The 71,716-nt window shown below is 42.1% G+C and overlaps 2 protein-coding genes and 1 long non-coding RNA gene across 7 annotated transcripts in view; 2 read left to right on the forward strand and 1 right to left on the reverse strand.

Moving 5' to 3' along the window:
- Nucleotides 1-1,079: 1,079 nt before the first annotated feature.
- Nucleotides 1,080-36,319, reverse strand: TESPA1 (thymocyte expressed, positive selection associated 1). 2 transcript variants are annotated; one of them, XM_010994079.3, is made up of 11 exons: nucleotides 36,158-36,319; nucleotides 27,042-27,248; nucleotides 26,089-26,131; nucleotides 19,008-19,057; nucleotides 18,082-18,135; nucleotides 17,303-17,339; nucleotides 16,928-17,026; nucleotides 15,059-15,267; nucleotides 12,502-13,325; nucleotides 11,293-11,386; nucleotides 1,080-1,874 (listed from the first exon to the last, which is right to left on the reverse strand). In XM_010994079.3, exons 2-11 carry the CDS (start codon nucleotides 27,202-27,204, stop codon nucleotides 1,666-1,668), a joined length of 1,782 nt encoding a protein of 593 aa, XP_010992381.1. In that variant the 5' UTR covers nucleotides 27,205-27,248; nucleotides 36,158-36,319; the 3' UTR covers nucleotides 1,080-1,665. The 2 variants fall into 2 exon arrangements, with proteins under 2 accessions (XP_010992381.1, XP_031318223.1); XM_031462363.2 differs by having other exon boundaries at nucleotides 1,674-1,874; nucleotides 11,293-11,454.
- A 4,080-nt stretch (nucleotides 36,320-40,399) lies between these two features.
- Nucleotides 40,400-50,210, forward strand: LOC135322397 (uncharacterized). Of its 4 annotated transcripts, none has more exons than XR_010382940.1 (5): nucleotides 40,400-41,062; nucleotides 44,251-44,519; nucleotides 45,194-46,394; nucleotides 49,119-49,615; nucleotides 49,772-50,210. It is a non-coding gene; the product is annotated as an uncharacterized LOC135322397 (long non-coding RNA). The 4 variants fall into 4 exon arrangements; XR_010382943.1 differs by having other exon boundaries at nucleotides 40,410-41,062; nucleotides 45,194-45,241; XR_010382942.1 differs by lacking the exon at nucleotides 45,194-46,394 and having other exon boundaries at nucleotides 40,414-41,062.
- Nucleotides 50,211-65,007: 14,797 nt separating this feature from the next.
- NEUROD4 (neuronal differentiation 4) overlaps nucleotides 65,008-71,716 on the forward strand; it is an 8,038-nt gene continuing 1,329 nt past the window's right edge. The window contains exons 1-2 of the mRNA XM_010994078.3: nucleotides 65,008-65,323; nucleotides 71,698-71,716. The exon at nucleotides 71,698-71,716 is cut by the window's right edge and continues 1,329 nt beyond it. Of these exons, the coding sequence (XP_010992380.1) occupies nucleotides 71,707-71,716 (10 nt within the window). The 5' untranslated portion in view covers nucleotides 65,008-65,323; nucleotides 71,698-71,706. The remainder of the gene's footprint in view (nucleotides 65,324-71,697) is intronic.

A 71,716-nucleotide genomic window follows, 5' to 3' on the forward strand; every position in this document is an offset into this window, starting at 1 on the left:
TCCCCATGTCCCTCCAGACGAGCTCTCTAGAAGTCTTCAATTATTCATTCCTGATCCTAATGGCAGCTTCTGGCAAAGATGAATGTGAACATTGCCTTCTTCTGCAGCACCCAAGCCATTTCTTCAAGGAGATGGGGTCAAATATGCTTAGTCTCCTAAGCTCTTTAAATGAAATAATCTCAGATCCTTCAGGTCTCTCTCATAATCAAGGGCCTTACTATTCCCCTCAGCTTGATTAAACTTTGGACAGGTGTCTTCCTTCCTTAGGACCTGACCTCTCTTCTTAGGGCATTTATTTTAGAAAGCTTGTTATTGTAAATCTTTCTCTGTCCCCTTTGGGGTGGAAATCTTCTCCCAGCTTCATTCCACTCTCACAACCACATTCTCTATGACCTAAGAACCATTTCTCTGAAATGTCAGTGTCAAGGAAATTAGCACCCACATCTCCCAGGTTCTGTGGGAGGTAGGAGACCAACTGAGGGGTGAGGAGGAGGAGGGCTGGCTCCAAGTCACAAAGCTACCTCATGTCAAGAAGATACCGGAAAAGTTTACTTTGCCATTGGGTAGGGCCAATTAGCAAATGTAGACGGCCTAAGATGGCTGCCACTCCAGCTCTTAAAAACTCTCTAGCCCTTTGTTTCCACTTGGCGAGGCAACCAGGCTGGCCTAGGCTCTAAGTGCTACTGCTGGCCACAGCAGCGAAATAAAACAGACCTCTGTTCACTCATCATGCCTGGTATGATGTTTTTCTTTAACACTCATGGCTATGCTTTCCCTCTAGTCCTTCTCTCCTGGTGTTGGCTGTTTTGCAATGTGTTAGGCAAGCAAGTTATACATTCCTGTAAATGTGTGTGTGTGTGCAATGTGTGTGTGTGTGAGAGACAGAGAGAGACTGAGAGACCGCTCCCCCTCTACTGACATTTTCTTGGGGGTGGCATGTGTATAAGATTCTCTACACCACGTACTGCCTGGTAGAGCACTGTAGAGGCTTAAGCCCCACTGGTTGATGGGGCTTAATATTTTAAAAAATATTTTCCATCTGACCCAAATCACAACTGTTCATTCTCTCTTAAAAATGCCAAGGTTTAAAAACATATTTTTATTTGTATTGTTTTCTGCCAGCAGAAAATACTGTGAACTTTTTGCAGTGTCCAAGAGGAGGGACTGAATCCCATGCATCTATTTCACTGTGAAGATACAACATTTGGGACTGAGGGAGAAGCTGGCTTTAATGGGGGGGGGGGGTACATGTGAATTTCCTTGGATGAGGCCTCAAGAAGAAAAACAGGACTCTGATGTGGTGGAAGACTTTCTGGAATTTAACGGGAATATGTAGGGATGAGCAGAGGCTCAGAGGGAGTCCCAGGGAGTCCCACTGAGGTTGCACCAAGGTTTCAGAGTCTGAAAGCGGGTTTTGTCCTTTTTCACTTAGCTTGAGCATTTTGAGAATATTCCAGTTCCAAACCTTGTTCCTCAAACTGGATCATCCTTAAATCTTCTAACTGCCCTAGGCAGTGTCAAAGCTGCGGAGAAAATTAAGTCTTTGTTCATTTTACACCGTCCACATCATGCAGAGCATGGAATCTAATACCCGCATAGTAGAAAAACCAAAGAAAGGAAGTGACTGTTTAAGGTCTGTCTCTGGGCCTGCCGTTCACGACAGCATCAGGACGCAGATTCCCAGTCTCCCACCCTGGTCTTCTGCCCAGTGCGCCACGCTGCTTTTCTCCTACTGAGATCGGGAGTCTGCAGGGCCAGGGAGCCGCAGCTGGATGTTGGAGGCTGTACAACCTCCTGCAAGAAGAGGTGGGAATTAGGCTCTTCTATGAAGCCACTGCTGTCAGAGCAGGTGCTGCTGTGGTGGTGGTGACAGCCTGCAATGGGAATTAGAAAGAACCACATCATGTTTTTTTTTTTTAATTATTGAAGCATAGTTGGTTTACAATGCTGTGTTAGTCTCTAGTGTACAGCATAGTGATTCAGTTATACATACATATATATTATTTTTCTTATTCTCTTTCATTATAGGTTATTATAAGACATTGAATACAGTGCTGTACAGTAGGACCTTGTTGTCTGTCTATTTTATACATAGTAGTTAGTATCTGCAAATCCCAAACTCCTAATTTATCCCTCCCTCCCCAGTTCCCCCCAGTAACCAAAAATTTGTTTTCTATGTCTGTGAGTCTGTTTTTGTTTTGTAAATAAGTTCATTTGTGTAATGTTTTTAAGATCCCACATGTAAGTGATATATGGTATTTGTCTTTCTCTTTCTGGCTTACTTCACTTAGTATGATAATCTCTAGGTCCATCCATGTTGCTGCAAATGGCATCATTTCATTTTTTATGGCTGAGTAGTATTCCACTGTATACATGTACCACTACTTCTTTACCCAGTCATCTGTTGATGGACATTTAGGTTGCTTCCATGTCTTGGCTATTGTAAATAGTGCTGCTATGAACACTGGGGCGCATGGATCTTTTCAAATTAGTGTTTCCTCCAGATATATGCCCAGGAATGGGATTGCTGGATTATATGGCAAGTCTATTTTTAGTTTTTTAAGGAATCTTCATACTATTTTCCGTAGTGGCTGTATCAAACTACTGTGGTAGACTCTTTAATGATTTTCCTTATTCCACTGGCTCCATATTTAGTCCATCTCCCATACTTCTGCTAAAATATTCTTTCTAAAAGATAAATCTAATCATGTCACTTCCTTATAAATTTTTAACTGGTTTCCTATCTTCCTAGACTAAATTAAAACACTTAAAATAACACAGAAGGCTTTGTTTCATATTCTGATTTCTATTTATCTTTCCTATTCTTAATTTTGATCTCCCTTAGATCCCCTTTCTCCCACTAGGCACAAGGTGTAGTTTCTGAGATACAATATTGTGATATTCTGTTCCTCTTTGCCTTTGAACATATTTTCTCTCTACCTGGGATAGCAATGCCCTGTTTCTTCTTCTAAATCCCTCCCACCAGTGCCTTTCCCCTGTTCAACCTTTACTCATCTGTCCAGACTCACCTGGACACATTCTCTGGGAAGTTCATTCTTCTGTCCCCAGGGCATTTAATGAGATTAAATCAAAGTAATTATTGATTTTCCTTTCATGTCTTTCACTAACCTAGGATCTCTAAGTATCCTGTGAGCATTCCTTCTTAACTGGCACAAAGCTCATCTTGCCAGTGAATTCATAAGAAGGCAAACAAAATTTAGTGGGACAAAGGTAGTGAGGTTATTGGTGCTTAGCTCAAAGGGTTAGGGCACACAGTTAATGACGGTCAGATCCAAGTGCAGGCAATGAGGCTTGCTCTGATCCACAGCTGCAGTCTGAACTTCCGCACACTCAGGGCAGTGTGCTCTGATGAAAAGAGCACTGGTTCAGGAGTCAGGAGACCTAGGCTTTCTTTCTGATTCTGATATTAACTAACTAGTTACATAATCTTGCTAAATAATTTTCCTTCTCTGAGTCTTAAGCATAAAATGGTTTCTGTTATCTGTATGGTTATAAGATGTATATGAGATAGTATCTCTGAAAATGCCATATAATCACTGGAGGTGATATCTACCTGAAGGGCTGGGTAAAATCGTGGGGATGGAGACAGGGACTCTGCTCTGCATATTTCTAGGAGCAATGCTTACCCTACAGTCTACGGGAATGTTGACACCTGAAGCTGTGTGGCTTGACACCCTTGGATATGGCCTTGGTAATCCACTGGAACATTTGAAATTTATAACTCAGAAAATGAACATTATGGGGTGCATATAGAAATTACTTTTCTACTTTCCACAGTGAGTGGAAATGGGCAGTACAGATAAAGGGAACGCAAAGGAAGAGAGACAAAGATACAAAAAAATATAATGGCAAGTACAAATTCAAAAGAAGAAGTTTAAATTTCCCTGTTGAGAAATAGGCTTCACCTCCACCCCCACACTTTCTAAAGCATGTTTGTGTGTGTGTGCATGTGTGTGTGTGTGTGTTTAGGGGAGGGTGACGAGAACTCTTAATATTTACTTTCTTAGCAACTTTCAAATTTGCAGTACAATATTATTAACTATAGTACCCATGCTGTACATTATACCCCAATAGCTTATTTATTTTATAAGTGAAGGTTTGTACCTCTTGATCCCCTTCACCCATTGCACTTACGCTCCAATCCCTCCCTACTCTGACCACCACCATCTGTTCTCTGTTTAATCAATTTTGCCTTGTTTTGTTTGCTTTGTTGTTTTGTTTTCAGATTCCACATATAAATGAAATCATATGGTATTTATCTTCTCTGTCAGACTCATTTCACTTAGCATAATAGTCTTGAGATCCATGCATGTTGTTGAAAATGGTAAGATTTCTTTTTTAATGGCTGAATAGTATTCCATTGATATACATATACCACATCTTCTTTATACATTTATTCACTGATGGACACTTACGTTGTTTCCATATCTTGGCTATTGAAAAAAATATTTTTATATATATAAATAATATATATATTTTTAAGTTGATAGTAAGTTAAGTTTGAATGCATTCTAAACCCTAAATTAACCCCCATCCACATATTGTGTATGTATGTATGTATGTATGTATGTATGTATGTATGTATGTATTTATTTATTTATTTATTTATTATTTTTAGTGGAGGTACTGGGGATTGAATTCAGGACCTTGTGCTTGCTAAGCTCGTACTCGCTAAGCTCATACTCTATAGCTCCACTGGGCTATACCTTCTTCTTCAATTTTGTTTCTGATGTCACATTTTACATCTTTTTATTCTGTGTATCTCTTAACTAATTATTTTGACTACTTTTGTCTTTTAAACTTCATACTACCTTTAATACATATTTACCTTTACCAGTGAGATTTTTACTTTCGTCTGTTTTCCTGTTAGTAATTGGTGCCCCTTTTTTCATCTTAAAGAAATTTCTGTAGCATTTATTGCATGGCCGGTTTAGTGGTGATGAACTCCTTTAGCTTTTGTTTGGCTGGAAAGCTCTTTATCTTTTTTTCAATTCTAAATGATTACCTTGCTGGGTAAAGTATTGCTTGGTTGGAAGTTGATTTCTTGGAGCACATGGACTATATCAAGCCTTCCAGCCTGCAAAGTTTTTGCTGAGAAATTGGCTGATAATCTTATGGGGCTTGCTTATGCCTAACAAGTTGTTTTTCTCTTGCTACTTTTACTCTCTTTATCTTTAACTTTTGACATTTTTATAATAATCTTGGTGTGTGTCTCTTTGGGTTTGTCTTGTTTGGAACACTCTGGGCTTCCTGGATATGGATGTCTGTTTCCTTCCCCAAGTTAGGGATAGTTTCAGCCATTATTTCTTCAAATTCTTCTGTATGTTGTCCCACAGATTCTTTAAGCTATCTTCACTTTTTAAAATTCTTTTTTCTTTTTGCTGCTCTGTTTGGGTGAGTTCCACTGTCATGTCTTCCAGCTCACCGATTCTTTCCTCTGCTTCATCTAGTCTGCTGTTGAGCATTGCCAGTGTACTTTTCAGTTCAGTTATTGTATTTATCATATCTGTGACTTCCTTTTTGTACTTTCTTTTTTTATTTATAACTTTGTTAAAGTTCTCATTGTGTTTATCCATTCTTCTCCTGTGTTTGGTGAACACTTAAAGGACCATTGCTTTGAACTCTTTATCAGGTAAATACCTTATCTCCATTTTATTGTTTTTTATCTCTGAGTCTTTATCTTATTCTTTCATTTGAAACATTCCTTTGTCTCCTCATTTTTGCTTGACCCTCTTTGTTTCTATGTATTAGGTGAAATAGCTGTATCTCCCAATCTTGAAGGAACAGCCTTGTGTAGGAGACGAACCTTATCATTTAACCTTGCCCTAGCTCTTGGTTGTGCCTCAAAACTTTGTGCTTGTCTGGATTTATTCTTGTTAGGTCCCAGTTGTTGAGGGTGTACCACAACCTGTGAGTATTCCAGAGGCAGGGATCTCAGTCAACACCTAATTTGGACTCACTGGAAGTTAGACCCTCAGGCCACAGCTTTTAAGATATGCAAATATATACAGTCCTAAAGGACTGCAATTATAGACACTGCTCGCTTCCAGACCAAGAACCTGGAGGTGTTCCCTTAGTGAATGTTGCAAAATTCTGGGCTCCAGATGATTGTGTAAGTACCTTTCTGGGAGGTATCGGTAGGCTGTAGCAAGGCCAAGTGAGAGTACAAAGACCAGTTAAAGTATGTTTCTATAGAAAACTTGTAAATTCTTTGTCTCTTTGAAATGTATGTAAATCTTTTTTAAAGGCCAAATAAAACTCTTATCATCTTTACAATTCAGAGATGTTTTTCTCAAGGATATGGAAGCCATTGCTTTGACATGTAATCATCAGGGATCACAGCATCCCTATCTCCCAGTCTCCATGGGAGGGTAGGGATCTAACTTAGGTGCCTGGCTCCAACTGCAAAACTACCATCTGACATAAAAATATGAGAGGTATTTATTATTTCTTTGATAAAGGCAATTAGCTAACACAGTTGGCCACCCCAGTTACCAGGTGAATCTAGGATGAACTTTGTGTGGAAAATGGTGCTGTCAAGTCCTCTTGCCTGAGGACTGGTTATTGTTTATTTTGACAACATGAATGTCAAGGGTTGTATCTCCTTGGCTATATGAGAGGGGATGATTTCTTCCTGCCTTTGCAGTCTCTTTAGTGAATTGCCTGTGACACACATCGTATTCTGTCTTGCTGCTTATTCAAAACCAAAACGGTTTTCTTTCTTATACCTTTCTGGAGAGGTTTTCTGGGGTGGCAGAAGATTTTGGTTTTAATTGTATTTCCCCAACAGACACAAACAACCTTGTTAAGAATTGTAAATGAGGCAGAAAAATAATCATCACATTTTCATCATGTCCTCTTTCCCTCTCCTCCCCCTCCATTTCCTGTCTCACTTCAGAATTTATTTGGTATAAAAATAGTTGTGCCCAGAGTCATCATCTAGAAAATAGGGAACAATAGAACAACTTACATCACAGGATTAAATGATTTAATTCCCATAAAGTGCTAAGGATAGTGTGGGACATGTAATTACCACTATATATAAGTATTTGTTATGGTTAATATTATCATATGGTAAAATCTTTCATTATAGAGCCAGTGTGTAGCTACCTGGCTCACAGAGGTTCCACTAAGTACAAACAGATAGTGTGTTGAGTTACCCACCATGTGGGATTATCTCAGACTAGTTTTCCTCTTTATCTCATGCTCTGCACCTTAGCCTCCCCACCTAATCTTTCCCATCTCTTCTCCCACTGCTGCCAATAGAGTTGCCCTCCCACTTCTAGATATGATCACTTCACAAATAGGCTACGTATAGGCCTGTGCCACCTCAGGTCTAGTAAAAGATACAACAGCAAAAAATAAAAGCTTTTTTCTTGGCCCTGCTTCTTATAAATGTGGTAAAGTTCAAATGATTTAAATTTCAGCAACAGGACCCCAATAAAAGGCCTGTGAATTTGAAAATCTTGAGCCTGGTGCACATTATGAGGAATGATGAGAGTCATTCTTTCCCAGGACCTTGGAGGAAGATTAAGACTTCTTCTCTGGCAGAGACTAAAATGATAGAGTGAGAGGGAAGAAAGCTCATAGCTGGGGACCAGATACTCTTCTAACAGAAAAGGAACTCTTGTGCTATTTACAGAAAGGCACTCACTTTTTGTAGATAAAATAGGAAAAAAAGAAAAAAAAAAAAAAAGAAACTCCCTTTCAGAAGCCAAAGACCCTTGAGATTTTCAAAGACTGGATTCCAACCTCTATTTTCCTCTTCAGGTGAGGAGTGACTTTGTACATATGAGGACCTTGCAACTAGACGCGGTGGCCGGCTGGGTGATGCGACCACTTTCTGTCTGTGCTTGCACCTCTCCTATACCTGATAACAAGTGATAGGTTAACACCTGGGACTAGACACAGAGACCCCAGGAGACAATGAATCTCTGGGAGATAATTATAGATTCTGGAAGGGGCAGTAGATCTGAAAGACTGTCCCATCTAGTTCTGCCTTTGATGGTGGTGAGTGAGTTTCCCCACCGATGTTTCTCATACAGTCTTTAATCCTGGCCGTACTGAGCTGTTTTCATAGCTATTCCCCACTCCTTGTGATCTCTTAAAGGATGATGGAGGAGTGGATTGAGAGAGGTAGGTAACAGATTTGTGAAAAGATTATTAAACAAACTCATAGAACATTGGAATGATTTGGGAACCACTGTGACCCCCTCTCCCTGCCTCAGCTGAAGGCTGTGCCAGCAAAGAGATCTCATATTTTTCTAAGGAATCAGAAAAGGAAAACCTACAGAATCGCTTCCTCATTTCCCTGAGAGGATAAATGCATCCAATTTCTAAATTATTGTGTTTCATGGAATCTGATAAGCCATTGATTTACAATTATTTTATATTCCACTAAGGAGGCAAATATAAATATATATGTTATGTATACATATACATATATATGCAATTATATTGGCTGACATTGCCAATTGTTATACTAATTCTATTTTACAAATATAAAAATGAACATCTTAGAGTAAGTGAAATATAGCATCTCTAACCACAGTAACTCCTGCTGTAATGAAATCCTGACACCCTGGGAGAAAATGGAATCTAGTTACTTATTTGAAATGTATGACTCCTGGAAACTTCCTCCCTGCAACTCAATTTCAGCCTTTCTGTATACTGACATTTAATCAAAGATGGGACAAATTTGTGAAAGGAAATGGTGTTCTGGGTATTACGTGGATTGTCCAGAAAGATATAATCATATGGATCCTGCACAACCTGCTTTGCTGGACATCCTGGCATTTTCTTGTGTGAGGCTGACATCTGCTGGACAAGTAACACTTGAGCAAAGCTTGGCATTTTAGAGTAAATTACATTTGGGGGGAGGAAAATCAGGCTGTGGAGTATATACTCCACATTTTCCATTTGAATTTGAAGTCTAACAGTTAATTTCCTTTCAAATTTTGTATGCTGTGGCTGAGTTTTAGTGAGCTTTAGGATGAGAGCTTACCCTCAAGGCATCTTTAATATGTGAGGATAAATCCCTTTAATTAAACTAGTCGTTCTTAACGCCATGGGGCACCAGAATCACTGTCTGTGATAGACTGTTTATAAAGATGGCCACAACAACCCTTCCTTTCCACATATCTTTTCACAGTGTGGCTTTGCCATTCCTATTAAAAAAGTAAAGTTTGTTTTCCTTCCTTTTGAATCTGGGTTGGCTTTGTGACTTGATTTGACCAATAACATGTGGTAGAGGAGACATGTGCAACTTGCAGCGCATCCTTAAACAGAAGCATTGTGACTTGAGTTTTTGCTGAACATCCATGTAAGAAAGCCAAGAATGACTTACCACATGGAGAGAGCGCCCAGCTGACAGTCAGCACCAGGGTCAGCACCCTTAGGGGGAGCCCATTTTTGACCTTCTAGTCCAGCCCAGTCAACTAGCCAAAAGCAGCTGCGTAAGTGAACCCACATGAGACAAGTAGAAGAATCTAAGCAAATCTACAAAATAGTGAGGAATAGTAAATAAATTTCCCTTTAAGCCACTACATTTTGGTTGGTTTACTATGCAGCAATAGGAAACTGATGACACTGGGAAAGCTTTTACAGAAGAATAGATGGTAATATCCAAGTCCAAACCCAAGAGAGTTGTATTTAATTCTATTGGGTGGAGTTCAGGAAGTAGCAATTAAAAAAAAAAAAAGCTTGCAAGATTGGGAATCACTGATCTAAATATTTTATGCCCATGAATATGCTTTCTAAAGGCAGCAGCAGCAGCATCACAACAGTTATCCCAGTACGTTACATTACCTTCACGTGCTCCCTGGGAGGTTTCACAGGGACAAACAAAAGTGAAGTGATTGCCACAGGATTACTGAGCTAGTATGGGTAGATCATTTGACTTCATATCCTAAACTTTTCAACTACAAATAGTGCTTTGCCGCCTTCTGCTATTTACCTCTTTGGTGAGTGACTGAGACATGCCATCTATGTACTTGAAGATGAGTAAGGTAAGATAGATAAGAGAGAAAGAAGAGTGGTGAGAGCCCTAAAACCACAGATAACTAGAATGAAAGGAGTTAGAATCATAAAGACCTTTGTGATTCTGGACCAGTAACAATGAAATTCTGGTGTTAACCCAAAAGCTGTCAGGCCAGGAAGTACAGTAAATAGTATTAAGACATTTAAAATGGAGGGAACTCCAAGCAAGATGATTTGTTTATTCAAGAGGGATTTCAGTTCTTACTATCTTGCAAAAATTATTGACCCTGACGTCTTCTTCTCTGAGGTCCTGGAGGACAGGTGGTTAAAACACCAGGAGACTAATTCCTGCTTAGTCTAAATAATAAATATTTAGCTAAAATGTTCAAAAAATAAAGGATACCTCTTAAAGAGTTAATACTCAAAATTCACATCTAGAAGAAAGACATTATAACTGCAGTAACTACCTATGTGAGATTCACTGTGCTTCTCTGAGGAGGGAAGGAGAGCCCTGTACATCAGACCACAGCTGCAGAAAGGAATTCAGAGCCTAAATGAGCATAGCCGGGAGAGACACTGAGATGTCTTCCCGAAGTCCCATGATGTAGGCTGATTAGAAAGTAGCTACAAGCAGGCGCAGGGGTATAAGCCTCCATGGTTGGTCCTCACTTGCTACAAAACTACGTTTCTCAAACTTCAGTGTGCAAGTGTGTCACTTAAGGATCTTAATAAAATTATGATTCATCAGGGCAGGGGTGGGGAGGGGCTGGGATTCTGCCTTTCTAACAAAATCCTAAGTGATTGCTAATGTTGCTGGTCTGTAGATTGCATTTTGGAAATTAAAGTTATAGAGAATTTCCCCCAGAACAACAGCTCTCAGACTGTGATCGCCAGACCAGGAGCATGAACATCACCTGGGAACTTTTCAGAAACGCAGACTCTCAGGCCCTGTCCAGACCTCTTCAGGCAGAAACTCTGGGAGTTGTGGCCCAGCCATTTGAAGTTTCATGAGCCCTCCAGGTGATTTTGATACTAAAGTCTGAGAACTACTGATCTAGAGAAGTATTTATCCAGCCATAATAGAATCACCTTAGGAACTTAAAAACAAAATATCAGTCCCTGGTCTCCATGCCATACCAGTTAAAAGGGGGCAAGATGTGGGACTCTTTATTGTGAGTATTTTAAAAAATCTTTCCAGATGCTTATAATGTGCAGCCAGGTTTGAGGAGAGGGAGAGGGAGAGAGACAGAGAGAGAGAGAGAGAGAGAGAGAGAGAGAGAGAGATGCACTTACTTCTTGAGTCTTTGCCAGCAAAAGTCTGGTAGAGGTGGGGGGACCGGCATCTGCTGGGCCAGTGATTCTCTTCCTCCTCACAGTTGCTGTGCACCTGTAACCAAGACGCCGGCAGAACTCAGTCAGCACCAGTGGTGGGGGAAGGTGCAGGATGGCAGGGAGCTGTAGGAGAAAGAGGCTGAGTGTACTTGAGCGACTTGGCCTCTTCTCTTTGTGGTAGGAACCTGCTAGTGAAAAAGGCAGGAGCAGCTCGACATTCAGTGATGGGTGACACACATGCAAATCATATTGCAAATCATCATGCCTGTCTTTGTGGCAAGGATTTGAGAGCTCTTCCTCGAGACACCAGCACTTGGTGGCAGTACTGTCTACAGACCCAGGCAAGAGGACTCCTGAGCTTTAGAGAGTCTGTGAGATAAAGAATTGGTGATGCTAGGGGATGTGTCCTCTTTGATCTTGTACCACCCCTCTAGACCATACCCAGAATCCCCCAAAATGCTATTCAAATGGCCCCAAGACTGCTTCGGGGAGATGTGCTGGCTTTGCCTGGTGTCTGTTCTCTTAAGGGCAGACCTTTCTCCTAGTGTATGCACTCTGAGGCCTGCATGATGACCAACAGATGGTTATTTGTGTGGGTAAGGTGTTACTGGCATTTGGATACACAGGCTGGGGTGTTCACACATGTTTGTGCAAAATCCCTCGTGGTGCAGGACAGATCTGGGCATGGGAAGAGAAGGGGACAGGCCAGGGGCTGGGGAGTGGCTCTGCCCACACTGCCACGTTCTAGCACTGAAGTCCTCTAAGAGTGAGAATTCTAGACCTGAATCTGCACTTCCAAGTCTCTCTGGTTACACACTTGTCAAGGTGGAAAAGATATTTTATTTAATAGTGGTTCACTTCGTGTATAACTGACCTCTATCTGTACTCATGTGGATCGCAAAAATGACAGCGTGCTTGATGAGAAACTTCAGTGAAGATCAAGTTGGATGAGGAGTTAAAAAATAATGCTGGAAACCTGGACCTTCTTAAGAAAATGGGCCCATTTCTCTTTCTCTTTCCTTCTATATTAGCCCAGGCCCAAAGTTTTCTGAATGCAGTTAAAAGAGTTGGTATATCTGGAAGGGAAAGGGAGCCTGGATTTCCTTTACGCAAGGGCAAGAGCCCAGAGCCTTTCTCTGCCAGCCTCTCCCTCACCTCCAACCCACTCACCTCCTCCGAGTCAAGTGCGTCCTGAAGCTGCTGGGTGTAAGATCGGTGCAGTTCTGCTCTCCCTTGGCTCTGTTTCCATTTCTGTTGAATGGTGGACAGATCCAATGACTTAACCTTCCTGCCCAGGGGATTCTTCTGAAAGAGACTCTTTCTTGCTTTGCTCTTTCTTTTCCAGAAGATCTCATCCTTGGCTGAATGGGCTTCCTTGTTGGTGGCCTGGAGACCCCACAGCTCTCTCTTTACCTGTGCAGAGTCTGTGCTCCACTGCCGATCTGCTCTGGGCAGAGGATGTGTGCAACAGGGTATCTTGAGGTTAGAATCCGGAGTTTCCAGAGTTTCCAGACTTTGTGATGGTGCCCAGGTAGCCAGCCCCTGCTGTGTTTCTTCTTCAGGGCAGAGGACACATGGACAGGAAGAAGTGGGCAGTTTTGTACCCCTGAGAGGGGGCACAGGATATCCGTGTGGGCCTGGCCCAAACCCAGGGTCTTGCTGGAGGACCATCTTCTCTCCTCTCACTCTGTCCATCACTTCCCACACCACTTGGTCTAGACTGTTCCTTTTGGGGGTATCGTTGGGTGGTGACAGCCGATCTCGGGGGCATGTGTACAGGCACATTTTGGAGATGGCTTTCCGGAGGCGCTCTCTGGGTGAATGAGGGTCAGGTTCAGGGGCCAGAATCTTGATGGATGGCACATCAGATGGGTTGCAATTCCAGAACATGTGGGATGGTGTGAACTTCTGGACAGGTGTCTTGGACACATAGGAGTAGAGACAGAAGAAAGCATCTGCAGTGACGGCCAGTGTTTGCACCTGCTTAAACCTGCCTGTGTACAAGGGTTGAAGATGGTGAGTCTAGGGGTCATCAGCAAATTATTTCTTGAATCTTTCCCTTCAGTAGCCTCCCTGAAGCTCAACATTCAGAAAGAAGCTGCAGTGTCTCCACAAGTATTTCTCCCATTTAGATTTCTCCCACCCAGGATTCCCTTCCTTGACTTTTTGACTCCCGATCTCAAGTAGTTCAAACATTAATTCTATACAAGATGAGAAACTTTCCTCTATCTTGGTTTAGCATATCCTTTCTGCTTCCAGTATACAACAGCCTCTCTCATTGTGTTTGCTTTGGGTGACAAACATGCCAAAAAGGGCAAAACTAGCATTATTTTCTTAGAAAGTAAGAGAAGTTTAAGGTTACAGGAGCTTCTCATAGCAGCAAATTTGAGGGATGACAATTACTAGGCAATGGACAGGGGTAGAGAAATTTACACGGACTATATCATTTCTACTAGACTTTGCTTCTCAATGTGTGGTCGGTAGTCCAGTAGCATCGGCACCACTTGGGAACTTGCTATAAATGCAGAATCTCAGATTGTGTCCCAAGCATTTTAACGATACCCTTTGGTAATTCTTATGCACATCCATGTTTGAAAAGCACTGTGATAAACCACATGCCCATTAAACTGTAAGCGTCTTAAGGGCAAAAATCATGTTCCTGTTGTTTAGCTGCTGTTTTTTCAGAATGTAACATCTAATCATGTACCTGGCCCATAAAATAAATTCAATAAATCATCCTCAAGCTTTAGTGTGCATAAGATTCATCTAAAGTGCTTGTCAAAATACTCCAACTCAAAATCCTTGTTTCAGCAGGTGAAGCTCAGGAGGGTAGTGTTAACAAACTTTTAAGTTGAACTGATACAAAGAATCTGAAACAACACTGTCAAAAACACCATCATGTTAGGGGGCTGTAAAAGAATATAATTTGAAATATATTCTAACATATAGAATCAAAGAGTCTTTTACCCCTGATCCAGGTAGAGAAGCCTTCCCGTAGCTTTCCTTAGTGTATGGTCTAAGGATGTGGTCTAAGGATTACACATCAGAATCGTGGGTGTGCTTGTTTAAAATAAGTATTCCTGAGCCCCACCTTCTCTGGAAGAAAAGCCTATGAATATGAATGTTTCATAAACTCCTGCACAATTTAACAAACATATTTTTTAATTTTTGAACATTTAACTTATTTTTATTTATTTATTTTTTAAATTTAATTTAATTAAAACAATTTTGTTTGGGGGGAGGTAGTTGGGTTTACTAATTTATTTTAGTGGAGGGACTGGGGATTGAACCCAGGACCTCATGTGTGCTAGGTATGCACTCTACCACTGAGCTATACCCTCCCCAACAACTTAACATGTTTAACTAAAAACCACTGCCCTAAATGGAAATGATTTTAATGTAGTGGCTGTAAGTGGGGGACATTCAGTAATTCCAACTGAGAAACAGCAAATGGGGATAAGATTTAAGGACACTGTTACGATGTGATTCAGCTAAAGGAAAGAAGGCCTAAAAAAAGGTAACAGTGGTATGAGAGAGAGTCTTCAAGAGAGATAAGCAGAAATCAAAGTTCTCGGTCTTTACTGAAGACAACATAGGAAGAAATAGACCCGAGAGAAAGGATCGAGTGAAGCTGACCAAGAGGAGGTACGATTTAGAGCCAATGATCCCTCCCGTGAATGACTGGAGGCTGGGAGAGAGGCAGAGTATGCATCGTGGTAACACTCACTGGCCAGCATGAGGCATGGGTCCTCCATCTCAATCCTCCGCACCTGAGCCTTCAAGAAGAGCTGGAAATCAATGCCTTTGGCCTGAGAAGGGGTGGTGAAAAATCGGGCAGGAATCCGAGAAGTGTCTTTGTGGTCCTCGTGGCCAAAGCCCAGACTGAAGAGGACATCTTCTGCATCTTCTTGCACCTTGTCCAGAATCTCTGAGATGCTGAAAAGAGGGAGTTTGAGTAAACAGGGGCAACTTTGACGCACAGGGTAATCCAGAGTATCTAATCAAAGCGTCAGGAGACTGAGATACCTTTCTGGCCATTTCTCTCCCTTCCACTGTGACAGAGAAAAGCTTTTATTTCTCTGAACCTAAACTCTCTGTCTGAAACATAAGAATTACAATCTAGCCCTGGTTTAAAAATTGAATGAGAGTCTATCATAGTATTTTGAAAACTGATCACAGCGATTCCAGATGAATGAAAATTTGCTATGAGAGGGATCTGAAAAATCAAAAGCAGTATGAGTGCAAATAAATCTTGTGGTTGTATTATTAACCAGACAGTTCCCATTGGCACATACTATGACATGGCTGGCTTTTGCCAAGTGCTTTTGTAACTTGCTACCTAACTTGCACCAGCAGTTGTGTGGAACAATGAGGCCATGAGTGTGTAAGGGACATAAGCCATATGAAGATTAAAAGACAAAAAAATTGTAAAATCAACTATAACTAAAGTAAACAGTTAATGGGCACATATGAAGATGTAAAACATGACATCAAAAACACAGAATGCAGGGGAGGTAAAAAAATACAGATTTTTCGAATGTGTTTGAACTTCAATGACTACCAGTTTAAAACAAGGAAATATAGTTATAGGTCAACATATATGAAGCCATGGTAACCACAAACCAAAAAACCTGTAATAGAGACACAGAAACTAGAGAGAAAGGAACACAAGTATACCACTAAAAAAACAAAAACCAAAAAAAACAAAAAACCATCAAACCAAAAGGGAAGAAACTAAAAGAAGAAGAGAAGTACAGATAAGAACTACAAAAACCACCAGAAAGCAAGCAGCAAAATGGCAACAAGCACATATTTATCGATAATCACTTTAAATGTCAATGGACTAAATTCTCCAATGAAAAGACGTAGGGTGTCTTTTGAATCACCTTGGGGGAGCATTAAAAAAATGCAGATATTTGAGTCTCATCTCCATAGGTTCTGTGTTAACTGAACTGAGGTGTGACCAAGGCTAAGGCTCTGTGAGGACAAACCACTTGAGATAGTTAATAAGCTAATAAGCCTGAGAACAGGTCTCAAATTCAAACTTCGACTCCAAATTCCAAACGATTTTTCTTATATGACACTAGTTTTCATCACTTTCCATCTGGTTTAAAAGTTCTTTCTGTGTGTATTTTGTTCACTTAATAGGATTGTTGAGCTCCCAAGGGCAAGCTCTTTGCTTCATCTTTTCAAATTCCACGTAGTCATTGCCTGGTCTGCATTAGGGGATATAAAATTGATTGCATAAATCAATATTGTATTGTTTCAATCAATCAGTCAATCAATTAATCAATATACTTATTTATTGTTTACTGTGCACTTATTGTAAGTCCAGGAACTGTGATGGTACCAACCAACACTACACTTCCTTGGGTACAAGACTCAGCAGAGGGGACCACCTGTACTTTACATGTGGTATCCAGCTCTGAGCAGTAGATTCCTCTGCATCCCCTACTCTTCTTGAAGCAAATATGGCCATACTTGTCAAATATGTGACTGCATAAAAGCTCTAGTAAGATATCCCAGAAAAAAACCGGCAATGGTCAGTTCCATTCTCTCCTGCCTCTCATCTTCCCCACAATTACTCGATACCTACCTTGAACTAGTTTTGTTGGTCCCACCAGTCATGCTGCTGGAAGCCAAACTGCAGCCAAGATTGAATCGCTGGCCTGGCCGGGCTGTCTCCAGGAAACTCCTGCAGGGATCAGAGGTAAGTCATACTAACCTTGTAAGCAGTGTGCACCCTGGCTCCAAGACATGCCCTGCTGGGCATACGTACTCCCAGCCCGGTACCCTTGAACCATTTACTGTTAAAAACTCAATCTATGGTCTCATTCATGGTTGGAAAATTTCATTCTCTATTGTGACTCTTCAGTTCTCCATTTTTAATCTCTTTGACCCTGACACCTACCCCAGTTCAGCAGCTCCTGAAGGAGTTATCATTCAGCATGGCTGAACCTACAACACTTACCTGGAGAAGAGTTTGCTGTTGGTGGCCAACAGTGTGGCTGGATAGGGAACAGAAAAGCAAAGGGAACGTTAGAAGGGGAAATGAAAATCATCTCTTTCAAACTTAAAACTCAGCCCCTTCAGTTCCCCCCTGCCAGGTTCCTGAACCCCATGAACTCTGTCCTTTATGGATGTAACTAAAGATGATTAAACACAGACCTGGAAGGGGGACAGATATGGCAGAAAAAAACTGGCCCCGAGCCTCTGAACTTCTGAACCATGCCTGGTGTCTTGGTAAGAGTTTCTCTGTCCTGAGGAAGACAGTCGTTCAGCCCTCCAGGCTAGTGTTCCTGCCTCTCCCACCACACAAGTCTGTACAGGTCCCAGGGACACTGGTAGGTTGGGGCACCTCCATTCTTTATTCCAGCCATGATCTTCCTTCAATGCAGTCTCTCTCTTACACCCCGTACTCAGGCTGCTTTGCGCTTCCTCTTCAGAAAACCATTTCAAGGCTCTCTGGGCAGCCAGTGTTGTGGGGATTTTGTATGATATCTTCCTAGGGGCCAAAGGAAAGCTCCAGTGATGGACCCACAGATACTTTGATAGGCTAGTGAGGAAGTATTCCTAGGTAAGTGATGCTTTCTGAGTTTTACATGAGATCATGTGAGATTGCTCTTTCCCTACAGATAAGACGCTGGGGATAGACTGCCTTTCTGCAGTTCTCCCCTTCCAGTCCATCCTTAATTCATCCAATAGATGGCCTCTTCCTTGATCCTCACCTCACAGAGCTGTGCCACTTACCCTCTGCTCCAAGGGTCAAGTCATCTTCAAAGCTGGTTCCGTGGCTGGGGCACCCTGTCCAATAATAAGGCAAAGATCACAGAAAATCAGGCTTGGACACACACACACACACACACACCCATATGCACATCTACAATTGCACAGTCACATCATACATCCACATGTTTGCAAAACTACCCCCAGCTACACCTATACTACCTCAGAAATCACATTCATATTTTGATTCAGAAATAGTCACATAAACACTCATCTATAATTAGCCCGTCCCCTATATCACACAGTCATGGACACAATCCTCTGCCAAAGAATAAGCACAATGTAAATATGTAAACATACACATATAAACACACACTTTTTATTTATATATGTATATATTTTTTTCTTCCTAGCTAGATTGAGATATAATAGACATATAACACTGTATAACTTTAAGATGCACCAGCATGATGATTTGCTACATGTATATAATGTGCAATGATGACCACAAAGTAAGGTGAGTTAAGACACCTCTGTCACCTCACGTAACTGTCATGTCTTTTGGCAATGGTAAGAACATTTCAGATCTACTCTCTTGGCAACTGCCAAGAATATAATACAGCGTTGCTAAGTATTGATAAACACACACATTTTATGAAGCCCTTTTGCCACAGCCGTGGTTGTCAGCTGAGCAGCCACTAACAGAAGATACTCTTTGAGGACTAGTCAGCCTGTAGCTCTGAGCCAACGCTTATTCTATCTTCTGGGCCTCCCGGACTGTCTCATGGCCACGAATAAGGTCTTTTGCAGGAAGTTACAAGACAGTCAGCATCCTTATGCATACATACGTGTGTGCACGTACACACACACACACACACACACACACACACGAGTCATATCGCGATCTGAGGTAGAAGAACAATGGAAGAAAGAACAGCGCCTCAACTTACCATTGCAGATCGACTGTCCTGCTTCCTCAAAAAACCCTTCTTCAGAATATCTAAAAACCAAAAATAATGTCATAGGCTTAAATCACTAAATTTCCCAAGGAGCTTTTCTTCAAGTATCTCCCACAAATTCTCATAATTTTTCAGTGAGAGTTGGTAGTCTTTCAATTGCTTTTATGTAGAAGAAAACTAAGTGATGATTTCGACTGACAAGTTCTCAGGTAGTCGGGGGCAGCTGGGACTGGAGTGCACAGTGCTGTAGACGGTGCTGCCTTTGTGCTGACCGCACGTCTAAAATCAGCCTAGCAATAAATCTTCAGGAGCTAGATGACAAAGGAAAGAAAAAATATCGAAACAAAATTGGAGAAATATATTTATAAAAGCAGGGGTCTGGGTGCCATAATTTTTACATCACAACTACAAAATATTGAAATTAAAAAAATAAACTTTCAGGAGGTCATCTTATCTATCCACCCCTCCTTCCTTGTCTCTGAGCCACATTCTTGCTGAACATCGTGTCTTTCAGGAAGCAGCAGAAATTGCATCTTGGTTAGAGATTACACTTTTACATTTTGAGATAAGGGCTTATCAAACAGTTACTATATGCATCAGGAGATCAGGCGGAAATCAGCACAAGTGGTGGTGAGAAACAACTTATACAAGGAAGAAATTCGCTTTCTAAACAGATGAATGACACGGTCTGTGAAGAAGCTTTGAATTGGGGCCAGAGCGCCTGCCTCCCAGTCCTGGCCCCTTGATGCTGCTATGTTCTCAAGCATTAAGTAAGGGGATTTAGATGCCTAGGTATTAAATTGTTACCCAAGTTCACTTTAAGCACTGATGTGTTGTGAGTTTTTATACTTTGCTTTCCTGAAAGTTTCAAAAATGGAAGTGGCACTTGATGCTTTTGAGTGTAGTCTCAAATGGAGGTGGGAACAGAGAAGGGATGTTAAAGTGAGTTAACAGGGAGACTGACTAGAGTCCATCCATTGGAGCTGGTCTTAAACGACCCTTCTCCATCAGCCTCCAGCGATCCAGGCAACTCTCACGCTATTGGAGTAGCGCTTCGTGAAATGTTTACTAATGAAAATGGGCTCAATGACTCATCACCTTTAGATCAAGCTGTGTTTAAATTTTACAAAACAAATCACTGCATATATAGACATCTTTTGCTGGTACTTTCCTTTCAATAGTGAAAAAAATTGACCATATTTTCTAAAATCTGGATTTTTACATTTTCTCATGAAAGAAACTGTACATTAATGTATGTTATAAAATGTGAAATGATACTTAAGCTATTTAAGAGTGGGTAACTCTAATAACATGACTAGAACTACAAATATATACTTCTCTTCCTAATGTATAATTAAATAAAATATGTATTATAATACTATGAACATGTGTAAGTAAATATAACATTACAAATACTAGTATAAATCAATATTTCCTATTACTACTAAAAAACACTATGATAGCCGAGACAGTCAACTACTAGATTGCTGAGATCTACTATTGCATTTAATGCTTATGCTGCAGCTACAGTCATGCAACTCCTGAAGCCTACTTGTACTATAAGTACAATAAAACACACTCCTGTTGCACTTCTGGGAAAGCAATCAATGGAAGTGCCTCTATGTTCACCAAAACCAAATAATATTTATAATAACTCAGAATTGGGAGACCCCCCCCCAAAACCCTCGTTATTGTAAAATGGATAAATTACATGACCAATAGACGATGCTCCACAACAATGAAAAAGAATGACCTATTGCTGGGTGCAAACACATGGATGAATAAATAGCACAAACATAAGACTGAAAAGAAGAAACATACATAAAACAGTGCCTATTGTATGATTATATAAAGTTAAAAAAATACAAAATTTATCTATGATGCAGGTCAGGGTATTGGTTACCCTGGGAAGCAGGGTGGTGAACGGAAAGGGACAGAAGGGACTTCTGGAGAGCTGGCAGTGCTCCACTTCAGATTTCATCAGTATAGTCCCTTTGAGATAATTTATTGAGCCATATATTTAACACTCTTTCATTTTTCAGTAAATATTTTACACTTCAATACGATTTATAGTGCCATTATTTTAACAGCTTTATTGAAGTATAATTGACATACGAAGAACTGCACATATTTAATGTGTGCAACTTGAGTTTGGACTTATTTAAACACTTACGATACCATCACCAGTCAAGGTAACAGACACATCCAACAACCCCCAGGGTTTCCTTGTTTACCTGTGAGCACTTAACATGAGATTTATCCTCCTAACAGATTTTGGAATTCACGATACCAAATTGCTAACTACAGGCACTGTGCTGTACAGCAGACTGCTGGAACTTACTCATCGAGCATCACTGACACTTACATCCATTGAGTTGTACTACAATTTATATTAAAAAATGCTACTGACATGTATGTGATACTTCAAAACATTTACACTAAAAACTAGCACTGATAAAATTCCTCATTTGTCCGAAGCAGAATTTGGTGCCATTCGTTAGACCGAAGGTTTTGTCAGATGCGCACACTACATTTCTGTTTTCCAGGTGTGCCCCAGCGGGCGTTTCCATAGTCCCTGTATGAGGGAGGACCAGCTCAGGCTGACCCTGGGGACGGTGTGCTTTTCTATGTGTTTGTGGGACATACCACAGAAATGTGGACATAGGCCTGGACCTATTGGTGCCTTCACACTGAGTATGATGGTTTGAAACTTCACGGCCCTCACCCAAGCCCCAGGCCTTTCATGGGTTATTGCTTAGGACATAAAATCGATGCCTAGCGACTAGATCCGCAGCTGCTCCTCTCTCTCCACATCGGCACTGAGAGGTCCCTTAGCATCATTTCAAGTCTTACACAGAAGAGCCAAGCTACTGCTCTTCCTGTATACCCAGTTCATAAACCAGAGCAGGGGGGACGATGGGGCTGTGAGAAGCAGCATGTGGCTATTTTTAGCTTCTTCCAGTCCTCTCCATAGGTTCTGCCTGCAGACACTGATGAAATAAAAACTCATATTTTAAGTCAAGATAAACATTTAAACACAAAAATTTTCTCTGCCGTTTTGGCCTGCTCCTTCCCCTCTAGTGTGCATTGTGCATCTGCATTATGAGTTAGCCAGGCCTCCCCAGTGGCGGAAATACCCGCTCAACCATGAAGAACAACTTTTCTCTTCTGGCACCAGTCACGGAGCTCCTCAGAGGATGACATTCCTTTATCCATCCTGTAAGAGGTCACGGGGGACCTCCACTTGCCTTGTACGTGCAGACATCTCTGTGAACTTTTCGTACAGTGCCAGAATATCATTTCCCTTAAACACAGCAGTTGGTGCAGAACAGACCTAGGAGATGCTGGGCAGTGCCTAATAGAAGGTCTTAGCTTAAATACTTACTTACGATCTGTTAACGTTACTACCTGTATTCTGCTTCTTTTACAAGACTACTGTTTCTTGCGTCACCAAATGTACGTCTGAGCCTCAGATCAAGTTAATGATGACTAGAGGACTTGAACTGATTGACCTAATATAGAGTTTCTATAAGATCAATGATTGTGATAGTATAACTCTAGATATGGGGAGAAGCAACAAGAGGGAACCATTCCCTGGCCCATAACAGACTAGTAGGACAGGCATTCCAGGGCTTTGGGCTGCTGTTAACAGGGCCCAGGCCAGTAATCGCCCGTTGAGCGGCCTAGCAACAAAATCCTTGCCTGGCCTGGGAACTAGCTTTCCTAGTGCCAAGGGACAAATTGATCACGAAAGGCCTCCCAAACCTTGGCTGAAATTAAGACTGAAAGGGAAGGGATTGTAAAATAAAGAGTGTTGCCCACCTTCTAGTCCTACAAGAACCAAGTCATTAGCCAGTGTAGTCGCCGACCTGCCATATACCCTGAAAGGAACTCAGGGCGAAGATCAGCACGAGGCACTTCGTGCTCTGGGAAAACTGACAGAATTGGCCCTCAGATCGTTGGATATTTTTATGAGAAAATTTTATGAAACTGATTCTTGCATCTTCCCATATTTGCACTTAAAAAAAAAGGGGGGGGGGAAGAAGCGCTAAAGCCATTAACTAAGATGTCCGTTCCTCGTGACTGGCAGTAACTTCTATCACGTCTGCTCCATTCTTGTACCTTCTTCTCCAAAATCACACATCTACTGACTGACCTCCCCCTTTACCTGTTTGGAACAGTCCTCAGAGCTCCCTGAGAGACTGTCATGAGGGTTATAGTTCTCAGACTGGCATGAATTCAATTTTCTGTTTCTCCTTAGATTGACTCTTGATTAATTTTTCGTTGACAAGACTTAAGCTAATGTCCACACATGACTTTTGGGTTCCCAACCTTACTTCTGATGATTCACAAATAGCACATTCATGTTCCAGAAATCTTTTAGGAACCTAATAATTCCCTTCCCAGAGACAAATGTTCAAGAAGGCATGTCAACAGGCTTTCTTGTGGCTTTTTTGATATTTAAATACTGAAAAATTTTCAGGACACAGAAACATAAAGACAACATGACAAATAACCCTTGCACTGCCATTCTAGTTTTACACGTGTAAACATTTTGTCATGTTTGCTTCAGATGTCTGTTAATAAAAAAATATTATAAAATAAAATATTAAGGATATAACTAAAGCCTCATTTTGCTCCCATTCCTTCTAACTTCCTTCCTAGAGGTAGCTCTTAGAGTTGATATGTATCATGTCTGAACACACGTTCCTGATAAATAAAGAGATACAGATAGATAAAGCTAGATAAACAGAAATTTTGCGAGATTTTTAAAGTAGCATAAAGCCCATCCATTACAAACCTCACGTAGGGGGGCAAAATTTACCACCCCCAAATGTCTGTCTGGCATGCAGATTATTTCAAGCTGAAAAGCTGAAAAGACTCAAGGCTCAAAAGACTTAGGAAGAAATTTTGACCTCAACTGTCTAAAGATTTTGGGTAGAGGGCCTGTTATAGGAAGAGAGATACCACTGGAGAAGGTGTACTAGGTGTGGTGCGGGAAATTTAGAGAGCTGAGTCCACTCTGTGTCCCTTTGTCTTTACATGGCCCACCAAACATTTACTTACGAAACATTTGTTTTTCCATCTCCATGTGAATTGCCTTCCTCCCCTCTGAAGTCCCCCCCACCCCCGCCCAATATCCTCTTTGGTCATTAGCCGAGGATGATTTTTAAGGTGAGGATGGCATTTTTGTGAGTTACTTCTCCTGGGTCTCACCCATGGATACATGTTATTAAACTTTTGTTTGACTTCCTCCTGTTAAGGCATCTTGTCAATTTAATTCTTAGACCAGCCAGAAGAATCTAGAAGGGTACAGGAAAATTTCTTCCTCCCTGACACTCACTACTCACGTATTACTACAGAGCATAAAACATTTGTGCACATATCACCTCATTTAATCTCACAAAAAACTGTTGAAACTTTTCCCTACAGTTCTCCACTTTACAGATGAGGAGACTGAGAATTTCAATTGTTTGCTTACAGCTGGCTACACAGACAGCATAAGAATTAGGCTCAAATCTTGGAGACTTTTCACTCATCAGACTACTTTTGCATCATAAATTTTGGTTCAGGGTTTATCTTTGTAGAATATAGGTGGGGAAAGGTGATTTCTGGAATTTACAACCTTGGATTTCTGTGAATTTAATCTTTTCAACTAGAATGTGGTATATTTGAGGTCAGGGAGCATATTTGAAACTACCTGGCATTTAGCCAATCAGACAGTTAGCAAATGCACCGTCAATAATAATTGTTGACTTGAATTGATAAGACTCAAGAGTAGTTAATGGGATAAAGATGGTAACAGAGCCCACTGGTTCTCCTGTATGTATCTGGTGAAGCATTTTAAATCCTAGGACATTTCTCTCACACCCAAACCTGCAGACCTTCCCATTAGCACCATCCCTTTCCTTCCCGATGCTTTGATTACCCTTAATTGACTTTGAAGTCAATAAATTTCAGACCAGATTAGGACGATAATGACAATATGTTTTGTAAATAACAAAAACACAAAATAAATCCTTCCTGGCATTACGTTCCAGCGCAGAGTTAAAATGAACAACCTTGGATGCTATTTATTTCCTACCAAATAAGCCAGGATGGGTTTATTTATGTGTTAATAAATGAGTTTAGATTAAAAGCTATATAAAGCTAGACACACTTCTGCAGGAGAAGTAAAGAGCAGGCAGGAGTTATAAATTCTGGGAATTCATTATCACACAAATGATCACACTTAAATAGGTCACGGAAGCTTTCCCTCTGTGGCTGGGTGGCAAGAGCCTAAAATGGTGCAGGCTGATAGGGTCTCAAATTTTAAAGTGTTTCTCAGGAAAGAGATACTACATTTTGCCTTGAAGTGCCTGCTCCAATTTGAATGACTGAGGTAAACCCATAGCCCCTCTTCCTGTGCTCTGCAGTAAAAATAAACAACATGATGATTCATGGTGATGAATTACTCTGATCCGAAGAACAATTATGTTTCTAACTCCTCTTTGTTGCGAAGTGTAAGACTCCAGTCTGAGGGGAAAAGCAATGCAGAAGGCACCTGGAATTTAGCCCACTCATTCCTTCTAGCTACAGATTTCCCTCATTCTTGGTTATAGACCAGGTCCATTCTATGTTTCCAGACCTTCACCCTAAGGTTTTTTTTTTTGTTTTTTTGTTTTTTTTGTTTTGTTTTGTTTTGTTTTTAGCAAAGAAAGGCTTATTCCTGGGCAAAGCAAGGAGAACATGTGGCTCAAGCCCCCCAAACCCCAAACTCCCCAAAGGGTTTTAGGTGAGCCTTTTTAAAGGCCAGACGGGGAAGGGTGTCCCAGGGTATGTGATCAGCTGTGCACAATCCTCTGATTGGTTGATGGTGAGCAACCTTAGGCTCCAGAGGATGCATTTGGTTCACTGGCCCAACTCCCACACTCACCCCGAATCTTTATGGTTCCACTCTCTCTCAACCTCACTTCTAATCAGCAGACCCTATTCAAATTCATTTCCCTGTCTCTGAGTTCCCAAGAGTCGGTGCCTGTTGGCACATCCAACCATCAACCACGTTCTATCCCCTGGCCCGGCCAGCGCTTACCCACAATCCTGCAGCCAGTCTTCAATCTTGTTGATTGGATTCCCTGGAAAAGTCAGACATCAGATCACCGTGAGACCTGAAGGAGATCAGACTTCGTCCCTGAAACTCACCCCATCCCACAATTTTCTCCTTATAGAGGCCACGTCATGAATCCTTTTTTTTCCATCAAACTTTTCTTTAAAACATAAGAGGAATATATCCATGTTTACAAATAGTGGGTATTTCTTCTCTCTCTACCTCCCTGCCCCCCTTCTCCCAGGAACTTGGAAAATACCCCAAAGTTTGCGAACAGGGGTGGATCCTCATCTTAAAAAAAAAAAAAAGAAAAGAAAAAGTTAAAAAACAAAAAGCAAAAAAAAAGCAGTTTTACTTTTGTGCATTTTGTTTCCTACCAGATAAGCTAGGATAGGTTTATTTCTATAAGATTTATTTTTCAGTTTATCTTTTATATTTTCCTCTTACATCTGCAGTCTCACTTGAACCTAAAAGAAGCACTGAGAGGCCTGTAGAAAAGGTACTATTACTACTTCAGGTACTAGTAACTCCAACGAGGCAAGTATGTCCTAGAGAGGTGAGTGACTGGCCACAGGTCACGGCACACGGCTGAGTTACAGCCAATCCAGGCACTGAGACCGAACGTAACCTTGTCATACAGACAAAATAGAAATGTTCCAAACATTCGTAGAGAACCCTGACCTCGGATACTCGCAGGCAGCCGCTCAGGACGATGCAGAAGTGTGCCTCTTCCTTTTTCCTAATGCTGATGCTGTCTCTTTTTCACATAATTCGTATCTTACATTACTTTGCTTGTCTTCCCTTCAGTTCCTTTAAACCAGTCAAAATGAGCCTGGCTGAGGACCTCGCTGCCCGCACTGCAGACGGGTGCCTCTGCCGCATTTCCTACTGTGCATGGCACAATGTGCAAGTCTGTTTGACGTATAATTGCCTCTTACCTTCCTGGAAAACGTCATCCAGACCAGAAGGCTCAGGATCCGGGACGTCCTGCAGGGCAGCTGCAGCCTCCTCTTCCAGGACCTGGGTCTGCCAGTGCCGGCTCTGACGGAGCCAGGCCTGTCGTTTCTCCCAGGACGTGGGGCTCAGCACAGAGCCCTCCATGGCCCTGTTCAGACTTCAGGGCCTCCCGCCACAGCGATGCTGTCCTGAGAGGTGGAACACGGTGATACACCCTCATCCTCTGTTCGGAAACTGTCAACTCTCAGGGTTGCCCCTGGGTCTTCCCAGCTCTGCACAAAGGAGCATCACCCCTCTGCCGGTCAGGAAGAGGGAGGAGATATCTGGTTCTTCCTCCCTCCTCCAAAAATAGAAATGCTCTGAACAATCTAACCACCAGGGCAAGTCTTTCAAATCCGTAAACTTCAAGCATCATCTGACTGAAGGGACATTGAGAAAGCTCTTCTGACTTAAAGAATCATACTTCTCATGCTAAGTGAAATACTATCTTAGAAAACATTTTCCTTAATCTTTAAGAATGTTGTCTCCCAGAATCTTCCATTGAAATTGAAATATCTTTAAATTTTCAATGCCTACATTTCACTTTATTTGATCCTCATAAAGATATATTGAAGAAGTCTCAGATCTCAAAGGTTAAACGGATTTTCTAAGGTCCCACAACCAGGATGTCACTCTTAATGATCGTCACTCTGGACTTGTTTTGTTTTGTTTCCTGTTTAATACTTTAGGGCTCCACATAAGATCTCTCTCTGGCAGGGGGCATGGGGTAGGGGAAGAATCTCATGATGAAAACAACAAGGAGACTTTGCCTGAAGCAATTAGCCATCTCCACCTTCAGGATCATCACTTTCTTTTTGGTTTGCCTGCCTATCTATCTATCTATCTATCTATCTATCTATCTATCTATCTATGTATAGTCGATGTGTTTGAGGATCATCACTTCCTAATTTGTCAGCTTGGGTTTCTTTAGAGCTGTTATTTAATTCCCCAGTTCATTGCTGTGCTAGTATTTCATCCAACACTGCCTCATCAACACCTCTGGATTCTGCCAAAAGAGACATTCTGATGGCCTGAGCCACTTATTCAAAGAGGAAGACAGAGGGGGTGAATGATTGAATTGTCCAAATAGAGCTTATATTTAAAAATAGAGCTCACTGGCGTATACGCCATCTTCCCACCTGTTCCCCGCATCTGTGCTCACAACCCATCACAGCCGCCAGTGCGGGTGGAGGCGGGACTAGTGCTCCTCACTGTCTTAGCCCTTTGGTTCCCTGGAGCTGCAATAAATGCTTCAGCCTCACAGCTATACCATTAACTGCTGGAGTAAGAGAAAATAAAAGGGGGGGAGGGGAGAAAAGAAAAGAAGAGTGCCAGTTTCCAGAGACTTCTGTTTTTCAAACACTTAAACTCATCAGTGAAGCATTCAACAGTTTAGGCACTAAAATAGCTATTTTGGAAAAGAACATCCTGAACATAAAGCACATTCCTAGGGCAGTAAAATTGCTTTGGATGCCGCTGCCTGTTACAAACAAAACATATCCGGAGAGAAGTCATACGTAACTACTGCCGTCTGATCTAAATTCTTTTACTTCAGGTCCAGCCTAGGACATGTTTTTTTTTTTTTTTTTTCCCAAGGAGAGACAGCAGTTGGCATTATGAAACCTTATGAACCCTGGGCATCTGGCCCTTTGTCCACTGCCTGTGCCTTTTAGAGGGGAACTGAATGATTGAATTAATCCTGTGACACACAGTGAAGCCACAAAGAAGGGTGGCAGGGGTGATTTGCTGTCCTTTGGTCAGAGCTGTTGCAAGGTGATAAAACAAGGGTGAAACTGCCACTGTGAAGAATTTAGGAAGAGTCTAAAAAGCCTTGTTAGAGTGTACTTACCTCGTCCTGCACCTGCAGAATATTTAATACTGACCAGCCTGGGGAAGACAATGTCAAAGGCTGACTTGCCTATTGTCTTTAATTTCCAGGGCAAATGGGCCTCATCTAAATTACAAGAACTCTTTAGCTCACAGGAAGAATTTCTTTTAGTGATTAAGGGAATTCATGAAGAAGCCAGGAAGGTGGGGGTGGTGGCGGGGGAGGAAGGAAGAAAAGAGGGAAGGAACGAGAGGAGGAAGGAAGGAAGGAAAGAAGGATCTTCTGACTCCCACACTTTATTCTGCCGCTTGCTAAAAGTATAACCTCGGAAAATTCAATTTCTTTCTCTGGGCTCAGTTTCTTAATGAGGATGTCACAGCACAGTGCCAGAATCTCACTGAGATGAGTGATGGGGCCCCCTGCTCAGGTTTCAGCAATGAATCTACCCTATGTTCCTCCTACGTCTTTGAAAATACATCACACACACAGGGGCTAATTTCCCCCCTGGCTCCCTGAAAATGTGCGTGTCCCGGTGAACCCTAGGCTTCTCTCACGTTCTCCCCCCCACCTCCTCCTCTCCCGCAGCCTTTGGGTTTCTTAACCTGCAAAGCCCATCCCTTAACCAATTTCTCCCTGAAGTCAGGCCCAGTTCCCACAGCCTACAGACGATTTCCTTCCCTGCTTAATTCTCTTCTTCATTGTTCTTATCCCTACCTACTTTATATTTTATTTGTTAACCTCATTTATTGTTTACTCTTAAAATATAAGCTCCATGAGGACAGACCTTTTTGTCTGGGTCATTCACTGCTGTGTCCTTGCTGCCTAAAACAGGACCTAACTGATTTTTCCGTCTCTGCCACACAAGGGTTATAGAGTCTTGTTCGCGGGGCACTGCATGGGGACACTATAAGTCCGGCAATATTCTGAGGTGGGGAGATACAGACTTGTCCGGTTAGTGGTATAAGGATGCCGTGCTGCTGGGAGATAAGAAACTGGGTATTCTTTGTGGAAATCTGGAGGAAGTGGCAAATGATTGTTGGACAAGCTCATCAGCAGTGAGCGTGTTAGAAAGAATTGAAGGATGGGGGCACACAGCTGTCGAGATGGCACCTTTGAAGGCCTTGGGGGGCGCTTGTGATGGAGAGAAGGTCATGGAGATATTTCCTCCAAACAAGTCATACAAAGACACGCACCTCTGCACCACGGAGTCTGGCGCAGTGAGGACAGCACCGGCGGGGCGTCAGGAGCCTCGGGCCTTCTTCCGACCTTGTGGTCCAATTAACTGACTCCCGACCAGCCAGTTCGGTTTTCTGTTTGGGCACTGATTTCATCCTCTAGAAAATGAACTGGTGGGACTCAGTATTGTGGAAGTTTGTCTCTAACAGGACTGTTAATGAATTTATCCTAGTTGAGTTTCAAATATCTGCAGAAATAATATCTGTTAAAAAATGCACTTGTGTAATTATTCCCGGAAGAATTAGGAACCAGTCCAGTGGCCTCTGGAGTTCCTGCCCATGTAACAAACTCCCTTGCAAATTAACACTGACTTCCGGGGTTCCTGGGCCTCCAGCGTTCAGTGACCCAGGAGAGTGGGGAGCCTGAACGATGGAGACTGAGAAGGTGCCCGAAGGAGGGTGAGTCAATCAGAAGAGCTCACTGACTGACCCCCCAGCACATCTTGGACTTTTCTGCTTTTTTGCTTTAGCTTATACAGTTTCACTCACTGTCCTCTCTACTAAACAAATTCTACCTACCCTTTGAAGGTGTCCTCAAGTCATCTCCTTTCTCCTACCCACCTGGAGCACCCAGTACATGTACCTAGACCCCACTGGACAAGACACCAGTGGCCCCCTATCTTGCTGTGATCCACCATCACTTGGAACCTCTCCCGTAAATCCTGTCTCCGGGCAGAGCAGGGTACCTTGCACCAGAAGACGTTCTGTAAATACTGTATCTGCACAGGAGCAAGAATCACACTGATGCTGAAAAATTATCCTCTTCTAGGGGATGTCATGGGACAGGTGCTCTGACTTTCCACACGGTCTCAAAGCCTAATGTAAATATTTCGTATACCTTGTAGTGAAGAGGAAAAAGGCTTGGGGCATAGATATACCAATCCTTTATTGATGGAACATGGGACCACACAAGTCTGGCTGAATTTATGAGCCAAAACTATCAAATTCTCCTATCTTAAAAATATTTTCCATTGTAAATTTTTATTCCTTGGTCAAAAGTTCCTTCTGGAATTGGAATACCATCTTTCTTGATGCTAGTTTATAGTAAAATATAATATTTTACCTGTCTTCTGTGAGGACAGACGTCTGATGACTGCTGATATATCTTCCCTGACATTTCCACTAGTCACGACCCCCCCCCAAAAAAAAACCAACAAAAATGCCACACTGGCTCTATTGCTACTTGCCTGAATCACCCCAAAGCCTTCTTTCCCCCTCTGCTGTCATTTTCAGTCCTTTTCCCTTTCTTCTTTCTTGCATTTCCCTAGAGGCTTACTCCCCAAATATTTCTCCACAGTCTGCCAAGTGGTCTGGAATCTGCCTACAACCAAGTAGAGCAGGAGAAGATTCTTTTTGTTTTGAGGATGTTATCGTTAAAAGAAGAAAGTGCAGCAGACAGGATTGAAGTTAGACAAGAAATCACCCTTAATGGCTTCAGGCTAGGGAGTTGTTTAAGAGCTTTGACATAAATTTCTTCCAACAAAAGTCATTAGCCGAAGCAGTTACATTAGTAGCAGACACAACATTTAGGAGCATGTTATTACTACACTGAGAACATCACCTACTTTTAGTCTCCATTTTCTTGGAGACTCAGAAATTCATTTTATATTAACATAGGCAAGTCGAAGCAATGGGTACTTAAAATAATTGAGTTCCTTGTATTTATCCATAAAACCTTCCCATAAACCACTTCACTTAATCCTGACAATCTCCTTTGAGCTAATTATTGTTATCTGAAGCTCAGGGAGATGTGTGACTAGTCCAAGGTCATGTATTTAGGATCTCACGGTGCTGAGATTTAAACTTAGATTGGTCTGACTCTAGTTATATAATCTTTCCACTAGTAACAGAAGAACAAACTTATGGTTACAAGGGGGGGGAGGGGGGAGGGAGGGATAAATTGTGAGTTCAGGATTTGCAGATACTAACTACTGTCTATAAAACAGATAAACAACAAGGTCCTACTGTACAGCACAGGGAACTATATTCAATACCTTGTATTGGCCTATAATGAAAAACAATATGGAAAGGTATATATATAACAGAATCACTGTGCTATACACCAGAAATTAACACAACTTTGTAAATCGACTATACTTCAATTAAAAAAAAGAAACCCAACAACTTATTTTCAGACAAAAAAAAAAAAAAAAGAAAGAAAATAACCTAAGATGACCATCCAGGTGTCAGCAGCAAATGTAATTAGGATAAAATAGAAGGAGAAACTATTTTAGTAATTTAGTATTTCACCCACTACATAAACTCTCCATTTTATAGTCCAGTATAGAGGAGGCAGATAAATCAAAACTAATTCATACTTGACTCTGTGACAATCTTGGTGAAGGAGATGCTGCTTTGTTTGGTTATTAGCATCACTTTCCTTCTTGATTCCAACTGGATGATTATGAAGCAGTTTTGTTGCCCCGGGACTCACGGCGTGATTTAGCAGCAAGGAGCCAACTAGAGTCTGGTTCAGGGGAGAATGTCTGCCTGGAATTCCCCATTATTTTCTGATCATTGTGGCCTTCAGAACATCTGGCAATGGTTATGGCGCAGCACAGGCAAATCGGAGGGGACACCAGTCACAGTCCTGCAAGTACACGGCTAGCATGGCCCTGAGTTTTTGGTGCCAGTCTGGGGAGTCTCGTGAGAAGAGCTGGGATAGCTGGGTTAGTGATGGGCACTCAGAGGGCTTGGAGCAATGAATATTATTATAATCTGATATGGAAATTTTAATATTTTAACAACCACAATGGGCCTACTGATCTGTACCTGTCAAGTATCAGCTCTACTTACAGATATCTTACTATGGGGACATTTTTAAGGGACCTAGAAAGGATGGTCAACTTTTGAGAAGGGAAACTGTAGAAAGAGTGTGGGCGGTAGAATCAGAGTGAGCTTTGAAATCACCGTAGTGTCTCCTTACTGCACATGCGTCCTCGGTGAGCACATTTATCCCCTCTAAACCTAAGTTTCTTCATACGTAATATAGATAATATGCCAAACTTGTTGGGTTACTGGGGTTTAAAATCAGATAATGCATATTAAGTCCCCAATGTATAAAGGAAGTACTTAATAAATAAGTTGTTATTACTATTATTATGATTATTATTCATTTTCCCTCAGTCTAAACCATTCACTAAATCTGGAATATTTTCAGGAATAAGGAAGGAAGGAGGGGTGAGCAGCAAGGGACAGAAGGGTGTGTAAAATCCAGATGGTGAAAGAGGGATGTTGCTGTTCAGCAGAGATGAAAAACAGGCAATGAATCGGTCCTTCGTTCTTACCTAATACCCGAGGGGATCAGAGAGATCATCTAATCCTGGTCACTCGTTTTGCAGAGACAAGGAGAGGGAGAGGGAGAAAGACACAGGCGGAAAGAGAGAGAGAGAGAGAGGCATATCTGAAATTGCATAGAACATCAATGGTCATCAGCGAGATGCACACTCACAAGTTCTGAGTCCCACGTATGTGCTCTCTTCCTTCATCACACAGCCTTCCTCCTGCACTCTTGGTTTCTAAGACCCAGTCCTGGGTCTTTCTTTAGCACCCTGGGGCTCTTCCCAGGACATGTATCAGACAGACCTCTCTTCTCGTCTGTCTGTATTGTGCCTACACCCCCAAGTAGTGCCTGTGACTTGGGACTGAGAGTGAAAACCAGCGTGGGAGGAGAGAAAAAGGAAACAGAGTTTCCATGATGGGGCCTACAAGACCTTCCGCATCTTATGCATCTTATCCGCGTTCACAGCCAAGCCAGGCATCATCGCCATTGCAAAGGGTTGTGGGAAATTCCAAGACAGCCAGCAGTTGACTGCCCCCCATTCTACATACCCCCAACCTACAACAGGCTCTCACATTCCCTCAGATAGGGAATGTCTTCTTAATCTCTAACCCTCTCTCATATCACAGCTGTTTGGAAGATCATCAAAACAGAAATTACCCCGAGTACAGCGTTTTTGTGTTCCGAGGCTTCTCTGATCTAACAGATTTAATAGTTCAATCTATTCGGGGAGAAAAATTGGGGGGCAGATGATACTTGATAAATAACACCAAGAAAAATGCTAATTCGTTTTATAATTCTTTTTCCCTCTCTTATCATCCTCTCCCTTTCACAAATAAGTTTAGCCAAATAAATCCTGAGAGAAGGCCATCTACACTTTTTCTCTCCTTCTTTTTCTTCCTTCCGTCCATCTCTCTGATGTGGATGAGTTTTATGGAAAGCTTGTCAACTCCTACAGGAAATATTAAAGTTTTACATTCAGAAAAAAAGGAATCTTGTGCTCTCCGTGTTGGGAGACACTAAATGTTTTTGTCTGGTTGGGCTATAGCGGCAGCAAGAATGAGAGACATGAGTTAGTTCACTGGGCCTGGTTTACAGGCGGTTCCGTCTAGAAACGGGAGAGAGTGAGTAGGTTTCTCCATCACTGAGTTAGTTCTGTGAATGCTTGTCTTCACTTCTTCAGTCCTATTGCCTTGGTAATGAAGCTCTGTCCCTTATGTTTATTCTTCCCTGTTTTACTTTCACTATATCTACATCATCTCGTCCTTTAGGCAGAAAACAGAATAGTTGGCAGTTATCAAGCCTAGATAAATGTCTAATCTTCTTTGCTTACTGTGCGAATCATAATCTGGGCTGGGACCAAACCTCCTCTCCATTTTCTAATAGCTACGAATCATATACCTTGAACTAAAAATGACTGTATTGGGTCTCCACTACATCATGCCTAATCACAGGACTCTGTCTCACCTTCCGTGGGACCAAAGGAGTTATGAGAAAGTGTTATTAATAAAGTTGTTGTAAAGAGTGTCTAAACTCCTTGGGGCGTCTGTGCATAAGAAATCATTTGTGAGATCTCTTTCTATCCCTCTTGTCATGTCTTCAGCATGTTATCTCTGACAGCATCCTTGGCAGAGTGAGACAGTAAGCCTGGCTTACCCTCTTCCTAATGATGCTTTATGTTACAGGAGAATTACACCAGATCTTTAACTCGAATCACCTAAGCCTAATAATTGTTAAGTCTGAAGTTTGGACACACAAGTCGCAAGCCTGCAATCTCCAACCTCCCATCCTCGGCACTGCCATGGACTATCTAGAAAGTTCCCTTGCCTCTCTATTCAGGGCCATTGGTGGTAGACAGAGTCACTAGTACCTCTTCCAAACCCTCGTGGTCTTATCAAGCCACTTCTGTGCAGCAATTTTATCTTGTCCTTGTTCTGCACAGGGGACCAGCCTCATCTCCTCCACCCACTGGTGAGTTCAGTTGCAAGCAGGGATGGGAAAACCCCAGGGTAAAGCATCTTTCCACTCCTCTACCTTCCCCAAAACTCATGCAGGTGGTGACATGCTCAGCCTGGCTACCACCAAGACAAGGTGTCTTGGAGGACCAGAGCCCACTTCCCCTCAGTGATTACACAGGTTACTACATGGTCAATATATTCATCTATTCATCTCTGAGACTGGAAAATCCACCCTGATGCGTGGTTATTTATCTCGAGGCTGCTAGTTCATTTGACCTGGTGTCGTCCAATTGTGTAAATTCTCCCTCATCTCTAATCCAGTGTCTGTGGCTGTAGTTTATCTCCTCAACAATTTTCCTCTGCAGCTTTTGAAGAAAGAGGTCATGTCCACGAAAAGCAAAGTTGATTTAGGCTAGGTATTCCCAACAGCCAGAGTTATGGACACTAGCATGTGACCTGCATGAAGCTAAGAGACTTTTCTCCTTGAGAACTTTTCAAAGTTTGAGTCGGATTGAAATGACAGCAAAAGTGGGGACAGCTAGACACAGAGAGGAGTTTCTCTGGTGAGAAAGGTGAATTGTTCAAGGGACCTCCTTGTTCCAAGAGATACAGTGATGAACTTTTGAAGGTTAAAGTTAGAAATGTCTCCTGAATTTTTCCTTTTCCCACAGCCTTTTTCTCGGATTTGTCTCCTTCGGTCTCCCAGCACCATCCTAAGTCAGCACAGCCTTAAAATCGAGGTGGAAGTCGTACTCACCTGTCTGCTAGGAGAGAGCCGAGGTTGAAGCAAAGCTGCCGTCCAAGATGGACCACGCCCTTCCCGGGTATCGGGTTGGAGGGGAGGACAGTGAGAAAGTATCATATTGCATATTGTACCTTTCTCTCTGTCCTCATTTAACTGCTGTTGCCAGCTTGAAAGGGGAAGCGGAAATGAGAAAACACACACACAGATACACACATCTGTACAGTCCCCGCCTCCTTCCCCAGCCACATCCTCTACTCTGTAGCTCAGATCGGCTGAAGAACAAAATATCTGAAGTCCCTGGAGCTCACCACTAGGGAGCCCTTCCCGTCAGAGAGCTGCCTTGGTCTTTCCAAAACAACAGGAGATCTTTTCCTGTTAAGGGAAGGGTTCAGCTCATTTAAGGATGTGTGTATAGTGCAGTCTTCTAACCATGTAACAGCCTCAACTCATCTCAGTGCCTCAAATCAAGTGTCTGTCCCCAGGAGGAGAGGTGTCTAAAAATAGTAACACTCTCTCCTGAAAATTATCTCACATTTATCTCGGGGAAGATGCTTACAGCCCCATCACACACTTGAGAGTCTCTATTTTCATGACTCTTTCACACTCTGGTAAATTCCCCAGAGGCTTGTTTTCAAATACTGCACCATCGTAAGCCACTGTTTCTCCGGGTTGACTTCTTAATGTTTTAGTTTTTATGCTCAAACCAATTCAAAGTATTTCTCTTTTTAAATAAGTGATTGCTTTCCCAAAGATTTTCAAAAATATCTCACACCCTGATGATGTCTTCAACTTACTGACTTTTGTTCCAAGAAGACTTACCAGACTTTAGAGTTTTTTTTCCCATTTCTCTATCACTTTTGCCCTGACCAGCTTTCAGCATCCTCAACATCCCTCTCCCCACCTCCCCAATATCTCCTAATACTGTCTTCTTTGTTTGATGTTGTACCATTCAATTATCTCCTCTCTCTCTTTCCTGATGCTATTCTGGGTCCTCCCCAGTGTCATTTACTTATGAATATTTATCACAACACTTATCGTACAAGACACACCTCAAATGTGCTAACTGCGACTGACTTTCACATGTTCATTCTTTCCTTTTGAATTTTATGGCTGTGACTAGTTGGATCTCTTTCTACCGTGTTCTCAAATTCCATTTCTAATTGCCAATAGGATTTCATCGGATATTTACAGTACAGTTATAGCATCATGGAAAGAAGCCTAAATAAAATTTCTGCTCAGTAAATTAATTTCTCTAAATATTATTTTCCTTAAGGATAAATATGATTAAAATAATAATTCTCTCTGTCTGTCTTTCTCTAATACACACACATGATACATTCAGTTATATATAGGGATAAAAATGTCTAACATATTTTCCAGTACATAGTAGGTGCTAAATATAATACTGTTTTTTTGAGAATTAATTCAAAAATCAACAAGTGAAAAAACCAAACCTAGTGCTCCTTTGATCTCTTTAACACTGGTTTTTTTCCTGCCCCAATTAACTACAAAAACTAACTAATGGAACTCTTAAAATTATTTTTACCCTAAAGTTTCTGAGATTCACCATTTTTCTTAACAGTTACTTTCAACGAGTTGGGGACAGGGAAAGTAGCATCTCTATAGAGCATTTTAATTTTTTAGAGTGATAGGGAGCTGCTTCTGGTATTTAGCACCTGAGGACCAAAGATGGCGAAAGTCTTGGAAGGCGCAGGACCGTGCAGCATCAGGAATGGCTGCTCTGGCCAAAATGCCAAGACTTTGCTAACCATGGGTAGTTTCATGGTTAGACGAACAGGCTTTGGAGTCAGACCCTGATGCTAGGCAGCTCTGTAGTCCTGGACACATTAACCAACATCTCCAGAACTCGGCTTCCCATCTGCAAAATGAGGATAATCCTCCTAAAGGGGTGGTTGCAAAGCTATAGGAATAAAGGGATGCAAAGTATTTAGTCCTGGGCTTAACCTGTGGCAAATGCTCAACAAATTTGGCCATTTAAAAAAGGCTCTTTATTACAATGTTTTTTCAACTTGTCCAGCCTGCTATAGATCTGTCTTTATCAAAATGACTTTAGTCCTTAAAGAAGCCATTTCACAAGTAAATTTCCAGAGATTTTTTTTTTGTTAATTAAAAAAAGAAAATTTCTATTTGTGACTTTTTTTTTTTTTTTTTTTTAAAGAAATGTCTTCTTCTTTACAAGCAGTGGCTGAAGGATCAGGATGAAGGCTCCATGATTCCTAGGAGGACAAGGAAGCCCAGGGCAGTCTTCTATGTTTGTCTTCTTCCCCGACTGCAGAGCAGTTTTCTGTCTCTCTCTCACCTGCCTTCCTCTGTCCTTTGACGACTTGAAGAGCCTCTATGTCTTTGACATCGAGAAGTTCTCTAATCGTATATTCCATGGGCTTCCTGAAAACTTAACCAGTTGTCCTTTTTCTGCTAGATGAGTTCAGGATTTCAAGAGGTTGTTTCGTATGTTTGTTTTTTAATGAGGTTTTGTTCATTTTTTTCCTAGTTAAAAAGAAAACCCCTTAGACTACTGAGATGTTGAGTTAGTTCTCTACTGCCTACGCAATTTGGCGGTTCAACGCCTTATCACCTGGACAGCTTGCCATTCTAGTATGCTTCCCCCTGGCTTTATGAAATTTGTAAAAACACTGACCTAGGAGTAAAAAAAAGTCATCTGACTTTAACACTAGCTATATGACAATTACTTAATTTCCTTGGATATCAGTTTCATCGTCTGACAAGGAGAGAAGTATTTTCTAACATTGCTTGGCTCTAGGAATCCACGGTGTGTACACATACTCTTTTTCTCTTCTCTCGTGTAACTGTGTGTGGTTTATTATGGAAAACGAAAATATTACGTGACAGATCTTTGCTAAGAAATCATTAGCAAGGTATTATAGAACGCGTTTGGGGAAAAAAAAAACCAAACTGTTGTCCTTTGCAAAGACAAGTAAAAATTGCTTTTGAATGATATTATCCTCCAGACTCGTCACCTGACGACACAGAGAAGTAAGAACAGTTTCTGAGCACTGAGGTGTCCATCAAACAGATGAGCAGGAGTTGGGCACGGAATTGAGAGCCAGCTGGCAGGCTGCCCAGCCAGACCTGGGGCAGAGCCAGGACAGCCGCCCAGAGAGGCTGTCCCACGGCGGAGAAGCTGCTGTTCACGGCCCTGCTCTGGGCCGAGCAGCTGGGCCCCTCCGCCCAGGCCCAGATGCAGGCGATCTGTTTCCATTCCAATTCTCAGCTCTCTCCTCCTTCACATCCTGGCGTTTGCAAACAGCTGTTTTTCACTGAGTCTGTTTCTTCCAATTCCTAATGTGGGAATTTGAGTGAATGTGTCTCCTTCCTGTACCTCAAGGCTCAAAAGTGGGGAGAGGGCGTGGAAGGAGTCCTGGGGGAGGAGGTGGTAGTTCAATTAATCAAGGATTTTCTGAACTTTCTCCACACAGAAAGGGGTCCACCAAGGTGAGCACGCCCCTTTCTCTGCTTCTGTGTTCTGCAAGTACAGGATTCCAAGAAACGGGGTTTGCTGACTTTTCTAACAGACCCGTTCTCCTGAACCACTCAACCCAACTGCAAGAAAGGTTTTTGTTCTGTTTTGCTGTATCTTCCTACTGGAAGGTCTAGCAGAACTGAAGAGCGGTATGTCATGGGTCTGCAGAGAGTAGTCCTTTAGAGATCTGAAGTTAGAATTCTATGTAAATTGTACTCGCTTGGGTGCCTTCTAAGCTCCAGAGGTAAGCTAGATCCAGGGGAATATACAGAGAGACAGTATCAAATGCTACCCTTCAGAGGGCTTACTCTCTTGGGTGATCAAATAACTTGGGGAGCTACATGGTTAACACAAGCAAAACCTGATTCTTTAAGGCACAGCTCCCTGAAGCTTTGAATAAGCTGCTATGAATTGAAACTCTCTTGGAAGGAGTTCGGGTGAAAGAGTATTTAAGGTGGGTTGAACCTTAGAGAATCGATGGAGCAAGTCCAGCAGGAAGGTGACCTCATGGATTTAGGGAACATTTAAAGCTGAGGTCTTCAGGTTCAGGACTCTAAAATCTTAAAAAGGATAGGTATTAAAGGTCCCAACAGCACGTAGAATTTGGAGGCTGCTGTAGATTTGGTATAAGGGAAAAAAATGTAGGGTTTGAGTGTGGAATTAGGGTTTGGGGGCAGAACATGAGAACTGGGGTTCTCCATAAGCGAGGAGGAGGCAGAAGTAAGCGGATTGGAGGAAGTGGGGGGCAAGGGGCTCTTTTCTAAGCCTACATCCTTCTCTCATCTCTGCTAAAGGGAAGCCCTGAGGCCGTTGCACCAAAGTTAGACAGCTGTCCCCGGCTGCAGTGGACCATCCTGGTAGGCAGAGTGGACACAGGGTCAGGAGAGAGTGAAGCAGAAGACAGAACCCCGTGATGGACTGGGGAACGACTGACCAGGATTTCTGGAAAGATGTTAACATGTTACAGGGTTTCATCAGTGTTGTGTCAGTTAATCAGAGGAAGTGGGATAACCGTCACCTTCTGATCAGAGGGAGAGCTGCCCTGGGGGAGATGGCGTAGCATCGAGCCCAGCTCTCGGTCTGTGCTGGAGTCTTGGCTCGGAGGAGAGTTCTCTTGGTTAGGGTTAGAGACAAAGAAAGAGGAAGAAGTGGAGGAGAGGAAAGAAGAGAAACCGAACCAGAGAGAAGCCCAGAGAGAGACTGTGAAAGGAAGTGATTCACACGCAAGAGAAACTAAAACTGGAGGGTAACCACCCAAACTTCGAAAGGCTCTGGTCGACCTCACGGAGGAAACACTCATCTTTCAAAGGCACCTGCTCCTCCCCCTCCTTCCCTGAGGGCACATTTGCCTCTTCTGGAGCCCCTGCTGCCCTTACCTACTCGGAGCCAGCAGCCGGCCAGGCCTACCTTTGAAGGTAGGCATGAATGAGGGGGTGGGTGTGAATGAGATTTATCCCAAAGTGCTCTACAGTTACATACTGTAATTTTTGCTAAACTCACAATGAACTTGTCTCTTCTGACCTACGTTTGGCACAGGGCTGAGGAGCCAAAAAACCTGTCCTTGAGGCTTTGCTCCGTGTCTCTCCTGGATTTCAGGTTTCTTAACTATAAAATGATTAGATGAAAATAAATGGTCTTTAAGGTTCTTTCCAGTGTAATATTTGACGCTTCTAACAGTACTAGCTACCATTATTATTGAGTGAATGTCTTATCTCTAGTCTCCAAAGCAATCTACAGAGTGGATTTTGTAACTCGCAGATGAATTAAATGAGACATTACGCAGAATCTGCGTGTCCTGCTGCTTCCCATCCTGCAAAAACCCCTGTGCTCACAGATGAACTCTTCAAGCTGTTCTTTTCCTACAGACCACCAGGTGGCAGCCTATACCGGTTCTCTGAGTTCTGCTTGTGGTTCCTTATCTAGGTGGGCTCTGTGACTAGCCCACAGCTTAGAAGGCTGACCTAACCCAAACGAGACTGGATGGATATAGGGGTTAACTGGGTAAATGAGGGTTTCTTCCCCAGGTTAGGTAAAATTTTATTTGGGTCAAAGTTGAATGAGATCTCAAAACGGTAAGGAATAAAATGAAGGCTGTGCTGGCAGGGCTGAGTGAGCATAAATCTCAAGATGGGACATACCGGTTATGTTTGGGAAAACTCAAGTTGTGCAAAGTGAGTTGTATGGCAAAGAATGAGTGGACCACAAGATGGTGAAGACAGGTTGAGGCTAGATTAGAAATCCTTGGATGTCACAGTTCAGGGTTTGAACTTTGTTTTGGTTTGTAAATTTGTCTCTTGAAATAATTTCAAACTTATGGAAAGACTGTAAGAAGAGCAAAGAGAACTCCAGGACATCTGCCACTCTGATTTACGATGGTCAGTATTTTGCTTGACCACACCGTCTTTTTTCCTGAACCATTTGAGAATAGTTTGCGAATGTCATGCCCCTTTACCCTTCACCTAAAGATAACGATTTTCACAAGTCTAGTACAAAATCAGGAAATTTGACATTGATGTAATTTTATCGCCTAACCTAGACCTTATTCAAATTTCATGATTTTCCCCACAATGTGCAGAATCGCACACGGCACACAGATTTCATGTCCCTTTTGTCTGTTTTTATCTGGGACTGCTCCTCAGCTTCCCTTTCTCTTTCGTGACCTTGACACTTTGGGAGAGTACAGTCCTTCTGCTCTGAGGAGGGTCCCTCAGGGTGGTTTGTTTGCAGCTCATGTGATTAACTTTGGGTCAGAAACCCCGTGTGGATCAGGATGAGGCGTGTGATGTGGCATCCTTCTCTGTGCTCCACGTCGGGAAGCATGTGGCATCAATTTCCCCATTATTGGTAAAATAAGATGGCATTCTCTTTTTGTTTTGTTTTGTATTTTACTGTTAAATTTATAATTTTCCTATTTAACTAATAAGTCTGTTAAATATTTTGAACCTATATAAATACCCTATTTATATTCAAACTCTCAAATTTCACCTACTAGTTTTAGTATTATATTTTCTTAATGATGGAGAGTCAAAAATACATCAAAACTACACGGAGTAGGGTAGGGTATAATCAGAGACATGCTTAGAAATATTCTGGAAGTTGAGACTATGCGTGTGTGTGTGTGTGTGAGACTTTACTATCTCGAACTCCTATACCTTGCCTTCCTTCTGCCTAGAAGTCTGGTACTCAAGTCCTCACCTGCCTTAAGAAATCTTTTAACCTTGAGCTAGCACATGACAACCTTGGTAGGTTAGAGGGGAAAAGACACCCTTCTTCCAGGCCAGTGCTGCATGATGTCAGAGCACGCACCTCGGCTGTGTGTGTTCCCTCGGGCAGACACCCCCGTGCAAGGCACAGCCCGCGCAGAGATAAGCACAGGAGCCTGCAGCTCTGGCTTGGACGTGGGGAGCATTAGAATCTGGAAGAAGACAAACATTGTCAGGCTCTCACTCTCCACCTGCCTCTCCTCTAGATGATTCACTATACATCCCCTCGCTTCAATCTTGCAGTGACCCTTCAAGGCAGGCAGCATTATTTGCAAGGTGTAGATGAAGAAACTGAGTTCCAGCTGCCTCAAGGGAGGCCAGGATCTCACCCTTGATCTGGCTGATTATGGAACCTGACTCATTTCTGCTGCTTTGTAACTCCGCTCATCGCCATGGTGATACCAAGAGCAAACCCTTGTCATTGCCTCAGTAACTGATGGAACCAGCTTCCTAATACACATTGTCCTCCCAGCTTCGGGGGAAATAAAGGCCAGATGCCGTTTGACTCACTTTATAGGGGAAGATATTGCCCACACAGTTAGTGACAAAACGAACCTCTTTGTCAGGCAAAAGCTTTTTCTCGTTATAACATGAGCCTTCTGAGGAGGTGGGAGAGGATTTGGGGGAAGGAGCAAGAGGATGTGGGGAATGCAAGCTGCAGTAGGGGAGGACGTCAGGGGTGGGGAGACCTCTGAAGTCAAGTTGTCTCTTCTGGCTTCCTGGACGTGGGCTCTCGAGCTGCCCTGTGGTACCCGTAGGCTTTGGGATGCAGGACACATCTGCGCCCTCCTTGGCTCCTTTTGCCAGAGCCCAGGAGATTGGCAGGGACCCTAGAGAAGACCCACTCCTGGGTGCAGGGCAGATGCTGAGCAGCTGAGCAAGCAGGACTGGCCAGGCAGGCAGGGCCACCTCCTCCAGCTTAGCCTCCCTCCTTCCCTCCCTCGGGAGGCGAGAGCTGGCTTCTCTCCCCTCTTAATCCCAGTGGCTCTTAAGGCCCCAGTGGGAAGTCTTTGCTGGGAAAAATAGGGCTGAAGGAGTGATGGAACCTCGAAGCACAAAAGGAAAGGAAGAACCAGGCTTCTCCTCTGTTTTTCACTTAAAAGACAAGAGGCCCCAGGGATAGGACAGAGAACAAATTGGCGGTACTTTGCAGGGGAAGGGAAAGGTCAAAAGCCAATGGGAAAATTAACTCCAAGAGTGAAGAAAAAAAAAGATACCTGATAAATACCTGTATGTCTCCCCACTCCCCCAATAACAGGCTGAAACATTAAAGGGACGGGCTTAGGGTTGAAATAAAGGAAGATTTCTGTGGATCTTTGATGTTTTATGTCACTTTTTAGGGGTGGATAAACCTGGCTGGTCCACTGGGAACACGGAAGGACGGATGTGATGATGCCTGAAGGAGTGGAGGGATGGGGATTAAGAGCATGTGGGGCTGTTGGGAATAGAGTCCCCGCTCTGCCATTCCCCGGCTCCTTGAGTTTGGGCAAACCGCGCAGCCTCGAAGCCTTAGTCGTCTCACAGAGCACGGAACAACAATCACGCCCATCTCTAGTGCTGTGGAGCGAAATGAGAGGTGCATAGAGCTTAGAACACCGCCTAGCGCGTGGTAAGTGAGCAGGGAAGTCGGTTGTTTATTATCACACTTTTTACTTACAATGAAAGGAGTGTTGGGTTGAGGGTGAGGAAAACCATTCTTTTATTTCTGCATCTTTCAAGATACCCAGTTCTTTTCCTGGTAAATACATCTTCTTCTTTCCCCACGCGCCCTCTCTGCAAAAAGGCAACTTCGTGAGAGAGCCAAGTTCTGTTTCCGGTTGTGATTCTAACTCATGTTGCTACTGCAAATTACGTCACCACCCTGAGCCTCAGTTTCCCCAAATACAAATGGAGAGGATAACGCCTATCTTGGGTTGTTGGTTAATAGCATAGTGTTTAGTTAGTGGATTTAAATTATACCTTCAACACTTAACTGGCTGTGTGAATGTGTGCACTGTAATTCACATCTTAGCCTCGGTTTCCTCAGTTCTTAAGTGGGGATTATAATACCAAACACCTTGTTGAGCTTTCTAAGGACAACTTAAGACATTAAAGTACGAGCTGCCTGACCCAGAGCTCTGCACAAAGTAGGCACCCTGGAAGTAAAATTAGTAGCTGGTAGCTTTTTGGTCTCAATGAAATTGCCTAAGAAATGCTTTTTTCAATCACATCTCTTTTGCCTAAGACAAAAAGGAGATAATGAGTGTGCAAACTGAAAATCCTTACTCTGCTTTCCCCATTTAGACAGACTCACTGAAAAAGCATCTTCGAAGATTTGCCCTGAATTCAACGGTAACCTGCTCCTACACTCCCTTCCCCTCGCCCCTTCCCCTCCGGAGCAAGCAAGCGCAGTAACCAACAAGGCCCATCCATCAACTCTCAGTCTCACCTTTGTCATGCAGAGTGGACTCGCCGCTAGCTACAAGGACCCCGGCCCCCCCAAAACACACCAACACACGGGCGCACACACACATCCTGCGCACCACACACATAATTTCTCAAAAGCCAAATTAAAGTCACCGTCCATCCACTGACAGAAGCCTCATTCCTATTCCCTTCTCCCAGGGGAATCTGCACTTTCCGTTGACATCACCCTCCCACCCCCATCCTCTAACACAGGCACAAACCGGTCACCATCCCACTTCTCCTCCCCTACTCTATTGCTCAGTAATTATATTCTCCGCCTCCCAGTGTCATGCTAATACAGGCTCCTGGCACAGCTGCCCAGATTAAATTAGAGCCCCAACCAGCAGGCTGACTAATTATATTTTGGGCCAGGAATTCTCTTCCCCCACCTTTGGGGTCCTGGGCCAACGAGGAGTAAATGAGCACTGCCAATATTTGCTGAGGATATTTGACTCTTCTTGCCTGGGTGGTTTTGTCTTCCCCAACCAATCTGGGCCCCTTGAATTAGATTAGACCAGAATGAGAGAAGAGAGTTTTACTCAAAGGACCTTCCGCAATCCATCTATCCTCCTGCCGGCCAGCTCAGCTGTGCCTGGCCGCCCTCCGCAGGCCAAGGAAGAAAGAATGGCACGGAACTCTTTCCCAAGAAGGAGATGCTACGCCTACCGTTGGGAGTCCTTCCCCTTGTCCCCCCTCCAAAGTCTTTTCTCCAAATAGTCTTTGTCACCCGTCAGCAATGATCGCTGCTAAATCCTTTTCCTTCTGTCTCATGGAAAAGGATGCTACGTTCCTTACAGAATACTGATTTGCAGCTTATCCTTCTGATTTGTCTCTCCTCATTCATGGCTGGAGCATAACAAATATTTCAAATTGCCTGGAGACAAAGTCTGCCAGCCTTTCATTTCCTTATTCCATGAACACTTATGTGCACTCACCACACGCCCCATAGTGAGAGGGATGTTAAAGAGGGCAAGGTGTAGCTCCTGCTTTGAAGAAGACCAGGGCCTCATGATCGGTCTAACTGCACATAGATGTGCAGGTAAGTCCTTCAGGAAATCTGTGCCTGATGCAGCGCCGGTGCAGAGGCTGGGGGTAGGCGTCAGCAAAGGCATTACTGCAGGGGGGACCCTTGAGTGAAGTTTTGAAAAGTTGTTCAGAAAAATCATGAAAGTTATGACACTAATTCTGGGAAGAGAAGTCAGAGAATATAGAGGGAAGAAAGGCATTGACATTCGTGACCTGTAAGCATGAGGAATAAGGCCAAAAACATTGGCTGGAAGGATGAGTCTTGAGAAGTAGAAGAATGTTTTATTTCTGGATCTTTGGGGGCCCCCACTCCACGTCTTCCTAGCTCAGGGGGAACAACACTGCGTTTCATTGACCTGAGGTCCGCTCATTGGGGTCCTTTCCTTTGCCACCAACTTTCTTCCACAAGTTTGCTTGTAATAATTCTCCGTCCCCACCACAAAAAATGTCCTATTCTCGTATGACTATTTCCTTCAGAGATGCGTTTATAAAAAGGAAGCTAAGATTTCTAAAGAACTGCAGGCAAAAATTCTGGCAGGAGAATTGCTAAAAATAAAATAAAACAAGATGAAAACAAAGCAAAAACCTCTGACTGGATCACAGATGTTTTCCCACGTAGTCATCAATCTCTACTTCTCCGTTCATTCATTTGTTCATTTAGCACATACCTTCCCAGGCCCTTCCCTTTATCAAGCACTTTTCCAGAAATGATCCAGCATAGATGAGTAAGACAGTCCTTCCCCTTGAGGAATTCCGTCTAGAGGAAGATAGACTGAAACAGAGATAATTAAAAAGAGAGTGTGGTGAGGGTGCAGAGGGAAAGCGCTGTGCTTGATTCTGAGGGCAGTTGTAACCAAGCACTGAAACTGGGTGGCCTAACACAGCAGGAATGTATCGTCTCACAGTTCTGGAGGCTAGACGTCCAGAATCAAGGTGTCAGCTCAGCCGAGCTCCCCCGAAGCCAGCGGAGGGGTCCTTCTTTTCTGCCCCTACCTTCTGGTGCTTTGCTAGCAACCTCTGGCATTCCTTGGCTTGGATGCGCATCCCTCCCACCCTCCACGCTCACCCGGCATTCTCCCTGCGCATCTCTGTCTTCACGTGGCCGTCTTCTCATAAGGACACCAGGGGTTCCTTATAAGGGGTAAGGTCCCACCCCCTCCAGTATGACCTCGTTTGAACTTAACTAATTACATCTTCAATGATGCTGATTTCCTAATAAGGTCACATTCTAAGGCACTAAGGGGGTTAAGATATCAACACATTTTTTTCTCAATTATGCATGCTCTCTTTCATTTATATTTCCCTTCTTTTTTTTTTTTTTTTCACTCAACAGTGTTTGTGTGTGTGTGTGTGTTGAAGCTTTTTTTTTTCAACACATCTTTTTTGAAGGGAACACAATTCGACTTGCATCCAGTACCTAACTCTTCCCAGGGGCATCACGAGGTTTCCTAGAGGTGTGATTAAGCTGAATTTTGATTTAAGAAAACCAAGTAAGAGTTAGTCAAAAGGGATCTCTGAAGGAAGACGTTCTTATGGAAGAAATAACATTAAAAGGGGCACAAAGATATAGAAAGGGCATGAATGGACCAGGGGAGTGTGCAGAGTTTCCTGCAGCTATAGAATCGAATGTTCGTCAATAAAGCAGTGAATTACGGGCATGAAACGTGCTTGGATCAGGTAGTGACAGGTACTAAGATGTGCTGCTGTGCTTCACTTATGAGGGTTGCTCCTCTGACCACAGAAAAACGGTGGCCTGGGCTGTTAGTAAGTGTGATATGGGGAAAGGAAAGTGGTAAATGGCTATTTCTCTGTGGCCGATATGGCCTCCTACAGCTCTCCTGTGGTAGAGCTGGCATGGGCATCCTCTCTGGACTTTCCAGGGAAATATAATTCCCAAAGGAAAGAGACTCTGTCTTATGCATCTCCATATGCCCAGCTCTCTGCACGACAGCTGATACAGCAGTGTGCATGTGGAACCTGATGGGGTGAATGAATGGAGAGATGGGAAGGTAAGTTTAGTGCATGAAGACTCTGAGCAGGCTCTGTTGGCCAAGTCATGCACCTAGACTCATGCCATTTACTTGTCCCTGAGCCCTCTTCACTGCCCCCTGCTTAACTATCTTTACCATTGCTTCAGGGAGGGTGTTGCAGGTAATAAGGGAAAACTCACAGAAATCCCCCATGTAAGGATAAGATTGGATCTCTTCACCAACGTCTGACATGAAGCGTCCCACTGGGGTTCTGCCCCAGGCCCTTCAGAGGGGACTGACGTCCTTCACCCGTAACCGACACAAAGTCTGCCTCTGACCCTTGGTACAATCGGCTCCATTGCTGAGCTTCAATTTTCAGATGAAGCCTGAATTGTAACTTTAGGGAGAATGAGCCACTATTCTCAGAAAGGGACAGTGGGCCGAGCAGACGCTTAAATAAATGCAACGTACAGACTTTATTTAACAAAAGCAATAGGTAAATTTGAACAGGCTTGATATTAAGTCAAACTTACGTTAAGAGAACTGACTAGAAGAAAATTGATCTTAAACACCTTACGGTAACCTGCTTGCAGTTGCCTTTAGCTGAGTTCTGCTGCTGTGAGCGCAGCTCACACACAGGTGTGGATGCACTATTTGCACCTTTCAAGTGTTCTCTGAACACTATCTTCTGCACACGTGTACATTACATTTGAAAAAGATCTAACTGCCCCCACCCAGATGTACTTCTTTTGTTGTTGATCTTTTAGGTGTGGTCTAAAGAGAACACGTGGTTCTGGCTCATGAATCATGTGAGGACCCCAAACAGGATTGTCCAGACACCAAGTCTCCTCTGCTCTTCTTCAGACATCAGATGAGTTTGGGGTGCTTGTGTGGGAAGTGCGCTGGGTACCATCGTGACATGCTGGTACTCGTAGTGCTGGTCGAAGGACTTGTCCGAGTGGGGCAGGGAGCTGCAGGTCCGCGTGAGATCAAGGCTGCGACTGGACAGCCAGACCCTTGTTTGTAAGGCCCTCCTTCAGCATAAGTGATTGACTGTATCAGAACGAGATGCTGTGGGTCTGAAATTCCATAGCCCTTGAGGATGCTGCCACTTCCTCAGCATGTGTCTTATGTTATAGTCGCCTTTCATACTTCCACACACACACAGGCCTTATCTATCTTCTCACCCTCTCCAGGTGGTTAGAAGATTATGAACTTTGCAGTCAGGTCAGCGTGGGTTAGCGGTCCCCATGGTACTGAATAGGTACACGTGTCATTTGGTTATTTACTTTCTTCTTGACTGCTCCGTCCTTATCTACAAAAGATGAAATAATGCTTCTTCATAATTTTTTTTGAAATATTGTAGCAGTCAAGGTTCTCCAGAGAAACAAAACCAATTATATCTATGTATTGATTATAGGAATTGGCTCACGTGATTAGGAAGGTGGAGAAGTCCTACGATCTGCTGACTGCGAGCTGGAGTACCAGGAAAGCTGATGGTGTCATTCGGCCCAAGATGGAAGTCCTGAGAACCAGGGGAGCTGATGATTCAAAGTCCAAGTCCAGCTCCAAAGGCCCGGGAAAGGGGAGCGCCTGAGGGCAGGAGAAGATGGATGGCCCCGCTCAGGCTGAGAGAGAATCCGTCCTTCCTCCACCGCTCTGTTCTGTTCTGGTGCTCAGCACTGGGAGGATGTTCACCTGCATGGGGGAGGATGATCTTCTTCCTTCTTTATTCAAATACCAATCTCCTCCAGAAACGCCCTCACAGACATACCCAGAAATGTTTCACAGGTTGTCTGGGCATCTCTTAGCCCAGTCGAATTGACACATAAAATTAACTATCACAAATAAATATTAAAGTAGAAAATGGTGTGAAGTTGCCTAGGGATGTGCTAATTTCCTTTCCATTTCCTTAAGAGCATAGATGATACATGAGAATTCTTTGTAACCATGTCCCCAGGACCTGAGACAGAGCAGACACCCAACAGTTTGCTTGTAAATAGAGTAAATAAAGGCAGTTCAAATATGTTTCTGCAAGAAACTACCTTACAAAGGGCTGATGAATATTACAGCTACTTACAACAACACCGAGAAACTGCGAAACAATGTGAATGATTAAGTGCTCAGTTAACTGGCAAGGCCTTCAGAATATGACAGGAACATACAATTCATTTCTTCCTAACTCTGAAAATGCTGCAGACCTCTGCAGTTTACTAGACCTGCTGCTTTGTCTGGGCCCCTTTCATCCCTCCACTGCTCTTCTTGGCCACTTCCCCCAACACATATCCACCCGGCCAGAGCATGAGTTATCCAACAGCACAGTGTGCGGAGGAGTAGAGAGCCTAGGTTCATCTGGATCCTGGCTGTTAGCTCTGCTGCGTCACCTCTTCCAGGAGGCCAGTCTTCACAATTCAGCTCACATTTTTTAAATCTCTTTATTCAGTGTCCTCTCAATGTGATCTTAGCAAGTTAAATCAGAAATGGGAAGTTAGTGATCATACTGTTCATGGTCCTTAATTCACAGATGAGGCCCAGAGAGGTGCTGTGAGGTGTTAGAGGTCATGGGGCGAGTTACTGAAAGTTCAGAACTGAAACCCAAGGCCTTTCAACAAGAACTTCTCACTGGAAAGAAAAATAAGCTTTTTCTCAGAGCAGAAAAAATCTACAACAGGTTGAAACCACGGTAGAGCATCCTGCGTTTAAACATCAGGAGATTATTCCTTAGAACACTTGTAAAATTAAATTTACTAGCTTTTAAAAACGTTCTAGTTTTTATTTAAACAATAATATCATGTTAACTGGAAAGAAACTTGTTAATTCAGTTCTCCACTAGATCCCTAGGCTGGAACAGTGTCTGGCGATCATAGGTGCTTAGTCAAAGTTTATGTAACAATGTCAGGTGGTCCGGCCAATAATGCTGGATTCTTGAGATAAACTCTCATAGTTTCTGTTCAACAAGTGTAACAACTGTACTATGTTTTGTGCCACAGAGATGACACTGAAAAGTCAGACAACTTTTAAGCAGGAGAAGACCACACATTCTACAGGAGAAATGAACACACAGCACGACTTGTGATAATGCAGCAGATGACGATAGTGCTATGATGGAGATAAAAAGTGTTTCTTTTACCTACTGGAAGGACAGGCCGGTTCAGTCTCAGAAGGAACATCATTAAGGAGGTGGCATGCACTGGGAGAGTGAATGGGTTTTAACAGAGAGTGAGAATGATTTATTGGGAGGCAGAAAAATCTAATCTGAATATAATTCGGATATGAATAAGGGTTGGAGGAGCTGAAGGAGGGAGCATGGGAAGATCAGAGTATTTGAGGAACTGCAAAGAAGCCAGTCATCCTGCAGTAGAGATTGCAAGGCAAAGGGGAACCGAGACCAGGTCAGAGAGGTAACAGGACGGGAGGAGGGAAGGGGGGAGGATGTGTGAGACACTAGAAGGACTTCGTGAGTCAAGTGTGAAGCTGTTAGAGGTTTTTGAGCAAATAGTGGACTTGATTCACTTCATTCCTAGGCTGAGAACAGACTAGCAGACTATAACGATCAAGGATGTAAACAGGGCCACCACAGGGGAGACTATGGCAATGACCCAGATAAAGCTGATGATGACTCAGAGCTGGGTAGTAGCAGAACAGGAGGGATTCTGATTACACTTGGAAGATGGGACCAACAGAAATGTGTTGATTGATGAAAGTGTAAAAGAAAGAGAGGACACAGGAATGACCTTAAGCTCTTTGGCCAGAGCACCTGGAAAGAGGGCTTTTGCCAGTGGTAACTGAAATGTGGAAGCTTGGTGGAGGATGAGATTGAGGGAGAGATAAGGACTCAGCTTTGGACAAGCTAAGTTTGAGATGTCTCTGAGTCGTAACTTGGTGATATTGAGGTGGCAGTCGGATGTGTGGGTCTGGAGTCCAGAGGATGGTCTGGACTGAAGATACATACTTGGACATCACCATGGCAAAGATGGCTTTAGAGAATAATCATGGAGATTAAGACATAGATTAGTGTTAGTAGAGTTCATATAGAGTCAGAAAAGTAAATTATAAAAGGAAGCTAGAAAGTGTTGGGATTTCAAAGTCTGTATTTTGAACCACCATGTTGGATTCCTTTCAAAATAATCATATGTGCTCCGTGCCCTGATGGTGTGGAACATATCTCAAGAAAATTGGAGGGATGTTATAAGAAATATACATATGACTAATAACTTATTTTAAACTGGTAAACATAACATTTTTACTATAAAAAATAAAGGAAATAAAAATCAAACATAGCCTAAGGGATAACCAAGTTACCTGTTGCATTTCTTTCTTGCCTTTTTTCTTTGAATATTTGAAAATGCTAGATTCCTCTGTTTATAAGGCAAATCTTAACTTTTTTGCTCTCCATGGCAAGGAAGATTACTATCTTGTCAATCTTAAGAGGATTTTGTTTTGTTTTTAGAGGGACACAGGCGTCAGGATATTTATAATTTGGAGGTATAGTTTAAGAAGAGGGTTTCAACATGAGGTGCGAAGATGACCGGATAAAGATTATGGTACAATACTGCAGGACTGAGAAGGAAAGCAAGACAAGGATTATGAGGTGAGAAATTTGGTAAACAGTCACTATATACTATCATTCAATGTTCACTTAGGCATTTTTTTTTTCCCCAGCAAAATTTCTGAAATAAACAGTAAAGTTATTCAAAACAACTGCCCTCCTGGGCAAGAGCTTCCTGAATAGGGAAGTCAAGTCGAAAGGCTTCAGTTCTTAGCATGCCTTGCAGGGAACTGAGATCACATTGTGTACATTTTGTATCTTATGTTCTTTTTATTCACTTTCTGCCATTTTTCTATCTCTTCAAAACCTTGAAATACCAGGTAAAACTGCAGTTTTATCTCACAAACTTACCTAAATTGAATTCATTATTCCGCTGAGCCCAATTGAGTTATTTTCTGTTTTAACCTATATATATATATATATATATAAAACACAGGGAAGAATTTACTTATACACAAGGATATTTCTGATTTGAGATTTTTTTCCCTTAAACAGATGATGGGATCCGAGAATTGTAGTCAGATCTGAATGCTAACGTGGCTGCAAGTGGTTTTTGGTTTTGTTTTGGTTGTTTCCAGATAAGCTCCAGTCATCAGAGTCAAGCGATCTCAGTGGACAACCTCATTCAAGTTCACTCTCCCTACGGGTATTTTATCTTTTCTTTTTTTCCCCCCATGTACAAAATAATTTAGCCTTTCTACCCAAGGGAGGAAAAAATAAGGCAGATATTTAGAGCTCTCTGTAAATATGAGCTTGCTGTTTATTCTCTATGGCTCCAAACTGTCAGAATCTTAAAAGCTATGACAATCATGCAACCCATCTTCCAGGAAAAAGTTACTGAATTATTAACCCCAGTCAAAAATGATAGAATGAGTAAATCTGCTTATTTTCCTCAGCAATCACAAACAAAACAAGTAAAATATTTTAGAGTTTCACCTGAAACAGATAAATCTCCAAGATTTTACTTAGACACAGTGTATAAAACAGATTATGTGGTGCTTTAGGGAAAAATGCACGTAAGTGCCTAGTTCCCATTTGGTGCTACGTTAATCGGAATACACTCAAAAGCCAAGTTTGTCTGTCTCAAGGCACAGCTCAAGTTCCACCTCCTACTGCAACCATTCCCTGATCCACAGGACCCCCTCTCCCAGAGTTCTAGAGCATATTTTGCCCTCAACATCCTTCTTGATTAATGTTATTCACGTGTGAATCGCCTCCATTAGACTATGAATCCTTGGAATCCCTGGAGTGTTCCTGTTTTGTTCATGTTTGTGTCTCTGGCACCTTATAGGATTTGAACAAATAGATATTTGTTGAATGGGATATAATTTTGGATTATCTGCAGTTTGGGATTTTCTGCACCATTGCTCCCTACTGTTGGTGTGCCTAATCCTGAATTTACCGATAACCCAATGTATTGTTGGAGCAGCAAGTCTTAATTATATAGCATCAGGCTTCCCAGTAGGAGAGGGGGCGCAAAGCGACTTCACTGGATCCTATCTTCTCACTGATTTCTGTGACTTCAAAGGCCTTCCTTGAGGGGATGGCAGGAATCAAGTTGAGGGAGAGTGAGGGAGGGCAGGGAAAAGAGAACGCTCAAGTGAAGGCTGAGGTGGGAAGAAATGGGGTAAGAGAAGTTTGCCTGAATCTTTCCCAGCTCCCTGAGAAACTGCCCCTGGGAAGGGGGAGGGGGAGGGGGCGATGGCTGGAGGCCAGGGAGGGGATGGCGAAAGGCTGACAGATGGAGTGCTCCCTTTGAGGGCTCTCTAAGGACCAACCGTTGCAAAGCTACACAATGTACAGAAGTAAATCAAATTGAGGAACATGTGCAAAAAGAAGAGGAAAGATGGGAGGGGGAGGAGGGCACACAGTAGGGAGGGGCTGAGAGAGTGAGAGGGAGACCCTCTTAGAGCCTGAAGGACAGAGAGCGAGCTAGTGAGGGAGAGAAAAAGGGAAAGGAAGCCGCATCTCGGGAGGCTAGTGTTTTTCTGGAAGAGTTGGGGAGTAAGGGGAAAGATGGATGAGGACGGGGTGGGCTGGGGTGTGGTCAGAGCGTCATAATATCCCAAGACCTCAGGGAACTTGAATGAGCATTTCAATGATTCTCAAATCTAGGTGAGATTAAATTTTCAATACCACCAATAGGTAACTGTCTGGGGTGGTGGGTGAGGGGAGAAGCAATACCTAGAGAAGGACTCCATCAGCACCCCTAATAATAGGTGGCAGCTCTCCCCACCAATTATTGTGGGAGGCTCTTAGAGGCCAGCACAGTGGTTTCAGCCTGGCCTCAGCTGGTATCCACAGAAAATATTCAGAGCCTTAATTTAGCCTTTAAAGACATTAAATCCCTTCTAGCCTAGGGGAATAAATGGCTCCCACCCTTAAAGCTGGATTGGGGCTTCTAACTCCCAGATTCAGCTGGGTGAAGGTGGGAGGGGTGGGGGCCGAATATCGAGAGGCTGAGCCTGGGGATATTTTTTCATGGGGTCACTGGATGGAGAAGAGAGAGGTTTCGTCTTTGTCTTTGCTTTTTAACCTCTCCTCCCTCGCTTCACCTTTCCCAGTTCTCATTTTAGTCATCTTTTATTTATAAAGCCCCCACCCTCCAATATCTCTACAACACTCCACCTCCCTGCATGGTGATCTTTTGAGCCTGGGGAAGGGCGGGGAGCCTTGGCCACTTCAATGATGGGGTAAAGGAAAACGAACAGGGAGAACTAAGGTCCTAAAGTCCAGGAAGGCGCAAGTTTGCAGCTTCAATATAGAGTGTGAGTAGGGGGACCAAACAATCTACATCAAAGCTGGGATATTTTTTAATGTGAAAGGGGCTTGCAAAATAATTAACAGGCATTAACTGTTCTATATCAGATGCAAACTGTGGCCGCACTAAGCAAACCAGAACTTATGGTCACCCTGGACATGAATAAATTGGCATGGAACTCTATAGTTGTGTATTGCCTCCATGTGAGTGTGTGTGCACATGCGTGTGTTTGAGGGGAAGGCACGGGAGGATGTAGAAACTGTTCAGCTCATCACAGAGCATCTTTATGGCAACAGCCTAAAACCATTCCTTCTCTTTACTTAGCCAATATGACTCCTTGGAGGAGGTGGAGTCTTAATTTATTCCTTTCTCATTCAAATCTATCCTTCTAGTGTTTAAGGATTAAAAGGATAAAATATTAATAAAAATAAAAGGGACATAACAATAAGCAGGCTTTCAGAGCACAGCGTCCATTTCCTGGCTGTGTGATCTTGGGCAGGTTACTTGTCCTTTCTGTTTTGCTCGCTGATATAGCCCAGGGTCTATTGCATGTAAGAAGCAGTCAAATATTTATTGAATGCATGAATTAATGGACCTCATTTTCCTCATTTGTTAAAAAAATGTGATAACAATAGCTCCTATACCAAAGAGTTGCAGCAATTAAATGAAGCAATGTAGGTAAAATTCTCAATTCAATGTGAACATTCAGAAAATGCTGGCTGTGAGAATTTCTACAGGAGATGATATATGCAGACTACTGATTCAACAACTGTATAGTATGGACACTTTGCAAATGTCATTTTCCTCCTTTATCCCTACCTTTTCCCCACATTATAATTCTGGTGTCTTAAAATACTCACCTTTGAACCCTAAAGGGCCAGCGTAGTTTTGTATTCTCTCTGTTGCCTGATTCCCTGCCTTCCTAGCTTGTACTAGGAATTGAAACATCCAGAAACAAAGGTCACTGTAGATGAGAGAATAGGAGAGGAGGAGGAAGGGGAAAATGTCTGAGAAGTTCAACCAGACCTTTGTGGTTGAAAAATCATTTACTGCAGAAGGAGACACTAGAGTTTGGGAACTGGGCTATGTGGATGTTGCTTGTATTCTTTTGCTATTTTCCCTTAAAATTAGTGGGAGAAAGAGAAAACCCCACCCGGAAGGCAGGTCTTGGGCTGGTGAAGAGGATACAGCCTGGTTCTACCGCTAGCACCCACAATGGTCTTCTTTCGATACTCTGGTTAGCACAATGGTTTTATTTTCATGAGAGGTTATTCTTTCTGCTCTGGATTCATAAAGTACTGTCTCAGAGCATGAGATCTGGGATAGAGTGGGGCTCAGGGAAGGCCAGGTGAGTGGGGAGTTTCTCTTCTATTGTAGGGGTTTTCTAGGGACCAAGATACGACCATCTCCTCATATTGTGTTAACACTTGTACTGGTAAAAAGTCTCTCCTGAAATTAAATCTCAGCCAGGTGTACTGTGGGAAAAACATGGTTCTTCTGAACATATCCTGGACAGGGTGGAACCAGGAGAGAATGCCATCCTGCCAGGTGCTTCAGGCTGAGACACCAGGGAGGCCACTGTTAGTCATTTTACTTTGTGTCCCTCTTGGAGCATCCAGGGGATAGACTCTGGGTGTATACTTAAAGATCAGTTCTCTGCTTTAGGAAGGCAGTATCGTGTGGTGGAAGTAGACTGTTTGTACCCAAATTCCAGGACCATATCATTTAGTACACCATCACTTCCTGCATGAACTTGGGCAAGTGATTTAACCTTTCTGTATTTGACCAATTTATTTTATTTATTTATTTTTTTAAAGGACATTCCTTTTGTTTGTTTGTTTGTTTTTTTGTAGGGGAAGTAATTAGGTTTATTTATTTTTAGAGGAGGCCCTGGGGATTGAACCCAGGTCCTTGTGCACGCTAAGCATGAGCTCTACCACTTAAGCTATACCTGCCCCCCGATCAATTTATTTTTAAAACAACAACAAATAATAATAATAAAACCTATCTCATAAGGCTGCTGTGATGATGAAGATAAATTAACATATGCAAAGCACTTACAAGAGCATCTAACATAAGCTATGTGTTCTATAAGGATTAGCTGTGATAATTACAGTTACTAATTAGTTTCTTCTCATTGACTTCTACCTCACTCAGCAGATGAATGCTTAGGAGAGGTGACATGCTTGGTGCACTGGCCTAACGGAGCAGAACGCTGAAAGCTACTATGGATGCAGGGAGACTGATAACTTCTGTAACAGCACAGTGTCCACTTAGCATAACCAAGCTTTGGCTGTGATCTGAGCATGCCAAGGGCAGTGCTTTGCTTGGTCCTCCCAGAAGGCTTCGTCTTATTCATCTCATTATTCTAATTCTCTTCAAGGAGTACAAATTAAAGCTGGATTCTTAGGAAACCCTACTGTTTCCACCAGATATTTCTCAGGGCTTAAGAATCACATGACTGAAGCCTCATAAAATCACCCTAAAGTTTGCTACTAAGACTGGACAGGTGCTCCTGGGGCTGAGTATATGAGGGCAGAGTTGGTGGGAGCTGGTGTAGTAATCTTTCCATGGAAGAGTCACAGCACCACATACTCCAGTGTTTGGGGTTAGGAGGGCTATTAGATCCTTCCAAAAATGTTTTTCTATGAGTACAGGATGGGATTTTAAAGATAGCATATTATATTTTAATATCAATTTTACTTTCATAAGTTATACATTAATATGCTATACTTGTATGAAAAGGAAATAATCTTCTTTGATAACCACCTAATCTTAGTCTACTAGTTAGCAATTTGTGTGTATGTGTGTAATATATCTATTATTTAATATATGTGTGTACATTTAAAAAATTAAGTGTAACAGGTTGAACCTGTATTTTTAAAAATTGATTTACATTTTCCCCCACAGCATGTTAATACATAAAGTAATCTCTTTTTAATATAAACAGACCAACTCATGCAAATTAAATAGTATTCCATTATTTGGCTAAATCATTGGTTTCTTAATATATTCACAAAGTACTTTTTCACTATAAAAAAATACTGCAATGAGCATCTCTGCTCCATACACAGTTCCTTGGACACATATGTAATTATGTTCGAAAGAAATGGAGAAGTGGAATTTTTGAAATATAAAATGATATAATTTGGTTTTCTGCCTCTGACACTACACTGAAAGTTGGTTAAGAATGAGAAAACTTAACTAAGAATTGAGAGCCCAGAAATAAGCCCACTCACATTTGGACAATTAGTTTATGACAAATGAACAAGGAACTTATCATGGAGAAAGGATGGTCTCTTCAGTAAATGGTGTTGGGAAAACTGGATAGCCACATGCAAAATAGACCGCTATCTCACACACACACAGAATTTAACTCAGAATGGATTAAAGACCTGAATGTAAGATATGATGTCATAAAACTTCTAGAAGAAAACGTAGGCAATATGACCTTTGACATTGGTCTTAGCAATGTCTTACTAGATATGTCTTCTCAGGCAAGGGAAACAAAAACTAAAATAAACAAATGGGACTACATAAAACTAAAAAACTTCTGCAAAGCAAAGGACGCCATCAACAAAATGAAAAGACAACCTACTGAACGGGAAAATATATTTGCAAATGATATATCTGATAAGAGGTTAATATCCCAAATAGATAAAGAACTTATACAACTCAAGAACAACAACAACAACAAAATACAACTGATTAAAAAAATGGGCAGAAGAGCTGAACAGACATTTTTCCAAAGAAGACATACAATGGCCAACAGGTACATGAAAAGATGCTCAGCATCACTAATTGTTAGGGAAAAGCATAGCAAAACCACAGTGAGATATCACCCTACACCCGTTATCTAAAAGGCAAGAAATGACAAATGTTGGTGAAGATGAGGAGAAAAGGGAGACCTCACACACTGTTGCTCGGAATGTAACTTGGTATGACTAGGGAAGGCAGCATAGAGGGGTTCCCCCCAAAAGCAAAAATAGAATTACCATATGATCCAACAATTTCACACCTGGGTATAAATCCAGAAAAGCCAAAAATGCTAATTTGAAAAGATATACACACCCCTATGTTCACTGCAGCATTACTTACAATAGCCAAGACATGGAAACAACCTAAATGCCCATCAGCAGATGAATGGTTAAAGAGGGCAGATACATACACAATAGAATACTACTCAGCCCTTAAAAAAAGAGGAAATTTTGCAATTTGCAGCAAAATAGATAGACCTCGAAGGTATTATGCTAGATAGTATCAGTCAGATGGAGAAAGGCAAACACCATATGACTTCACTCATATGTGGAACATAGACAAGCAAACAAATGAACAAACAAACAAAAAACCCAATAAACGAACAAACCAAACAAAACCGAAACAAACACTAGCAAACATGTAGATACGGACAATGAGTGGTGGTTACCAGAGGGGAAGGAGTGAGGTGGGGGTGGGGTGGGATGGGGTAGGGGAGGGGAGGGTGACGTGGGGTAAAGGGAATCAGCTGCGTGGTGATGAATGAGAACTAAATTTTTGGTGGGGAGCACACTGTCGGGTATACAGAAGTAGAAATACAATGTTGTACACATGAAACATATAATGTTATAAATCGATGTTACCTCAATAAAAAATAAATCTTAAAAAAAAAAGAATGAGAAATCTTATTCAGCTCTGTATTCCCAGAATCTTGTACAGCACCTAAGACTTTATATGCACATAAAACACATTTGTTGGATAAATGAACATAGTGTGGTCATTACTATAAAAAAGGGTTACTTGTACTGAGGTAGAAGCGCAGAGATAAGACTTCTATAAAGTAATCTGATATTTACTTTTTCCTTATTTCTAAGTAATTTAAAGCCAGATTTAAATTATTTAAATGGTTAAGACAAAGTACCAATAATAACTACCACTTACTGAGCATTTGCTAAGTACCAGATTCTACATAAGATACTTTGCACACGTTAGCTCATATTGAATGAGATATAAACTCTTCAGAGCAAATTTAATATACTCTTCACAGCAAGTTTACTGGATAAGCATTATTACCTTTAATTTACAAATGAAGAACCCGAGGCTCAGAGAGATAAATAACTTGTCTGAAGTCACATGGTTTGTAAACGGCAATGTTAGGATTCAGCTTCATCCTAGAGGTCTTTGCTCTTAGGAAGTGGGGAGACCAAGAGCAGAGAAGGATGCTGGAGGCAGATGGCACAGAGCTTTCAAAGATGCAGAAGTTTCCCAACAGATTTCAACAAATGCAGGTGCCCTCAAAGCAGAACTGTAACGTTTAACTATGTCATCATCGCTGAATGGTAGAGCTGGAAAGAACCCAGGAGGTCATAATCCAACCTGATTATTGACTGATGATGTGAGGCTTAGATCACTCATGGTTACCACACAGTCAGAGGTAGACCAAGGTTTAAGAACACAGGTTTCCTAATAGTAGGGAGATTCCTTAAAAAACTAAAAACTTACCATATGATCCAGCAATCGCACTCCTGGGCATATATCCGGAGGGAACCCTAATTCAAAAAGATATACACACCCCAATGTTCATAGCAGCACTATTTACAATAGCCAAGACATGGAAGCAACCTAAAAGTCCATCAACAGATGACTGGATAAAGAAGTTGTGGTATATTTATACAATGGAATTCTACTGAGTCATAAAAAGAATAAAATAATGCCATTTGCAGCTACATGGAGGGACTGGGAGATTGTCATTCTAAGTGAAGTAAGCCAGAAAGAGAAAGAAAAATGCCATAAGATAATATTCATATGTGGAATTAAAAAAAAAAGACATAAATGAACTTATTTACAAAACAGAAACAGATTCAGACATAGAAAACAAACTTACAGTTACCAGGGGGTAAAGGGGTGGGAAGGGATAAATTGGGAGTTCAAGATTTGCAGACACTACTAATTATAAAATAAATAAACAAATTTCCACTGTATAGCACAGGGAATTATATTCAATATCTTGTAGTAATCTATAATGAAAAAGAATATAAAAAGGAATATATGTATGTATATATATGGCTGAAACAATATGCTGTACAACCAGAAATTGACACATTGTAAACTGCCTATACTATAATAATAATAATAATAATAATAATAATAATAATAATAAAACACGAGTTTCCTTACTTCCAAGCTTTTTTCACCCCACTGTGTCACAGAGTTTTGTGAAAGGACGAAGGAGTTTGCTGTTGCAAGGGAGGGTTATTGAATCTCCCAGATGTCAGTTTCCAGATTGTTCAGAAACTCAACTGACACCTCCGTTTCACTCTTGTCTTTACTCAGTAGAGATTCATGTCACAGATCACTTTGCTCCAACCTGTTTCACAACGATTTTTGACCCTGTATCATTTCCCTACCGAGGCACTGAGCTTCTTGAGGTTAGGAATGGTGTTTCTTTACCTTCTGCCCCCATCGCTATCCCACCCCAACCCTGTACTAATCCTTGGAGAACAGCTTTAAGATCTGCCTGCATTATCCTGAATATGGGCAGTCTGAATCCTTGCTCTCTGGAAGTTCACCATCCTACTCTCCAGAGTCCCTAATTTATGGCTCTGGACTCCATTTGTTGGTGGTATTGGTTTTAATTCAGCAAAAGCTAGCGGTCTCCCGAGGGAAGGTGAGAAGGAAGGACATCTGGGGGTCGTTAACAACAGGGTCTGTGACTGGCGGTTCAGCACCCTGGGGCCTAATGTCAGGCATTGGTCCCAGGTCTTCAGTGTCTGGTCAAAGAAGGCGGTTTCCAGCCCCCTTAGGGGCCCGCAGGCCAGTCTCCTTTGGGGGTCGGGATTACGGGGAATACTAATTAATTCATTAGTGGGGTTGATGGATTATCAAGCTGTCTCCTGGCAGAGGGGCTTTGGGGGGGAGGGTAACAGATTGCTGCCCATAAATCTGCCTGTTGCCTCCCTTCTCTCTGCTTCAATGGCTCCCGGCGTCAGGCCTGTGGGCCGGCAACTGAGCGCTGGTTGCCTGTTCCCCGCCCAGCAGATGGTTCTAACAGGTTAGCTCAGAGCTTTACAAAAAAGCAGCCGAGAAAGAAGGAAGGACTGGGGATTGGCCCTCTGGCCTAGGAACCCAGTGGGGGAAGGAGACTGAGGGCAACTGCCCAGCATTCAGTCCCCACCCCCTTGCTTCTGCGGATGGCACCCCCTCCCCCACCCCGCCCCCGCCCTTCCTGCTCTCTCGGAGTTGAATAGCCAACTGTATAACCATCGAGAAGTTGTGATGAGGGTGACCCTGATGAAATAGAGTCCATCCGTCCCTCTGAAAAAGGCAGCTCTTAAGGAAAATTCAGTGCCCTCCTCGCCTCCCTACCGAAGCTTCACGCGCAGGCACACACGCAGACCCAATTGAACGTGTTTTGAGAGCTAATCCTATTGTGTCCAGTCCCTTACATCTGCCCGAGAAAGCAAGGAGCCCCACAGAATGTTCTGTCCCCACCCTCATCTTTGTCTTAATATGTTCACCTTTCTGCTAATCCACTCCTCCCTGCCCTCTGAACATTTCACAGGCAGGATCCCAACAACACCAATATCATCAGCTCTCAAATGTCCAAGGCGGTGACGTCAAAGACACAAACAGGGGAGTCATCCATTCTACCCGTGTTCATTGCAGCTCTATTCTAAACACAAATTACTCCATAGATAAATTTCCTCTGGCTCAGTAGTGGATTCTGATTCGGGTTTTAGAAATCCACCATTCCTAGCATGTGTTATTAAATGACTCTGAAAATGAAGTTTATTTTGCTGAGTGGATATTTTCTGGATAGGGATGCAAAAAAAAATTAGTAAGAGCTTAGAGATTCTCCTATGAACAACTTTCTATAAACACTGACAAAAAAGTATTAATTTCTATTTTCTGGTTTTCTGTGGACAAGTCATATGACATTGCAGAATTAGAAAAAAAGTTAATTATTTTAAACCTAAGCTATTCCTTTCAACTTTATTGGCAGTAACACTCTCTTTTGTTTTAACCTTTTGTACCTTTCCTTGCAACAAGGTGTATTTATAATTCTTCATCTCTATTAGACACACGTGCTAGCTACACTGATAGAGTGCATGATTTCCAAAAAGCCTGGAGAATTGCCTTAAGTCAGTTTCAAAAATAGGTTGAGCTTGGACTCAGAATTCTATCTTGCTGCTGATGGAAAAACCTTAAGTGATCGGGTCATTTTACAGATGTGATAATTGATGCTGAAAGTGAAGTTGAACTATTAATGATCAAGCAATCAATTACTTAACCCAATCACCCTTCCCTTTCCTCCTCAGAATCACTAGAAGACTGCAAAATCCTTTACACCTTAAAATGAACTCACAAGTATTTATCTGATCTTGGTCAAGTTTCACACAAGGCAGTGTTCCAAATCTGACAACCTCTACAGTGAAGAAGCCACACTTTGACTTGGTAGCCTGGTCCATGGTGCTCTGTAATAAAGCATATACACATATTTTCTTTCAATCTTTTCAGATGTAGTTTTTTTTTTTCTCTTCTAGCAATTTAATTTTACTTCATAATGCCACTAGAGTTTTAGGAATTATATAGGACCCTTCTTTCCTTCCAGTTCATGACCACTCAGGTGAATTTTTTCTACCTGAATGCTTAATGGTATATTTTTGAAAAACAGTAGTAGACCCCAGATTGTAATTTGAGGAGTTAAACATCCTCAGAATGGAAGATTTCATTCATTTGCTTTTTTTTAAATTTCAAACAAACAGAAACATTGAAAGAATAGTACAATAAATACAGCTATAACGTTGTCTATACTCACTAATTAAAATAAAAGGATTTTAAATGGGAATAAGTTTGACAGGTTGAAAAGAAGAGAGAGGAAGACTCTTATTCCTTCTACTTTTGGAATTTGGAAGTTTTAAAGTCCACATGTGTAAGGCAACAGTCAGTGATGCTGTGTCCTGGGCTTGTATCTTTTTCGTTTTTCGACTCTTCAGATGTGGACCAATATTTTCATTTGCCTTTATTAGCTCTTTCTCCAAGTCTGTCTCCAAGTTTCTTTCTCCATCCTGTCCACATTGATCAGCTCCCATTTCTTACCATTCTAACTACAAAGATTTCCAGTTCTCTTTTTCTTTACCTCTCAACTTCAACAACTCTCCTCCCGTATTCCCCTCTATCAACCTTCATCCCCATTTAAACCAACGAATGAAATGGCTAAGCTGGACCTGACCAGAGGAGCCCTTTGAAGTAGGCGTGTCTTTCGGCTGGGGAGGGGAGGAGTTAGGCTGCGGGCAGCACTACTCCGCCCTGGACAGCTGGGAAAGCAATCAAAACTGCTGCAACTCGGAGACTCCAGCCAGAGCGCAGGAGCTGCCCAGAGGCTGTGGTCCTGAAAGCTCCACTCCGGGGAACTAACCAGAGAGAGGAGGTACTGAAGACCGACCAAACCAGCTGCAACGGGGTATCAGCCCAAAGGCGTCCTGGAGGAGAACACAGAACTCCAAGGAAGGAGCAGAATAAGTAGCAGTCAGAGAAAACATTCCTAAGAGGCAGTGGCCGGTTTAACATGGATCGCTAAAAGCATCTCCTCCTATGATCTGGATGCTCAGGGAGACTTGGCTTCTCTGAGTCTCCTCCAGGACACAGATTCACAGAATTCACGCCAGGGACTGCCACTGACAGAGGTGAGCCAGCGGATGGGGTGGTACGGGGACTCCTAAAGTTTCTGTGGGTAGTTCTCACAGACCTAGAAGAGAAGCTGGGGTGAGGTAAGTCTCTTCTGGGCTAAGTGAGGAGGGAGTAGGATTTACGAAAGTTGAATAGAGAAGTAGAGAGAGTCAGAACACTTAGGGGCAGATATTAAAATTTTAATAATTTCACTAATTCCCAATGCACCCATCACCCAAAGTAAAGCTGAGATACTCTCGATCATTTTTATAAAATAGAGATTACAAATTATATATACCCCTATTCCCGTCAAACCCATTCTCCCACTTTATTAATGCAGAAGAAAATAGCCAAAAAGTTTAACTGCTTTCCCAAGGTGGCTCAGCAAATATGCTGGAAGAATTGAGCCAGTCCACCACTCTGCTCACAGCATTTTAGGCTACACGAGGCGTGAAGGGTGTTGTGTGGCGGGGAGGGAAATGAAAATAGAATAGGGAATGAGAGAAGGTGTTGAAAAACCATGGGGATATATTCTTACCATTGCCCTCATTTGGTCTGCTCAAAATCCTGAGATAGTTGGCATAGGATGAGGGAACATTTCCTTTTCCTCAGCTTTTTCAGATGGGAAATCAGAAGAGAAAGATTGTCCACGTCTATTTTTGCCTCTTCTGCCTCTCATCACTCACCCACCCCACAAAACGTATTCAGAAAAATACTGAAAAATGTAAAATGCCTGCCTCATTTTTTAAAAAAGACATTCTACCTTTTTTTTTTTTTGCGGTGGGGGAGGTGATTAGGTTTTTTTTTTTAAAAAATTCTTAATCTTTTTAATGGAGGTGCTGGGGATTAAACCTAGGACCTTGTGCATTCTAGGCATGCACTCTACCACTGAGCTATACCCTCCCCCATGCCTCATTTTTTTGGACAGAGGGACCAGAGATGAAATGCTGAAGAAAAAGGAGGGAAAACTGAAGGACTGAGTAACTTCAGTTTACAGAGTTAACCGTTAGGATCTGAGGCTATGAAAATTGAAGGATGATATGTCTATGCTGGATAAGGGGTGTGTGTGTGTGTGTGTGTGTGTGTGATCAAGAGGGAAGCAGCAGAGTATATAAGGTTGAACAGGACGAGCACAGAACGGCCCCTGGCTGCTTCCAGGTAGCACAACTTGTAAGCACCTTGGTCTGCATTCTGTCTTTAGTGCACAGACTCCGCAACTCCAAGCAAGATGTTCGTTTGGTCTGTCTGGTCCTTAGGGTCCCTAGAAACTGGGCTGAATAGTCCTCTTCCTGTTGTATATAGGATTTAGCCATAGGCTCAGGAGGTGAAGTTAGTACAATCAGTTTTCACAAGAAAAGACACTGTCTATCACCACAAACACACACACAAGTGCTCCGGACTCACTTATTCACCAGTGGAAACTTCTCTGCAACTCAAAAATTAGGAAAAGTATAGGACGAATTCCAGGACAGCTCCACACCATAGTAATGCCCAGTGACCTCAGTCCCAGTGATGAAAGTATGGGTAGTCATAATCCTTGCCTACACAAGCATTTTTTTTCTAAAACAGATTAAAAATGAAAAAAAAAAAGGGGAAGGGAATTTCAAATTTGAGAGAATTGGCTAATCTTGAAATTTCACAAAAGGATCCTAAAGAAAGGGAAACATTCTGTTATATTGTATAGATGCATAAGGAAATCCAGGTTCCAAGGTCAAAGAATAAAATGAACTTTATAAGATCAGAATGTGCTTGGGGGGGGGTGCAGGGGGGGTTGTACTGCGCCTTCAGAGCCAGTATTTATTGATTTTTGTCATACTGGAGTCTGCTTCATGTATATTTTGAGAGCTAATTTCTTTTCTAGGGATTGTGGAAATCTCAACATGATACTTTGTGAAATAGTGCTATAGACTTTGTCATAAAGCATCTATCAAACAATCCGCAACCCTTACCCTTGCATAATAACTCTACAAAGTTCTTGTGTTGCACTGTCTCCTTGTTTTTCATAAACACTTTTAAATAAGATATGAAAGATAAAAATATTATTTCCATTTTGCCCCAAGGGTAAAAGAATTAAAATAATTATTTTTTGTTCATTTAATAAGTGAGTGATGGAACAGGGTTTCAGTTTCATGCTTCTTTCAATACACCTCTGAGCTGGTTCATTAACAGGCTACGGGCCATGGCAGAATTAGTTACCTGTTCTGGAGAGACTCAGGCTGGTTTCCTTGATCAAAGCTCAGAACTGCACCACACACATTTTCAACTCTCAAGTCGAAAACTGGATGTTTGTCTTTTTTCCCCCACTAACCTTTTGATGCATTGAAGGTATTTAGGTGGGAAAAGTCAAAGGAAAGTTCTTTTCTTTATCTTTGAGGAGTTCTGGCTTTTATTTCTATTTGAGAGACACCACTTCAGACCTCTGGCACTTGATTCTGGTAGGAAAGTCTTATCCCCAATATTGCTTAATGAGCGACAAAATGAAAAATGTTCAAGTGCTGAGGGTCGTCTTCATTCCACCAGAGACTCCATGAACCTGAAAATTCATGCGACTGAGGAAGAGCCTGGCCAACCACTGTCTCCCAATTATGAAACCAAATGAAAGAGGCTAACTTCCTTCTAGAACGTGGCGGAAGGGTTTTAGTCAGTGCAGTAGAGGCAGCAGATAGAGCTCTGCTTCCCCAGCCTTTGTAACAGAATGGGAGCTTTGGTATTTAATTTCACTAGGAGTTTGGGGGGAGTGGGTTTATCAGAGAATTTTTTGAAATGGATATTGAAATAGAGCCATTGGCTTTTGCTGGCATAAAATCAACATTAAGGATAGATTGTAATTATACGTGTTTTGTTCATGTGGCCAGAAAAAATCATGGTGAACTTTAGGAACAATAATACCTAACACCTACATGGCATTTATGATGTCTGGTACTATTCAAAGTCTTCAAATATAGTAGTTTATCTTATAGTCACAATAACCCAATGAGGTAAGACCATTATTATTCCCATTTTAAAGAGGAGGAGACTGAGGCACAGAAAGATTATTGCCTAAGGTCACATAGCTAGTAAGTAATTAAGCTGAAATTTGAACTTAGGTAATCTTACTCCAGGCTCTGTGCTGTCTAGCCACACCTGAGAAAAGAGAAGGTTATTAGGCAATCATCAGATGCTCTTCTGAGCCAGTCAGAGGAGGTTCTGTCCAGGTAATAAGAGGCACAGTAATTAATACAGTCTCCTTTTACTATTCACTCATGAGAAATAATTTTTATTTTTGAGTAAGCAAACATGAGAATGGATTAGATAAGAAAACCCAAGAATAAACACAAGACAAATAAATATATGGATAATGTTTTATAGCATTTAAAGTTTACAAAAATCCTTTCTCATATTTTTGTCTTGCAAAAACCATGTAAAATATATCTTATTTCTATTTTATCAAAGAGGAAATGAAAGATCTGAAAGCTTATGTAATGTGTTTGAGATTAACAAGCAGGAATGCAAACAGCTGGGACGAGAGTGTGTGTTATTCCAGCTTCCATGCTTTTGAAACCACTATTACATATTCATGGGATTCTCACAGAGCTAATGGACCAGCACCTACGGGAAAAGAGAACGTTCACCTGGAGCCATCTACATCCTTTCCATAGCTAGTAACAGAACAAAGATGAAAACTGGTTGCCCTTTTTATTATTTTTTGCCAAAGTCATTTGGTTCTTTTCCTTTATACCTGCTGATTTGAAAGCAGCTCTTTGACTCTTACAGAAACCATCAAATTACATTAAAGGCAAAGGGTAGTCTACTCTGTTATAATCCCCCTTTGTGATGGGTGTGAGGATTGACAGAGCTTGGCTAGTGTCCAGAGGTGTGGAGGTAAAGATGATAAAAAAGCTGAAATACAGAGGCCAGGCTGGTGTCCGGTTTCAGGGGCAATTCAGGAGACTCTTCTTTCCTCTCCATGAGTGGAAGTATGACCCAGCGATAGCGATGATGATGAAGAGATGAGAGAAAGAGAAGGAATAGGACAGGGAGAAGGAAACAGAGTAAAAAAAAAAAAAGAGAGAGAGGAATAAATGGGTGAAAGTAGCAAGAAAAAAATTTGGAAGAGGGAAGAATCTTGGAATATGAGTTAAAAAGCACTGCAGAGAACACGTACGCTAGCCTCCCTTTGGATAATGATCACTTCCTGGTGACTTAGCACCACTGAGCCCCAGCTCCCAGTGTCAAAGTGCCTTTCTTTTTTCCTATGGCTGTGATGAGAGGAGAAAGGAGAAAGAATGTAAAACCTAGGATTTGAATTCAGAAAAACTGGTTGTGTGTCCTGCTCTACCAGCTCTATGTCTTTGCATTTCCATAACTTAATCTACCTGACCTGCGCTGACCTTGACAATGAAATGAGCATAACACTCCCATCTTCCCAAAGTTTTGCTATAAGGCTGCACAAATGTTATTATAATTGCATGTGGAACGTTAGGTTTCCCAAGCCCACTCCATCGTCTTTGGCCTTGGAGTGCACCTGCCTCTGAAAGGTCAGTGTTACGTTAACAGAAAGTTAATTAGGTCCTTCACCCTCCCTCTGGATATCTGCCTGAGTTAGAAGTGCAGCTCAGCACACAAGCCCCATCATCCATATTAAAAGTGGGATTTTCTGACTTGGCCTGGGCAGCCAGTTGACCAATAGGTTCCAACGTGTGTTTTCAATAAAGCTGCTTACCCAGGAAGCCTTATTAAGTGAGTAAGTCAAGCTGACATGATTTCCGTGCTGATTAACATGAAACCTAGGCTGTTTTTGCAAAGCAGTAACATTAATTATTTATAGGAGGTAAATGAGGTTACAAGGAAAACAAGCTCAGATTACCAGAAACAAATAAAATCCTATATTTATATTTTCAAAAGCTATGTACTAATTCCTGCATTCATTGATTTGTGGCTCAAGCCTCGTGGATCAAAAAACATTTATCATGCTCACCCCTTTCTGATATACAAAGGTGATGGGGGTTTAACATTTCAGAGAGTAGCTGGTGAACCTGGATGCCCCCGATGGAGTTTATCAGATACTTTTATTTGGTAAATTATATACCTACAAATCTCTCAACAAATCTCAAAACAATTCAGACTCTTCCAGAATTAAATGCAAAATGTTGACTAAACAACCAGTCTCTTCTGGTTTTCAAATAAGCCAAAACTGCAAATTTTTTGGTAGAAAAATTCTGATTAAACAGTATCTTTAGGCAAGTGAATGAAAGCAGTCAGACTATTTGTGCGTTTGTCTAAAGCAGTCCTTGCTATGTTTGCAGTCACTGTGTTCTGTTAAGTTCAAAACCTATTCCAGACTTTTCATTTTCAGTGAAGTACTATGATAGTAGTTGCATGGAAAGAGTCTTAAGTAGGTTGGGTAGACCTCTGGCTCGTAATTCTAGCTGCTGCCATATACTTGTCTGATGGTGGGTGTGAGATGCATGTTCAGTGAAAAGAGTTCTCCCTTTTAACACGTGGGTGAATTTGAAAGATGATCAGCGGCAACTTCTCTCTCTTTTCCTGATTCTTTCTAGACACCACATCACGAACACCTCTAACACCACTAATACTAGACAGAGCACGAGGTGCTTATTGAAAAAACAAAATGCTCTCCTGGTGATGGAGAGAGAAATATTTCACGATCAGGTGGTGTACCAGCCCGTTGTGGCACAGCTCTTTCCTAAGAGATGCCTGAAGCCAACAGTTGGCAGAGTCAGTGGGAAACATGGGATGTAGAGGTTAGATGTATGTGATACGTCCTAATAGAGACTGAGTCATCCTTTGTAGAAGACATACAAAGTAGTCTGAATGATCTCACTAGAGTTTTTCTTTTTGTGTGTGTGGTGTAAATATACAACAGTTTAATTATTTTATTGTTTGGTATGCTTTAAAAATTTTTTCAATAATTACAATTATTATTTACATATCATGTAATTATAGCTACGTTAGCATATTCTTTCCCTTTCATTAGTTTTTCTATTTGGACAATAATTTATATGCTCATTTTATTTCCCTTTATGATCTGAATTCTAGGAAGAAAGAAAAATATGTTTTGAATGGTATATCAGTTATTTTTGCATAAAATATCCATGAGATAAAGAACCTGAGAATAAAAAGAGTTAGGTACTGGCTCTACAATGAATAATCAAGTCAATTTCCTTTCTCTATAGCTGATTTTCTTATAATATGCCATAGATAAATGAGTGACCTGGGCATTTATTTGAGTCTTAGATTAGTTACTTAGAATGGAGGACTAAGACTAGACACTTATACATTGAATTCCAATGCAAATTCTGTGCTTTATATCAAAGATATAAAAAGAAAGTTTAGTTTTAAATCAAATCAGAAATTAACAGGCACTAACCATTGCTGCTTCCTTTTCCAGGGTTTGGAAATGGCAAAAA

The sequence above is a fragment of the Camelus dromedarius genome, chromosome 11, assembly GCF_036321535.1.
Source record: "Camelus dromedarius isolate mCamDro1 chromosome 11, mCamDro1.pat, whole genome shotgun sequence".
Taxonomy (NCBI): Eukaryota; Metazoa; Chordata; class Mammalia; order Artiodactyla; family Camelidae; genus Camelus; species Camelus dromedarius.

What these genes read in the sequence shown, in the direction of transcription:
- TESPA1 (XM_010994079.3), bottom strand. Translation starts at nt 27,204, where the DNA reads ATGGAGGGCTCTGTGCTGAGCCCCACGTCCTGGGAGAAACGACAGGCC. An exon ending in AGGACAGTCGATCTGCAATG is followed by an intron (nt 18,136 to 19,007) that starts GTAAGTTGAGGC and finishes ATTATTGGACAG; the next exon opens with GGTGCCCCAGCCACGGAACC. An exon ending in ACCAACAAAACTAGTTCAAG is followed by an intron (nt 15,268 to 16,927) that starts GTAGGTATCGAG and finishes CCCTCTTTTCAG; the next exon opens with CATCTCAGAGATTCTGGACA.